We start from the raw sequence: 72,089 nt of genomic DNA, 5'->3' as shown, positions 1-72,089 counted from the left end.
TTCCTACGAGTGTCCACATAACTTGCCCCGACGTACTTTCCTTTAAAGGCTGTCTTAAACAGCTCCCAAGTAACCCTATCAGCTGGGGTTCCATCCCTCACGGTGAGCCACCACTGATAAGCCTCATCTTGCAGCAACGATACGGCCCCCTTCAGCTTTTGCTCCACAGAACAGTCCAAGTCATTCATAATTCGTTCCGTGGCCTCCAACCAATATTCTGCCACATTCGGGGCTACACTAGATACACCCCTAAAGATCTCCGCTCCATTAGCCCGGAGTCGTTCAGAAATCGATCCTCGAATTTCGTTGCCCGAACTTGCCCCGGCAACCCTTTCCAGAACTCGGAGCATAGCCTGCGACAGGGCGTCATCCCCGGTACCACGATCATGTGATTCCACTTCCGTTGCCGAAGGTACCGGTGCTTCTGCCGCTGGCATATGTCTTGAAGTCGAAATTCCCGCTCGAGCTCTTCCTCGGCCCCGTCCACGGCCTCTACCTCGAGCTGCTCGCGTACTCATATCATATTATCTGATTTCGAATTTTATGCATTAATATCATTCCAATGTTTATTGCAGATGTTTTATGATTCAGACAGTAATTCAGAGATGGTTTTCGTAGAATCGACGTCTAGCTACAGTTTCAGTCTTTTAGCAAGCTTTTCTAGGGTTTCAGTAGCATCCTATCTAGAGTATTCTAGTAAAGTTTCAGTACAGACAGATAATTCAGAATATATTCAGAAAAATTCAGAATACTTACAGGCTTGGGCCAGAGATTCGGAATGCCACCTTCAGAAGTCCAGATTTTTTTTTAAAAAACTGATTTTTTTATTTGAAAATCTTCATTTTTGTAAACCCATTCCATAGCCGAGTTGTTGCAACCTAAGCTCTGATACCACTAAATGTAACACCCCAATCCCGGCCTAGATGTTATGACCGGATCCGGTGTGCCACATCGATGCGTTCAAAACGTTCCATTTTACTTAGTTTGGAAAACTTAGTTGGGGTTGTAAAAGATACTTTTTAAAGCAGGTTAAGGTGAATAGAAGCTGTGCACTAGGTAGGAAACCAGGAAGAAGAGGAGGTGGGTCCGTCGGACTGTTTAAGTACCAAGCTCCCTTCGGATCCAATCCTAGACATGCACACCACCATTGCCACACCCTAACGACTCGTGTAATTTTGAGAAAACCGTTTGGTTATGTCTACCTTAAGAAAATGATTAAGGTTGAAAACGTTTGCTTAGCGGAAGTCTTACTTGTAATCGTGTTATTTTGAAATCACTTAATGTTTTTGAAAACGCGTCCTAAAGCTAACCCATTTTCCTTAGTTATCACAGTTTTCTTCATCATAGTAAAATAAAATAATAAAAGTAATTAAAACCATAAAAATAATTAAAAGGCCTTATTACACTTAAAACCCAAAACCATAGATGAAATTAAAAGGACGTCCAGTTCACGAGAAAGAAACCAGGCTCGTAGAAACATGTGGCCAGTCCAAATACCTCACAGCTCCAAGCCCACTATGGTTGAGGATTAGTTGCGAGGATGAGAATAAGGGGTGAGTTTTGGGAAACTCAGTGTGTAATTCAACCCAACCATAGCCTAAATCAGTTCAAACCACAGAGACGGAATAAGTTGGCCTTAGCCCAGAACAGATTTCAGAATAAGCCCATAGGCCCAGAACAGATCAGAATAGATATATCATGCTTATGCAGAAACCCAACCATATCCAACCACATACACCCCCATACCATCCTTTCGCCATGTGGGGAGACTACTCGACCCACCCAACCGCTACATGCCAAAGAAATATGCAGCATGGCTGCCAGATATAGAAAATGTGACGGAGTCACCAGATACAGATATTTTGTGGCAGTGCCACCAGAACAGATATATGTAGCAGGGCCACAAGAACAGATAATTTGTGGCATAGCCACCTGGACGCTTCCTCCATAATATAACCCATGTCCCCATGCAACAGATATACATTCATGGCATACATCATACAGATTTAATTCATCATGCTTTTTAAACAAAAATTAACCCTAGGGGTATGAAGGTTATTTTGCATACATAGGGGTATTATGGTAATTTTGCATACATAGGGATATTATGGTAATTTTGCATACATAGGGGTATAATAGTACATCTAACTATTTCTAAGGTTACCATGCATATCGTAGCCATTACGTTTAGCCAGAAACACTTACCGAGTGTTCTTACCGAATTGGGCCCGTTGGGCCATTAACCTAGTTTTGGCCCATTAAGCCTAAAATATCAAAACGCACGAAATCACGCGTACTGCAGTTTTATCACTTCCGGTTACCAATAATAATTACCCAACGTCTCACGAGCATTCGCACACTCGCAAGTGCCCAAAATACCAGTTTTTTGGTATTTCGGCTTTTCGGCTTTTGCCGATCTAGCCTATGAGAGGGTGTCAGTTACACACCTGTTTTTGGGATTTCCTCGATGATATCTACACACGAACTGCCTACAATCAAATCACTTAATATTACTCCAAATATCGAAATAAAATTGAGTATATAGTCCCTTACTACATTCGGCCAAACATGCCTAAAACCCTTATTGCTCTTACCTTACTGCCGAAATATGGTTAACTCCAAAGATCCGATCATTCCACCTGTCCAAGCCCTTGATCAACCACCTCTAAATCACGCTATTACCAAAACAAAATAGTTATTACGACCCCTCAGGATTACAAGTCCAAATCGACAACCTCCCTAACTTTTAGGGATTTCGACTTTTCCTAAAATATGTAAGAAGACTAAGTTTTGGAGAAGACTTACCACCGATTCCTTAGTGAATGATTCCAATGAGTTTCCCACTCGATCCCGATGTAGATCTAAGCCCTCAGATGATAACAAAAGTCGGGCTTTTAGTGACTTCAGTATTCGGCCAAGTCCCTTTTAATGTGGGGTTTTTCGGCTTTTTGCAACTTGTGTTTAGAAAGGTAAAACGAGAGGGTTTTGCTATGGTCTTGTCGTCAAAACTTTAGGTTTTAGAGGGCTGGTGAATCGGCCACAAATGATGAAGAGAAGAGATGTGGTTTTGGTTATAAGAAATCGGCACAAAAGAATCAAGCTTTCGGGATTTCGACTTTTGTATATAAGGCTTAAGAACAATGATAAGAACGTGGAGATGAATAGAATAATGGAAGGATTCGGCTATGGGGAAAGAAGAAGGAAGATAGATGGAGAGAAAAAAGAAAAGAAAAGAAAGGAAGAGAAGGAAGAATGGTCAGAAAAGAAAAAAAAACGGCACAACACATCCAAATGCCGAATTTATACCTAGCTTTTGACCTAGCCGAAATTTTCCCCCTAAAGAAACCCTTGGCCGGCCAACTCTTGCTCCCCAAGAGTCCACTATTCGGCCAACACCATCCTCCTTGATCAGCTCCTAAATCCTTTCCCTTATCCCCTCCTTACTCAATCTCCTGAGCAATTCAAACTCCTCCTGACAGACTTTTACGTCAGTTCCATTACTTACCTTTTCTGTTCATAAAAATTAATCCCTTGTTTTTACTATCAATGTGACTTGAACCTGGGTCCTCCCCAAGCTTCAACACGCCACTTATAGCCTTCCCTGTGGAGTCACATGCCACTCCACCACTTGCTTCCTTGTGATCCATTTTTCACAAATAATTCCTAAAAGCCCAATTTATCAGAACCCCTTTCTCTTATAGAATTAAATTTAATTAAAACTACCGGGTTTTATCCTAAGCTTGGGCCTTCTAGAGGCCCACCAACATGATTAATCCTATGAATGCTCAGTTGACCGTGACTAATGATGGTTCAGTTCTAGCAGAGTTGAGAGCTAGACCGATGTTCCTACAAGATATTTTTGAGGCTCAAAATAATGACAGTGAATTGCAAGCTAAGAGAGCTGAGTGTGATTTGGATGTTGAATTAGATTTTTAGATTAATACCGACGGATGCTTGATGTTCTGAGATAAAATTTGTGAACCCAAGGATAATGAGCTTATTTAGAAGATTTTATGAGAGGCACATAATGGTTGCCTGTCTATCCATCCGGGTATCGTGAAAATGTATAATGACTTGAAGAGAATATACAGGTGGTCAGGGATGAAAAGAGATATTTCTAAATTTGTTTCTAAGTGTCTAGTTTGTCAAAAGGTGAAAGCCAAACACTAAGTACCCTCGGGTTTACTTCTGTAACACCCCAAACCCGGACTAAAAGTTAGACCCGAATCTGGCGTGTCACATTTAAGTGTTTTTCGAAAACCATGTTTTCATTAGAAACCCTTCTTATTTAAAACGTAGTACATTGAAAACTTCTTAATTTCATTTCCAAAAAAGAATTCCTTTTTACTTTGCGGAAGCTAATTCTAAAAGTAACTGATTTACGAAAACGTGATGTTTAAAAGTTAAGTTATGAAAACATAGTGTTTTGAAAATAGGTATTGTTTTGGAAAACCGCGATCTACTTCTAACAAATATCAAACATAGTAGATAAATTCTCCCAAAAAAAGTTAAGAAAATAAAGAGGCCTTATTACAACCCAAATCAAAAACCAAAGTGCTTATCTAAATAAATGAAATAGAAAACATGTATAGTTGTGTGGTCGTCTCCGAGTCCCTCTACGACACCGATCCATCTAACGCTGGGGATTACTTGCACGGTTAATAAACGAGGTGAGTCTACAAAATCTCAGTGTGTAATCCCCTTACTAGGTAATAGTCAGTATATAGAAGCAGAAACAGTCTGGGCTAGAGCCTTTTAACAGTAACAGTACAGTCCAGTTCAGAGCACACGTGGGCCAAAGCCCATTACAATATCATTTGGGTCACAGCCCATAACAGAATCAATTGGGCCTAGCCCATCTTAGCCTTAGTTGGGCCGAAGCCCACATTGCTAAAATATCACAATAATATAATACATGCAATGTTGTGCAACCCACGGCAATAATCCTACCGCTACACACCAACTCCGTCCCCCGGTACACATCATGTGGGGATATAAATATCGACCCACCCATCCGATACACATCAATGGTAGCCCGGTTGCGGTACTACCTGAAATCGCAGCAAAGCTGCTAGCAAATATACGGCTTTGAGCCTTCAGTAGCGGAATTATAATTGGCACAAAGCCATCGGCAACTGTAATAAGTTCGGCACATAGCCATCAGCGATGGTAATATAACCGGCACACAGCCTTCGGTAAATATGATCTACACAGAGTCATCAACAAGTATGTTAGGCACATAGCCACAGGTAAATACGTTTGGCACGAAGCCATAGTCAAGATGGCACAGAGCCATATTTAGGTTGGCACAGAGCTATGATCAGAATAATTGGCTTTAAGCCATCGGTAGCTGTATCATGTTAGGCACATAGCCATCAGCGATGATAATATAGTCGGCACACAGCCTTGGGTAAATATGATCGACATAGAGTCATCAATAATCATATATTGGGCTTAAAAACCACCGGTGGATCTACAGTCGTTAAGGAACCATGCAATCCTTAATCGGTGGATCCACGGTCGTTAAGCAACCATGCGATCCTCAATCGGTGGATCCACGGTTGTCAAGAAACCATGCGATCCTCAATTAGTGGATCCACGGTCGTCCAGCAACCATGCGATCCTCATATACTTCCTCCGTTCTATAATTCCAAACCCAAGCAATATGTCGTGTATGTCATGCACAATCATCACACGTGTATGCAGAATGACCATACTCAGTATCAGTCTTTTAAACATATATTAGAAGCATATCAATCATACAACCACAGTCAAATCAATTAAAACGCAGTCATACATTCATATTCAAATTAGTCAAATTCGAAGTCTAAGTTAGTCATTTAATCACAAGGGCAAAATAGTCATTTACCCTACAGGGGTATGCCAATCATTTTACACTACAAGAGTATTTCGGTAATTTTACACAATAAGGGTATTTTGATAATTTTACAAATTAGGGGTATTTCGATAATTTTAAAAATTGAGGGTATTTCGATAATTCTACACCACAAGGGTATTTCTATAATTTTACAAATCGAGGGTATTTCGATAATTTTATAAATCAGGGGTATTTCGATAATTTTTTAAATCGAGGGTATTTCGATAATTATACACTACAAGGGTATTTCGATAATTTTACAAATCGGGGATATTTCTATAATTTTACAAATTGGGGGTATTTCGGTAATTCTACACTACAAGGGTATTTCAGTAATTTTATAAATAGGGGGTATTTTAGTAATTTTGCAAATTAGGGGTATTTTGGTAATTTTGCTAATCGAGGGTATTTTGGTAATTTTGTAAACCAAGGGTATTTCAGTAATTCTACCCTACAAGGGCATTTTAGTAATACTAGCCTACATATATGAGATTCACATTCTCCAATCCAATATTTACTATACAATCATACAATTTATCCACTTGGGCCCATGGGCCCAGATGGCCCATCTCGGCCCATCGTGGCCCAAAGTAACCTAAGCCCACGAGAGCACTTATGATGGCCTCAACCATCACGTCAAAGCTCCCACACATGCGCTCGCACAGTCGTGTGGCAACCATTACCGTGTGACCGGCATTTCGGTATTCCGGCATTTGCCGTTTTGCAGCTAGAGTAGTGTGAAATACACACCTGTTTATGAGAACATGCCGAAATCCTCGACCACCAACCTTGGCACATCCTGCATTGAGTCTTGCTCCCCAACTCATCTGGTTCGCTCCATTTAAAGCTAGCTTCTCACCAATTCGCATGTTAGCTTCCCGGTGTGGGATTACTTTTAACCACTAAGAAAATTCCTTTTTTTCTTATGACCACTTCAACCACAGAGTACTAGTCCAACTCCGCCTCCTAGACATCCTAGACAGCTCAAAAAACAAAATAAATACTCCCTTGCGCATCCCAAAACTTGAACCTTAGACCTCACAGTTATACAACATGCCACCTTGCCACTCCACCACAAACTTTTTCTGTGTCATATTTTATCCTCAATTAATTATAAGGTTTATAGGCCAAAGTCTAGGATCTTTTAAAAGAAAAACCAAAAAAAATTGCAAGAGCCAACACTTGAACCCAGGCTCCATTGCAACCTTAATCTTGCCACAACCACTAGACCACAAGCTTCCTTGTGTCATTTATTTACCACAATAATTTAAAAGGCCTTCATCCAAGCACCCAGGGTTTTATTCACTTAAAACCAAAATTTTTGCTAAAGCCCAGGCTTGAACCCAAGATTTCTCTAACACTTCTTAGGGCTATTAACCACCAAAGTAGACATTTAATTGTGTCACTTGCTTGTACAATTAAATGCTTATATATAACCTCCTTACAGACCCATACTCAAGGCCTAATACTCCTAGGCCCAAATTCGGGGCGTTACAACTTTACCCCCTTAAAGAAATTTCGTCCTCAAAATTTTGAACTATCTACAAAAGCGATTAGCTCAATCTGCACCACTACGCTCCCGCTGCGCACACTAGTTCCAAACTACACTAATACACATTTAACTTAATCTCAAAACCTCTCACACCCAATCAAACATCTAACCACAGAAGCAAACAGATATTTACCACTCATGCATACAATTTCTATATTTAAACATCACATCCAAACAAAACACACCTGACTTAAAAGGAACTGTGATCCTTCTTCCTGCTGCACTCCAAGCGCCTAGGCTGAAGTGTTTCACCATATGCCTTAACTCTTGCCTTGAACACTTCTTCCAGCACTTCCCTTACCAATCGGATCAGTGCCTCCGTACCAAGCTCCTGGTTATTGTTACCCAAAGTTGTTGGACTTACCTTGACTACAGTTTCTTGAACCATCTCATGTTCTGAGGAGACGGGCAACTCCTTGCAACCTTGCTTCCCTTCGAAATCCATCACTACACTGTTGCTAACGTAAAAAAAAAACTGATTTCCAGAACATACACTGAATAAATATAAAATCCAACTTTAAGTACAGTTTAACAAAAAATATACGGATTTGGTGCCGGAGACTCGATAACCACACTTTCAGGAAAATATTCAGAAAAACATTTCAAATACTTCAAATCTTTTCAAACCTTTTTGAAACAATTCTTTCAAAAATACAATTTTCAAAACCCATTCCACAGCTGAGTTTTGCAACTTGACTATGATACCACTAAATGTAACACCCCAAACCCGGCCCAGAAGTTAGATCCGAATCAGGCATGTCACATTGAAGTGTTTTTCGAAAACGATGTTTTCATTAGAAACCCTTCTTATTTAAAACGTAGTACATTGAAAACTTCTTAATTTCATTTCCAAAAAAGAATCCCTTTTTATTTTCCGAAAGATAATTCTAAAAGTAATCAATTTATGGAAACTTGATGTTTAAAAGTTAAGTTGCAAAAACATAGTGTTTTGAAAACAGGTATTCTTTTGGAAAACTATGATCTACTTCTAACAAATATCAAACATAGTAACTAAATTTTCCCAAAAAAAGTTAAGAAAATAAAGAGGCCTTATTACAACCCAAATCAAAAACCAAAGTGCTTATCTAAATAAATGAAATAGAAAAACATGTGCAGTTGTGTGGTCATCTCCGAGTCCCTCTGCGACACCGATCCACCTAATGCTGGGGGTTACCTGCACAATTAATAAACGGGGCGAGTTTACAAAATCTCAGTGTGTAAACCCCTTACTAGGTAACAATCAGCATACTGAAACAAATACAGAAACATTCTGGGCAAGAGCCCCTTGACAGTAACAGTACAGTCCAGTTCAGAGCACACGTGGGCCAAAGCCCATTACAATATCATTTGGGTCACAGCCCATAACAGAATCAATTAGGCCTAGCCCATCTTAGCCTTTGTTGGGCTGAAGCCCACATTGCTAAAATATCACAATAATATCATACATGCAATGCTGTGCAACCCACCCCAATAATCCAACCGCTACACACCGATTCCGTCCCCGGTACACATTATGTGGGGATACAAATATCGATCTACTCATCCGATACACATCAATGACAGCCCGACTGCGGTACTACCCAAAATCGCAACAAAGCTACTAGCATATATACGGCTTTGAGCCTTCAGTAGCGGTATTATAATTGGCACAAAGCCATTGGTAACTGTAATAAGTTTGGCACATATCCATAAGTGACGGTAATATAACCGGCACACAGCCTTCGGTAAATATGATCGACACAGAGTCATCAACAAGTATGTTAGGCACATAGCCACAGGTAAATACGTTTGGCACGAAGCCATAGTCAAGATGGCACAAAGCCATATTTAGGTTGGCACAGAGCCATGATCAGAATAATTGCCTTTAAGCCATCAGTAGCTATATCATGTTAGGCATATAGCCATCAGCGATGATAATATAGTCGGTACACAGCCTAGGGTAAATATGATCGACACTGAGTCGTCAATAATCATATATTGGGCTTAAAAGCCACTGGTTGATCCACGGTCGTCAAGTAAGCATGCGATCCTTAATCGGTGGATCTACGATCGTCAAGCAACCATGCGATCCTCAATTGGTGGATCCATGGTCGTCAAGCAACCATGCGATCCTCATAAACTTCCTCCGTTCCATAATTCCCAACCCAATATGTCGTGTATGTCATGCTCAATCATCACACGTGTATGCAGAATGGCCATACTTAGTAACAGTCTTTTAAACATATATTAAGAGCATATCAGTCATACAACCATAGTCTAATCAATTAAAACGTGGTCATACATTCATAGTCAAATCAGTCAAATTCGAAGTCTAAGTCAATCATTTACCCACAAGAGCAAAACAGTCATTTTACCCTACAGGGGTATGCTTGTCATTTTACACTACAAGGGTATTTCGGTAATTTTACACTACAAGGGTATTTCGATAATTTTACAAATTGGAGGTCTTTCGGTAATTCTGCACTACAAGGGTATTTTGATAATTTTACCAATCGAGGGTATTTCGGTAATGTTATAAATTAGGGGTATTTTAGTAATTTTACAAATCGAGGGTATTTCGGTAATTCCAAACTACAATGGTATTTCGATAATTTTATAAATCAGGGATATTTTGATAATTTTACAAATTGGGGGTATTTCGATAATTTTGCAAATCGGGGATATTCAGTAATTTAGTAAACTAGGGGTATTTTGGTACTTTTTCTAATCGAGGGTATTTTGGTAATTTTGAAAACCCAGGGTATTTCAGTAATTCTACCCTACAGGGGCATTTCAGTAATACTAGTCTACAAATATGAGATTCACATTGTACAATCTAATATTTACTACACAATCATACGGTTTATCCACTTCGGCCCATGGGCCCACATAACCCATCCCGACCCATCGTGGCCCAAAGTAACCTAAGCCCACGAGAGCACTTTGATGGCCTCAACCATTACGTCAAAGGTCCCACATGTGCGCTCGTGTGGCTGCCATCGCCGTGTGATGGGCATTTCGGCATTCTGGCATTTGTCGTTCTGCAGCTAGAGCAGCGCGAAATACTCTGTTTATGAGAACACGCCGAAATCCACGATCACCAACCTTGGCATATCCTGCATTGAGTCTTGCTCTCCAACTCATCTGGTTCGATCTATTTAAAGCCAGCTTCTCAGCAATTCTCATGTTAGCTTCCCGATGTGGGATTACTTTCAACCACTAAGAAAATTCCTTAGTTTCTTATGACCACTTCAACCACAGAGTTCCAGTCCAGCTCCACCTCCTACACAGCTCAAACAGCAAAATAAATACTCCCTTACGCATCCCAAGACTTGAACCTTAGACCTCACAGTTACACAACACTCCACCTTGCCTCTCTATCACAAGCTATTTCTATGTCATATTTTATCCTCAATTAATTATAAGGCCTATAGGCCAAAGTCTAGGGTCCTTTAAAAGAAAATCCAAAATAAATTACAAGAGCCAAGACTTGAACGTAAGCTCCCTTACAACCTTAATGATGCCACAACCACTAGACCACAAGCTTCCTTGTGTCATTTATTTACCACAAGAATTTAAAATGCCTTCATCTAAGCAACCAGGGTTTTATTCACTTTAAACCAAAATTTTTGCTAAAGCCTAGGTTTGAACCCAAGATTTCTCCAACACTTCTCAGGGCCATTAACAACCAAAGCAGACATTTAATTGTGTCACTTCCTTGTACAATTAAATGCTTATATATAACCTCCTTATGGACCCATACTCAAGGCCCAATACTTATAGGCCCAAATTCAGGGCATTACAACTCTACCCCCTTAAAGAAATTTCGTCCTCGAAATTTTGAACTATCTACACAAGAGCTTAGCTCAATCTACACCACTACGCTCCCGCTGCGAACACTAGTTCCAAACTACACTAATACACTTTTAACTTAATCCCAAAACCTCTCACACTCAATCAAACATCTAACCACAGAAGCAAACATATATTTACCACACATGCATAAAATTTCTATATTTAAACATCACATCCAAACAAAAACACACTTGACTTAAAAGGAACTGTGGTCCCTCTTCCTGTTGCACTCCAAGCGCCTAGCCTGAAGTGTTTCACCATACACCTTAACTTTTGCCTCGAACACTTTTTCCAGTACTTTCCTTACCAACCGGATCAGTGCCTCCGTACCAAGCTCTGGGTTATTGTTACCTAAAGTTGTTGGACTTACCTTGACTACAGTTTCCTGAACCATCTCATGTTCCGGGGAGACGGGCAACTCCTTGCAACCTTGCTTGCCTTCGAAATCCATAACTGTACCGTTGCTAACTTAAAAAAAACTGATTTCCAGAACATACACTGAATAACTACAAAATCTAACTTTAAGTACAGTTTAACAAAAAACTTACGGATTTGGTGCCGGAGACTCGGTAACCACACTTTCAGGAAAATATTTAGAAAAACATTTCAAATACTTCAAATCTTTTCAAACCTTTTTGAAACAATTCTTTCGAAAATCCAATTTTCAAAACCCATTCCACAGCCGAGTTTTGCAACTTGACACTGATACTACTAAATGTAACACCCCAAACCCGGCCCAGAAGTTAGATCCGAATCTGGCATGTCACATTGAAGTGTTTTTCGAAAACCATGTTTTCATTAGAAACCCTTCTTATTTAAATCGTAGTACATTGAAAACTTCTTAATTTCATTTCAAAAAAAGAATTCTTTTTTACTTTGCGGAAGCTAATTCTAAAAGTAACCGATTTACGGAAGCTTGATGTTTAAAAGTTAAGTTGCGAAAACATAGTGTTTTGAAAACAGGTATTCTTTTGGAAAACTGTGATCTACTTCTAACAAATATCAAACATAGTAGATAAATTTCCCCAAAAAAAAGTTAAGAAAATAAAGAGGCCTTATTACAACCCAAATCAAAAACCAAAGTGCTTATCTAAATAAATGAAATAGAAAAACATGTGCAGTTGTGTGGTTGTCTCCGAGTCCCTCTGCGACACCGATCCACCTAACGCTGGGGATTACCTGCACAGTTCATAAACGGGGTGAGTTTACAAAATCTCAGTGTGTAAACCCCTTACTAGGTAACAATCAGTATATAGAAACAAAAACAGAAACAGTGTGGGCTAGAGCCCCTTAACGGTAACAGTACAGTCCAGTTCAGAGCACACGTGGGCCAAAGCCCATTACAATATCATTTGGGTCACAACCAATAACAGAATCAATTGGTCCTAGCCCATCTTACCCTTTGTTGGGCCAAAGCCCACATTGCTAAAATATCACAATAATATCATACATGCAATGCTGTGCAACCCACCCCAATAATCCAACCGCTACACACAAATTCTGTCCTCGGTACACATCATGTGGGGATATAAATATTGACCTACCCATCCGATACACATCAATGATAGCTCGGTTGCGGTACTACCCAAAATCGCAGCAAAGCTGCTAGCATATATACGGCTTTGAGCCTTCAGTAGTGGTATTATAATTGGCACAAAGCCATCGGTAACTGTAATAAGTTCGGCACATAGCCATAAGCGACGGTAATATAACTGGCACACAGCCTTCAGTAAATATGATCGACACAGAGTCATCAACAAGTATGCTAGGCACATAGCCACAGGTAAATACGTTTGGCACGAAGCCATAGTTAAGATGGTACAAAGCCATATTTAGGTTGGCACAGAGCCATGATTAGAATAATTGGCTTTAAGCCATCGGTAGCTGTATCATGTTAGGCTGATAGCCATCAGCGACGATAATATAGTCGACACACAGCCTCGAGTAAATATGATCGACACAGAGTCATCAATAATCATACATTGGGCTTAAAAGCCACCGGTGGATCCACGATCGTCAAGCAAGAATGTGATCCTTAATCGGTGGATCCACGGTCGTCAAGCAACCATGCTATCCTCAATCGGTGGATCCACGATCGTCAAGCAACCATGCGATCCTCAATCGGTGGATCCATGGTTGTTAAGCAACCATGCGATCCTCATATACTTCCTCCGTTCCATAATTCCCAACCCAAGCAATATGTTGTGTATGTCATGCTCAATCATCACACGTGTATGCAGAATGGCCATACTTACTAATAGTATTTTAAACATATATTAAGAGCATATTAGTCATACAACCACAGTCTAATCAATTAAAACGCAGTCATACATTCATAGTCAAATCAGTCAAATTCGAAGTCTATGTCAGTCATTTACCTACAAGCGCAAAACAGTCATTTTACCCTATAGGGGTATGCTGATCATTTTATACTACAAGGGTATTTTAGTAATTTTACACTATAAGGGTATTTTGATAATTTTATAAATTGGGGGGTATTTCGATAATTTTACAAATCGAGGGTATTTCAGTAATTTTACAAATTAGGGGTATTTTGATAATTCTACAATACAAGGGTATTTTAAAATTTTAACAAATCGGGGATATTTCAATAATTTTACAAATTGGGGGTATTTCGGTAATTCTACACTACAAGGGTATTTTGATAATTTTACAAATTAGTGGTATTTCGATAATTTTACAAACTAGGGGTATTTTAGTAATTTTACTAATCGAGGGTATTTTCGTAATTTTTTAAACTAAGGGTATTTCAGTAATTCTACCCTACAAGGGTATTTCAATAATACTAGCCTACAAATATGAGATTCACATAGTCCAATCAAATATTTACTACATAATCATACAATTTATCCACTTGTGCCCATAGGCCCACATGGCCCATTCCGGCCCATTGTGGCCTAAAGTAACCTAAGCCCACGAGAGCACTCATGATTGCTTCAACCATCACGTCAAAGGTCCCAGACGTGTGCTCGCACGCTCGTGTGGCTGCCATCGCAGTGTGACCGGTATTTCGGCATTCTGGCATTTGTCGTTCTGTAGCTAGAGTAGTGCGAAATACACATCTGTTTACGAGAATGCGCCGAAGTCCATGATCACCAACCTTGGCACATCCTGCATTGAGTCTTGCTCCCCAACTCATCTAGTTCGCTCTATTTAAGGCCAGCTTCTCTGCAATTATCATGTTAGCTTCCCGATGTGGGATTATTTTCAACCACTAAGAAAATTCCTTATTTTCTTATGACCACTTCAACCACAGAGTTCCGGTCCAAATCCACCTCTTACACAGCTCAAACAGAAAAATAAATACTCCTTTGCGCATACCAAGACTTGAACCTTAAACCTCACAGTTACACAACACGCCACCTTGCCTTTCCACCACAAGCTCTTTCTGTGTCATATTTTATCCTCAATTAATTATAAGGTCTATAGGCCAAAGTCCAGGGCCCTTTAAAAGAAAAACCAAAATAAATTACAAGAGCCAAGATTTGAACACAGGCTCCCTTGCAACCTTAATGATGTCACAACCACTAGACCACAAGCTTTCTTGTGTCATTTATTTACCACAATAATTTAAAAGGCCTTCATCCAAGCACCCAGGGTTTTATTTGCTTAAAACCAAAATTTTTGCTAAAGCCCAGGTTTGAACTCAAGATTTCTCGAACACTTTTCAGGGCCATTAACCACTAAAGTAGACATTTAATTGTGTCACTTCCTTGTAGAATTAAATCCTTATACATAACCTCCTTACGGACCCATACTTAAGGCCCAATACTCCTAGGCCCAAATTCGGGGCGTTACAACTTCAACCTATGATGGTTCCCGAGTTGAAGTGGGACTTAGTAACCATGGATTTTATGTCAGGGTTGCCTTTGACACCGAGGAAAAAGGATTCAGTTTGGATCATTGTTGATAGACTTACTAAGTCGGCACATTTTATATCAGTGCGTACCGGCTATTCCCTTGAGAAATTGGTTGATTTGTATGTTTCGAAGATTGTAAGACTTCACGGAGTACCCTTTTCGATTATCTCGAATAAGGATTTGAGGTTTACCTCGAGGTTTTGGAAGAAGTTGCAAGGAGCTTTAGGAACAAGATGAATTTTAGTACAGCTTTCCACCCACAAACCGATGGTCAGTCGGAGAGAGTAATCCGAGTCCTTTAAGACATGTTACGGTGTTGTGTTCTCAAGTTTCAAGGCAGTTGGGAAAAGTATTTACCACTGGTCGAATTCATCTACAACAATAATTATCAGTCAAGTCTAAAAATGGCACCTGATGATGCTTTGTATGGGCGTAAGTGTCGAACACCCTTATATTGGGCGGAACTTAAAAAGAATCAGATTCACGAGGTCGATTTGGTCAGAGAGACTGAAGAGAAGGTTAAAGTGATTCGTGACTGCTTAAGAGCCTCTTCAGATAGACAGAAATCCTATGCAGATTTAAAACAAAAGGAAATCAAGTTTCAAGTCAATGATAAGGTGTTTTTGAAAGTATCCCCATGGAAGAAAGTCCTTAGATTCGGTAGAAGAGGCAAGCTGAGTCCGCGGTTTATTAGAACTTATGAGGTGACAGAGAAAATTGGACCGATAGCATACCGATTAGCCTTGCCTCGTGAGCTAGAGAAAATTCATTATGTGTTCCATGTATCGATGTTGCGCTGCTACCGATCTGACCCCTCACACGTGATTTCATCGGCGGATATGACCTATGGTGAAGAACCGATTAAGATTTTGGATCGGGAAGTCAAGAAATTAAAGAATAAAACTGTAGCATTCGTAAAGGTTTTGTGGCATAGACACGGAGTCGATGAAGCCACATGGGAACCCGAAGAGACTATGAGAGACCAATATCCGAACTTGTTCACCGGTAAGATTTTCGAGGACGAAAATCCCTAAGGGGGAGAATTGTAATAGCGTAATTTTAGGCCTAGTCAGAATAGTGGATTTGAGACCACTAATCCAAGGTCAGAGATAGTATTTTATTATTATTTTAGAGTTATAACATGTTTATAGTAGTGCATGAAAAATTTGGTGAAGTAATTTTAGCGTTTGTGAGCTTAATTGCAAAAAATGACTAAATCACATAAAGTTCAAAAGTCTTAATTTGATAGCTAAGGATGTTAAATTGCCATGAAACTTAAATTGGGGGTCTTTAAAGGGCAAGTAGACCCTTATACTATAGCTTGGCCGGCCATGAGACAAAGAAAATTTAATGGTCAAATGTTAGGTATTTGATGACATAATATATGATAAAATAATACCCTAAAAGCCTAGCCATCATCTTTTTTCTTCATCCTTTCTTCTTGACCGAAAATATCAGCCATTAGAGGGGTTTTTGAAGCTTGAAATTTCAGCCATTTAGTCTCTGTACAAGTAAGTGATTTTGATGATTTTTCTTGATGATTTTTTCACTTTTAGAGCGCTAGTAGCATGAGCTTTCAAATGAGGGCTCTATTTTGAAAAATAGTTGAAAGTTTAGGGTTTTACCCCGAGAGTTTTCATGTTGTTTTCTAAAATTTTATAGAAGAAAATGAATCATGGTTGTGAAATAAACAACTTTTGTGAAAAGATTTCTCATGAAAACCCTAAAAAGGACTATTTTGCATAAGTTGTAAAATAGGTGATAAATGTGTGAAATAATGAGAAATGTGGGATGCTTTTAGTATAAAAGGTGATCGGCTAGGCTTGGTTAGTGAGAAAATGTGATAAAAATCAATTTTTGGACCTAGGGGTAAAATGGTCATTTTGTGAAAGTCTAGGTGCAAAACGGTGATTTTGCCCAATTATGAATTTTCGAGTGTCTCGCATAATTTGCTGATGAGATGAATGAATTTCTATCATTTTACATCAAGAATTACAAAATCTAGGCCTAGACTGGGGAAAAGCGAAGCAAGTGGACTAAGCCGAACTAGTCGCCACATTTTGAGTACCGAGGTAAGTTGTATGTAAATAATACAACTACATTGTTATTATATGTGTTTGAATTGAGATAACATAAATTGCTTCCTTGTGGTAATGAAAATACATGATAATATTGAGATAATAGAACTCCCGAGTGAACCTTAGGAACAATTCAGATATTCGTGCCATGACCTTTAGGTCATTTGTGCGCTAGTGTAAAACATGTTTGGGACATGCATCGGCCACATTATGAGAGCCAGTGTAAGACCATGTCTAGGACATGGCTTCGACATTGAGACCAGAGCTAGTGCAAGACATGTCTGGGACATGCATCGGCCTCGAGATGTAAGCCAGTGTAAGACATGTTTGGGACATGTATCGGCTATGGGACGTGTCAGTGTAAGACCATGTCTAGGACATGGCATTGGCACGGAGATGTGAGAGCTAGTGTAAGACCACGTCTGGGACATGGTGTCGGCCTCAATTTCGGTAGTCAGTGTAAAACCATGTGTAGAACATGGCATCGACTTGATGGATGAGCCAGTGTAAGACCATGTCTGGGACATGGCATCGGCATTACACCCTATGTTTGAGGCTTAATGAATAACCGATAGCATTCCAGATGGTTCAACGGAGAGAGTCACCGTTTAATTTAAACAAAGAAAGTATAACCATGTAGTGAGTGGTACAGGTACCTATTTGAAATGTATGAGATGTGAGCTCAATATATGCTATGTGAAATGTATTGGCTAGTGATGAGTAAGTTGTGCTTATGCCTACTTAAGTACTATGAGCATGATGATAAATGGTAAAGTTGTTGTTATATTTATTGCATGCAACTTACTAAGCTTTATGCTTACCCTATTTCTTTCCATTTTCTTATAGTGCCGCCTAATTTGCTTGTGGATCAACGGACGTCAGAGGCATCAATCACACTATCAATCGAAGCACTTGGTATAGTTAGATATATTTACATTGATTATGACATGTATAGGACCCTAACTTAAGGATTTTGTGTCACTGTTAATTGGCCAAATGTGTTGGCTTGCTTTAGAATTTTGATTCATTTTGTATAAGGCCATAGAAATGACTAAAGTTGAAAGTTTTTATATGAATACAAGAAGTTATTTCATGAATGGGTAAATGGTTGGTTGTTTTAGTAAATATGAAATGTGTAAAGGCCTTAGATGTTGTTGTCAGATTAAGGAATCATATTATGATGATCTTTAGCATGATGGATATTGTTATTTTGTGTTTCAGGGCGGCAAAAGGCTTAGTAAATAGCCCTATGTTGTCCATACGGGTAGACACACGGGCGTGTGTTTAGGCCATGTGTCCCACATCCAGTGCAATGGGTGTGTTGTCCAACCATGTGTCATCTGCACGTAAAAATTTCAAGTCAGTATCTGTGGTAGTAAACAGGGGAAGAGACACGGCCGTGTGTCTTAGCTGTATGAAGGACACGGCCTAGCACACGAGCATGTGCCTTGGCCGTGTGACCCTTAAGGATTGCTAATGTTAGAAATAGAATGTCATGATTTTTAGACACAGGCTAGGACACGGGCGTGTCATGGCCATGTGAGAGATACGGGTCATAGACACGGGCGTGTGTCAGGCCGTTTGAAAATCCCTGTAGGTTCGAACTTAGAATTTAATTCACACGAGTATGGGACACAGGCGTGTCCCTAGATGCTTAGGCCGTGTGTGTCACACGAGCCATCAACACGACCATGTTATAATGACCACACGGGCGAGTTGCCCTTCCACACGGGCATGTGCCCTATTCCCAGAATCATTTTTATTTAGTATGTTTAAGGACTCAAGTTGGTTCCGAATGGTTTCCAAGGAAAGTTTGGGGCCTCATAAGCCCACTTTAAGGAGTTTAAACAGAATTTGAAAGAGTTTTAAATTTGATTAAGTCTTGGTGACTTGGAAACGATTGTATGAATGTGGTTAAGTATGGTAATGCCTCGTGCCTAGTCCCAGCCTTGGACTCGGGTAAGGGGTGTTATAGATTAAATTCCATTTGAATATTGAATTCCGATGGGTGGGAGGTGATTCCCCCATTGAAACTGTATGTGTTGCAGAATGGATTTTGCCCAGACGGGTATCCGAAATGAGACTTTTGTGCATATGTTTCAATTAGGATTTAGCCTGGACTGGTAATCCTAGCTGACTGGATTTAGCCTGGACTGGTAATCCAGAATAAATTCTATGGAGAATTCTTTGTCACAAAAGGATATAGCCTAGATTGGTAATTTGACAAAGCTCCTAGAGTATATGTTACAGATAGATTCTAGCCTAGACTGGTGTTTCTGCTGTTTGATATGTGGCTCGAGAGTGTACCTCAATAGGTACTACAGGATACGAATTGACGAAAAATGAAATTGTACACTTTGAGTGTACTACATGGAATGTCCATCGAAAATTAAATGATTCAGCGGATAACATGCTAAATGACATGAGAAATAAAAGATGAAACATGTACATGGCATGATGAGCTCATCTATGCATATTGATATACAAGTGACTAACTTGTTGATTGAGTGTAGGTATTCAGTAAAATTACCTTGATCGATGGAATGTATGGTTAAGTATGCCCATGAGAAATAATGACTTTTATATTGAGCTCTATTGTCTAAATGAGTATGGGATCCATGAAATGGTGAGTTCATGATTAGTTGGAAACAATTTTATGATAATTATCATTGTATTGCACTAAAATAGTTTTGGATAGCAGCAGTAGTTCGACTTTTAAAATCCATCAAAAATTGTGAAAGTCGAATTAGAGGCTGAATAAAATATGTAATTAAAGCTTATTGAGTCTAGTCTTACATAGAAGAAACTATATAAGCAAAATAATTCCATATTATGAGATATTTTAACTTTTGTGAGATAGGGTCAGAATGATTTCAGATTCCCCTATTCTGACTTTGGAAATTATTAAAAATTGTATCAAAATATTTATGGATTACAATTCATATGACTAAATCCTTAATGAGTATAATTTCAATATAAATAGACGGTAACATTATCCAAATTCTGTACTATGAGATAATTAATTTTTAGTAAAGAAAGGTCAAAGATGTCAAATAGTAGAATATGGGTAACTTTAAAGAATAAAATGTACTCATTGGCTAAACCAAAAATTCTGAAAATTCTATTGTCATAATATATGTGAGTCTAGTTTTTGTAAAAATTAGCGAATCTTAATTTGGAGTTCCATAGCTCAAGATATAAATAATTTAGTAGCTATGACGCGAAAAAATAGCTTGACCAAAACATAACTAAAAGTGTAATTATGTTTGCATTACCTTGAGAAGCATGTTGATATATTGCTTATTATTTTCATATGGGCTTACTAAGTTATAAAGCTTACGTCTTCCTTTCCATTTCTTCAGTATTGTCTGGTTAGCTTGGGGTTGGAGATCGTCAAAGGCAGCATCACATTACCAAATTATCAATTTGGGGTATTAATAAACCTTAAGTGTTTTCAAGTAAGTGGCATGTATAGAGACTTAGTCTGTTGATATATGTGTTTGATGATTTGGCCAAATGTATTGGCTTATAATAATTCAATTGTATATAGCCATGAGATGTGGCTTATATTGATTATTGGGTTCTGTTAAGTGATTTTTAGTGAAAATGGAAATTAGGGATTAAATTGTGAAATGTGGAAGCTTTATGGTTAAAATGTGAAATAAATGAAAAAAATGGGCTGCTAGGGACCTAATTGAAATTTAGTTAGCATGGGTTTTGGTTGAATTGCAAGAATTTGTGATTTTATGAAATAAGGACTAAATTGTAAAAGTTGTGAAATCTAGGGCAAATGTGTAAATGTGCTTTAATGAGTGTTTTTGGATTAAATTGAATAGAATGATAATTAAATAAGCTAAATTTGATTACATATAGATTAAGTTTCTTAATTTGGATCTAGACCTGGGGAAAAAAACAAAGTACTCGACTAATCAACCTATTTCCTCATTTTTGTGAATCGAGGTAAGTTTGTATGATTAATAAGCTTAATGTTATATGTGTTTATATGCTTAAACGTTATAATTATGATATTATGACACTACAAAATCTATCGGCACCACATTGACACAGTGAGAATCTCGTTTGAACCTTAGGAATAGATAGGATACTAGTGGCATGTCATTAGGGGTTATTGTGATTATGTGATCTAGGTGCTGGTCCTGTAGCTGAGTATACTGGCAAGTGTTGCGGTTACTTGACAGCTTGTGTGGGTAACACCGTGTAGCTATGTCTTGACTAATAGTTTGTGTGAGCAGGCCCGTTGATAGCTCGAGAGGGAGCATATATGTGATATGAGATAGAGATAGCATTGGCTATGTATGTGGAACTTTGGTGCGAGATTCCCAAATATGTGACATTGTTCTAAATGGTTCAACGGGAAAAGATAATGGTACATGGATGTAAGCAATGATACGGATCAGTTCAGGTACTTGTGAAAATTTGGCAAGTAGGTGCTAATTGATAAGTTCATATGATAAGTAAGTGAAAGTTGATAAATTTATACATGATACATAAAATTATGGCAATATGCAACTTGTTGAATTGAATGTATTACTTATGTTCTTTAAATTGTGATTGAATTGGTAATTATACTTATTAATTATATAAACTTACTAGGCTATAAAGCTTACTCTATTTATTTTTCCATGTTTTTAGTGATTTCAAAGCTAGCTCGGATTCAGGGATCGTCGGAGACTTCATCATACTATCAAGCTATCATTTTGGTACTTTTGAATCTATGTTTTCTAAATAAATGGCATGTATAGGAACTTTGGTCAATTTGGTATATGAGTTGATAATGATTTTGGTCATTTGAAATGGCTTGTAAATGTTAAATGCTTCTACTTTTGTATATAGCTATGTGAGTTGGCCTAATTCGATTAATTTGGTTATGAATATATATGTATGTAAATGGCCTATGTTATGTGATTGAGTTGGGTTTTGTGATGCTTGTTGACAGTAGGAATTGTGGATGTCAAATGGTTGATAATAGAGAAGATGTATGCTTGTGAATTTGAGCATAATAATGCATGTTAGGAAATGTTCAATTAGTTGAATTGTATATGTGAATTTGGTATAAGGTAATAGCCCATTTTTGTGACTTGTGTATATCGTGGATAATGGAATTCAGTTGGCATGATTTAGGCTTGATTTAGTTGGTTTGAATGCTTATAAATGCTATGTTTTGGTGCCATTTGGTTTGGTGTAGGTGCATACAAATTTGGGTGGCAAAATGGCTTGGTAAATAGCCTATTTTTGTCCACAGGGGTAGAGACACGAGCGTGTCTCAGTCGTGTGTGATACACGGTCAGGTTAAACAACCGTATGTCCCCTGGTGTTGAATTAAAAACCAAGTTAGTATGCTCCACATGGCCTAGAACATGGGCGTGTGATTGACCGTGTGGCTTAAGTTAGTATACCCTCCAAGATTGGCATGGCCTAGCACACAACTTCGTACAAGGGCGTGTGTGGCTATTTTTAGGGCACACGGGTTAGCCACATGTGTGTGTGTGTTGGCAATGTAACCCAAGTCAGAGAGTTAGACGGGGTAGGACACGGGTTGGGTCACAGTCATGCGCTCCCATTTCGAATGTCCACATGGTCTGTGACACGGGCATGTCATTGGCCGTGTGGGACACATGGCCAGACCACACGGGCATGTGTCCCCTGTTTTTGGTAAAATTTTCAAAGTGTTTCAAAAGTTTCTAAAGTTATTGGTTTAGTCTCGAACCAGCCCTAATGCATGTTTTGGGCTTCGTAGGGTCGTATTAGGGAAGATATGAATTATTTTGATTGATGATTAATTGAATTTGAGAAATGTATATGAAATATATGATTATTGTGCTGTAAGTCCGGAAATGCTTCGTAACCCTACTCTGACATTGAATACGGGTGAGGGGTGTTACATTTATTGTATCAGAGCTACAGTTTAGTCGATTCTAGGACTAACATAGCGTATGTGAGAGTCTAGCTATACATGCCATAAATAACCTGTGATAGTGTGATGACTCCTGATAGTTTAAAATGTGTTTTCGTATAGTAAATGGATTCCAATCGAGCTATAGCTGACGATGTTGAAAGTAATGCGCCTGCCTCCATTATGGAGTAGCTCAGTTAGAGTCTAGACACGTACCGGGTAGCCAAGAAGGAGAGGCTAAAGAAGCCTTTTTTCAGATGATGAATGAGTTGTTTGCGGAGTATGTTTGAACAGATTCGACTGCTCAACAACCTCCACCCCCACCTAATCCCCAATCGATTCCCGTAGCTCCTCAAGGTATAGAGTTTTTACGACTGAATATGCCGCCAGTTGATAAGATTAGAAAACACGAAGCTGAAGAGTTTAGAGCTAATGTTGAAGACGATCCTGAGCGAGCCGAGTTTTGGCTTGAAAACACAATCAGAGTCTTTGATAAACTTTCTTGCACACTGGCAGAGTGTTTAGAATGTGCCGTATCACTTCTGAGGGACACAACTTATCAGTGGTGGAATACTCTAGTATTAGTGGTGCCGAGGGAAAGATTTACCTGGGAATTCTTTCAAGATGAGTTCAAAAAGAAATACATCAGTCAATGGTTCATTGATCAGAAATGCAAAGAGTTTTTAGAGCTAAAACAGGGTCATATGTCTGTAATGGAGTATGAGCGAGAGTTCGTGAGACTCAGTTAATATGCCCTGGAATGTGTTTCAACTGAGGCCATTATGTGTAAGAGTTTCAAAGATGGGTTAAATAAGGATATCAGAATGCTAGTTGGGATTCTAGAGTTGAAAGAATTTTTGGTGCTTGTTGACAGAGCCTGTAAAGCCGGAGAACTTGGCAAAAAAAGAGAAAGGCTGATTTCGAAGCTAGAGATTTGAGAAATATATTGATGAATAAACCATATCAATCCTCGTCAAAGAAATCACGAGATTTGTATAACTGTTCAATTACTTCAGTGGGATATTCCAATAGAGATCATGGGAAGCAATACTCGAGTTCTAAATCCCAAGCTACGTCAATAACGAGCATTGGTAATGCTAGGTTCAATAGACCTAAATGTCAATGATGTGGAAGACGACATCCTGGTGAATGTAGAATGAATGACCAGGCTTGTTTCAGATGTGGCTCACAAGATCACGTTATCCGAGATTCTCTTAAGTTAAATGAGAAAGGTACATCTCAGAATGCAAGATCAAGCAATACAACTGCTAGAGGGAGACCAACCCAAAACACTGGAATTATGAGTGGTAATCATGGTTTTACGAAAGGTTCTACATTAAGATCAAAGGCTAGAGCACCTGCTAGAGCTTACGTGATTCGCGCTTGTGAAGATGCGTCATCACCTGATGTTATCACCGGTGTATTTTCTCTTTATGACACTAATGTAGTTGCATTGATTGATCCTGGACCAACTCATTCGTATATTTGTATGAATTTGGTGTCTAGTAAGAGTTTGCCTGTTGAGTCTACTGAGTTTGTGATTAAAGTATCGAACCCCTTAAGCAAGTATGTTCTAATTGATCAAGTTTGCAAGAACTGTCCTTTAATGACTCGGGGTTACTATTTTTTGGCTAATTTGATGTTATTACCATTTGATGAGTTTGATGTAATTCTGGGTATGGATTGGTTGACGTTGCATGATGCTGTTGTGAATTGTAGATGAAAGGCTATTGAATTGAAATGTTAGAATAGTGAAATTCTTAGAATTGGATCAGATGAGTTGAGTGGGTTGCCTGTTGTGATTTTGTCTATGTCAACTCAGAGATATGTAAGAAAAGGTTGTGAAGCTTATCTTGCTTATGTACTGGATACAAAAGTGTCAGAATCGAAGATTGAATTAGTGCCAGTAGTTTGCGAGTATCTAGAAGTGTTTCTAGAAGAGTTACCAGGGTTTCCACCGATTAGAGAGGTTGAGTTTGCTATTGAGTTAGTTTTGGGAACATCACTAATATCTATAGCTCCGTATTGAATGGCACCGACAGAGTTGAAAGAGTTGAAAGCTCAGTTACAAGAGTTAACAGATAGAGGCTTTGCACGACCTAGTTTTTTGCCCTCAAGTGCGCCAGTGTTGTTTGTAAAGCAGAAAGATGTATCAATAAGAATGTGTATTGACTATCGTCAGCTCAATAAGGTTACGATAAAGAAAAAATATCTATTTCCAAGAATAGATGATTTATTTGAGCAGTTAAAAGGAGCAACAGTGTTTTGGAAGATTGATCTGTGGTCTGGTTACTATCAGTTGCGAGTGAAAGACTTGGACTTATGAATTTCTTGTTATGCCTTTCGGATTGACTAATGCTCCTGCAATTTTATGGACTTGATGAATCAAATTTTTAGACTGTATTTAGACAGATTAGTTGTTGTATTCATTGACGACATTCTGATCTATTCACAAGATGAGTCTGAGCATGCCGAGCATCTAAGAATTGTGCTACAAAACTTGAGAGATAAGGAACTGTTCACTAAATTCAGAAAATGTGAGTTTTGGCTTCGAGAAGTCAGATTTTTGGGACATATTATTTTAGCTGAAGGTATACGAGTTGATCTGAACAAGATTTCTGCAGTTGTTAACTGGAAACCACCTAAAAATGTATCTGAAGTCAGAAACTTTCTAGGGTTCGCTGGTTATTATTGATGTTTTGTCAAAGGATTTTCGATGATTGCTGCACTGATGACTAGATTGCTACAAAAAGATGTGAAGTTCGAGTGGTCTAAAAATATCAGCAGAGTTTCGAATAGTTAAAAGCATTGTTAACTGAGGCACCAGTTTTGGTTCAACCTAAGTTCGGTAAAGAGTTTGTGATTTTCAACGACGCGTCATTGGACGGTTTGGGTTGCCTTTTGATGTAAGAAGGAAAAGTGATAGCTTATGCCTCCAGACAGTTAATGTCGCATGAAAAGAATTATCTAACACACGATTTAGAGTTGGCTGCTATTGTCTTCGCATTGAAAATTTGGTGACATCATTTATACGGTGAAAAATGTCATATCTTTACTGATTTTCAGAGCTTGAAGCACATAATGACTCAGAAAGATTTGAATTTGCGGTAACGAAGATGGCTCGAGTTGTTGAAAGACTACCTGTTAGTGATTGATTATCATCCAGGGAAAGCGAATGTAGTTGCAGATACTTTGAGTATTTTTTTTTGCGATGAATGCTTAGCTAAGCTTGTCTGATGATGGTTCGATTCTAGTAGAGTTGAAAGCTAAATCGGTATTTCTTCAGAAAACTTGCGAATCTCAAAAATATGATAATGAATTGCAAACCAAAAGTGTACAATCTGAGTCGACTAGTGATTTAGACTATCATATCAGATCTGATGATTGTTTAATGTTTCGAGATAGAATTTGTGTACCAAAGAATTCTGAGCTCATTCAGAAAATTTTACACGAAGCAAACTAAGGTTGTCTATCTGTTCACCCGGAGAGTACTAAAATGTACAAAAATTTGAAACAATTGTATTAGTGGTCGGGCATGAAACGAGATGTTTCAAAATTTGTATCGAGATGTTTAGTTTGTCAATAAGTAAAACCCGAACATCAAGTGCCTTCAGGATTACTACAGCCTGTGATGACACCAGAGTGGAAATGGGATAGAGTTATGATGGATTTCGTATCGGGATTACCCCTGTCTCCAAAGAAGAAAGATGCTATTTGGGTTGTCGTTGATCGATTGATGAAATCTACACATTTCATTCTGGTACGTATAGATTATTCACTTGATAAATTGGCTGAGTTGTGCATTGCTGTAACGCCAAAAAAATCCTATGTATTTATTTTTGTATGTTTGTGATGATACACAAATGCATGTCTGTTTCAGTGGTTAAGTGTCCTGGGAAGAGTTTGAGAAGTCTTGGGTTCAAGCCCTGGCTTGTGCAAAAGTTTTGTTTTTAATATGGATAAACCCTATCTCTATTCAGTAGGCTTATAAATAAATGTGGGTATTTTATGTCAAAATGGGCCTACTGGTTTGGTGGTTAAGTAGTGTAGCAAAGTGCTGAGGGACTTGAGTTCGAGTCCTGGTGGGTGCAGCGGAGTGTTTTATTTTGTTGTTGTTGCCGTGGGAGTATTGCAGTTTGACCAAAACACTTAGGTGTTTGAGTAGAATTTGAATTAGGTGGTTGAGGGAGGAGTGGTTGGTTTTCAGGGAATTGGGGAGGAAAATATGGGATTTTGAAAGGAGTGGAAGAGTAGTGCCGAATTTGAACTCTTGCTTTGAGAATTTCGGCTGTGATTCGTATTTGTTGCTGATTCTTCAGCTTTTGTTTTCATTTTTCTCTACTAGGAGGCCGATTTGCTAGGGACTTCGGGGATCATTCGGTTTTATTTTATTTTTCGACTTTGATTTTCCCTACAATCCTCTTGTCTACCAATTCTTTTCTCCTCTATCTTTCCAAACTTTGGCCGAATATTGATTGGGTTCATACGAGTATAATCTTTTTCTATTTTTTGACTTTGTTCTTCCTTTCGGCTATTTCCCTTGTTAGCCGATTCTCTTTTATTCTCCTCCTCCTTTAGCAATCGTTTTCTTCCTCCTTTCTTGTGGCTGAACCTTTGTCCGCTGTCCATTAATCTTCTTCATCCTTTGGCCGATTCTTCCCTTCTCTTTTACTCAACTCCAAATTTCTATTGGTTCGGTAAGTTTCATTTAGTGCTAACTCTGTCTCTCCTTTTGGAATACCTTTTAAGAGGAGTTTTGTTGTTGGTAGGAGTTACTCAGTAGGCTGGTGATCTTTGACTGGCGTGTGGAGTGTTCGAAATCCTGTTGGTGTGTGTGTGAAGGTAACGTTTATGAGTTTAATCTTTGGTGTTGGTTTGTGTGCTTGACCTAGCATAGCTGTGAGTGACTAAGTGTCATTTTGTTGGCCTTTTTTTAGTTGTAGGCCGATAATCCCTTTTCCCCCTACGCTTGGGTTGCATTTTCGATAAGTGAATATTTGGCTAGTTAAATCTATTCATATAAATAATGGTTAATACAGTTCGGTTGGAATGTAGGTAGTCCCTAAGGCCTAGTAATCAGTCTCTTGCAACGGGTTAAGTGTGCAAACCTCAATCGATTGATCAAGGCAAGTGATGATTAATCTTTTGGATAAGTGTTATTAGAAGGGTTGTTTAATCCTCTTGTTAAGTAACTAATGGTGTATCGTGTTGAATATAGGTTTGGAGTGCTTGTGGACTATTTATGCACGTTCGCAACAAGGTGTGTACAATCGCAACTCCAATTATAGAAACCGGAAAAAGCCAAAACGAGTGAATGTCGACGCCACACGAGCCTGCTATATGTAACACCCCTAACCCGTATCCGTCGTCGGATTAGGATTACAAGACAATAACAAACAAAAACACATTTTCAAACAACCACACATTTATACAAGTCAAATTCATATATATATATAAAACATAAGTTCAATTAAAATAATAAGCATGATTTTATTAATCATAATATAATATATAAATCATATTAAAATATAAGTCAATAATGAACCTCAACCAAAATACCTTGAACAACCATATTTATTCACTAAAATTAAATTCATATATTCAACATCATATTTATACACTTACATATATCAAACCGAAACATTATATACTTAATTACATAAGTGAAAAAGCCAAATCATCAATCAACATTTTCATTACCTAAATTCACACTCCATTGAATATATTTACCAACCAAATTATACTACTCAAATAAACTAACTAGAATTTTAAAATAATATACCATTAGAGATCGATACAAGAACCATATTTATCTTTTGTTTATTCAGATAAGAAAGTTTACCTATATAAATATATACCTTAAGATGAGTTATATATATATAAAATCCATCATCATTTGCATAATATTTGTATAAACAAATACCGAATTACAAGTTGTCATATATTCAAAACATAAACCTTACAAGTAACCAACGAATTTATATAACTAAACCCGTAAATATATCATCCATATTATAAGTACACAAACATATAATATATGTTATCTTGAAACATGGTTGAGTCAATTAAATATACCTATGAATATGCATATATGTATATCATAACCGATTTTTCATCCACAAATATATATATATCTGTAATCATCAACCAACTCCAAAGCATATATCAGATGAAAATAATAATCGAAGACCAAAATTAACATGAAAATTAAGCCATTTTCGCATGGCTCAAAGTATACAAAACCAAAATCTAACATTTCAAAAACATTTCCAGCCTATACAGGCCATAATTCGAGTTTGATTATTTAAATACCGAAGTTGTAGATAGTGTGATAGACTTTGCTGATGATCCCCGAGCTCGTAACTTGAATCCAAAATCTATAAAATAGAAACACACATAAAAACACAAAGTAAGCTTTTGAAGCTTAGTAAGTCATAAGCAATTAAACATTCCAAAATTATTATCAACTTATTTAAACTAAACTAAATTATAGTATCATAATATATCAGATCCACATAAATGTAATTCATTATAAATATATATTTTCATACTCAATTATCACCCTGGCAGAATACTCATGAAGCCAAATTATCATTATTACCATTTATATTCCACAACCAACTAGTCACTGTAACTTACTTCAAGTATCTATTAACATATAAACTCATATGTAATCGCATAGTTTCATATGCATATATTAACCATGAAGCCGAATACATATAATCATGCATGCCTAATACTAAGTTTCATTTCAATAATAATTTCAAGGCCAATTACACTTGGTTATGTAAGCCCCTGTATCAAAATAATTCATCATATTCATATATTAAATATATAATCAAAATTACCTAATCATATATGCACATGTTTAAAGATTATTCATGATAAACAAGTTACTAACTCACAAAGTCAAATACACATATCACATTCGCATATGTTCTTCATTTGCACCCTTTCAAGATTTGTAACAATTAACCAAAGTACTTACTTACTTTACCTCAAATACGTAACGAGTTAAATCATACCTAGCTATAGCTCATTTTACACATTCAAACTCAATTTACCTTTGCTCGATGAACCATTCGGAATTGGATAGGACACTTGGATAATCACACAAATCATACAATGCTAATGTCATAGACGTGGTCTTACTCTTAGTCACATATCGATGCCACTGTCCCAGATAGGGTCTTACTTGTAAACACATATCAAAATCACATATCGATGCCATGGTCTTACTCATACACTTATATTGGGATCCTATGTCATGACATATGTATCCTAATTATTCCTAAGGTTCATACGGGGCTTTCGGACGTCGTAACTCGGTTGAAACGAATGCTTGAACATGGTTACCAAGCTTATACACATTTGGAAATAACATGAATAAATTCATACATTACATACCAGCATATATATTTATCATTTAACAACAATTAGACACGTTTATTCGCTTATAAACTTACCTCGGACGATTTAAAACGGAACGGAGCGGCTAGTCGATAACTTTCATTTTTCCCTGATCCAAATCCGATTTCTTTGGTTCTTAATCTAAACATATTCAAATTAAGCTCATTCAGACATATTTTCATTCAATTTAGCCCAAAAACACATAAATGAGAAAATTACCATTTTACCCCTAATATTTACACTTTTTACAATTTAGTTGTTTTTGCACAAAATACAAAATACACAAAATTTTAGCATACCCATGTTGAGCCGAATTTTTCCCACTCTAAAAAAATCCATATATTTAATTTATTTCACATTTTAGTCCCTCAAATTATTATTTTTGCAATTTAGTCCTAATAACTCAAAATCAACAAAAACTCTAATACAAAATATGTTAATCTAAAACATATCTTTCATATTTCATCATCAAACAACAAAAATCACAAGCTCTCAACAATAGCATAACTCAAATATTCACCAAAATAAAAAATTCAAGCATGGGTTTTGTAGTACTCGAAGCAACAATCTCATAAACGTAAAAATAATAAAAAATCGAGCTGAACTCTTATCTTGATTGAGCTTGCAAAGAAACCGGACCTAGGATTTATTTTCTTTTTCTTTCTTATTTTAGTTTTGGAAATGATAAAAATAATATGAACATGGCTTTCTTTTTTCTTTTTATGTTTTATGTTATAATATATTTTATTAACTTATGTTTTTAATTTACTTATTTAACCATACTAAAATTATAACAAAACCATATAATATATGTCCACTACCGTTCATTTAATAAGTCAATGGGCTATTTACCACTTAAGGGCTTCCTTTTATAAAGCCAATAACAATTCAACCCTTTATACATTAGACTACCAATTTTTAATTTATGCGATTAAGTCCTTTTATTAAATCAGATACCTAAATGACAAAATTAAATCACGAAAATTTCACAGATATAAATTCACACAAAATAAACAGAAAAAATAATTTTAAAATATTTTTCTAACTCAGATTCGTGGTCGCAAAAGCACCGTTCCGATTAGGGTCTAAATCGGACTGTTACAGTTTTTGGGCTTAGTCAGAACAGTGATTTTGAGACCACAAATCTGAAGTCAATAAAATTTTATTATTATTATTTTTCTGTCATAGTTTGATTATATGAGTGTACGAAAATTTTGGTGAATTAATTTTAGTGTTGTGAGCCTAATTGTGAAAAAGGACTAAATCGCATAAAGGGAAAAAGTTGTGAATTGCTAGGAAAAGGTGTTAAATAGCTAGAGATCCATAATTAGAGGTCTTTAAAGTGCAATTAGACCCTTAAAAGAAGTTTTCTTGGCCATAGGGACAAGATTTGACCAAATTGTCAATGTTAGGTGGGTGTTGGTGACTTAATTGATAAATAAATAAAATAAAGAGAAAATTTTGGTCATCTTTTTACTCTTCTTTCTTCCACCGATTTTTCCTCCAAGAAGTAGCCGTGGGATCTTGAAACTTTTAGCCATTTATTCCCCTCTCAAGTAAGTGATTTAGATGGTTATTTTCGATGATTTTGGTACTTTTGGAACCCTTATAGCATGAGCTAACTAATGAGGGGACTATTTTGCAAAATGGTTGAGAGTCTAAGGTTTTGCCATGAAAGCATGTATGTTGTTAAATGAAATTTTATGGAAGAATATGAGTTATAGTTGTGAAATAAACAACTTTTGTGAAAGGTCTTCTCATGAAAACCCCAATAGGACCATTTTGTAAAGATTGCAAAATAGATAGTAATATGGTGAAATAATGGAAATTTTGGGTTGCTATAATAGTAAAAAGGGTTCGTATAGGCTCAAGGCATGAAGAAATTCGATGAAATCGATTTTTGAGCCTAGGGGTAAAATGGTCATTTTGCCAAAAATGTGAATTTTGATTGTCTAAATTTATTTAGTGATTAAATGAGTGAATTTTTATTATTTTAGATCAAGAAATACAAAATCTGAACCTAGACCAAGGGAAGGCCAAGCAAGTAGCTTAAAACTGACTAGTTGCCAACATTTTGTAATGCGAGGTAAGTTGTATGTTAATAATGCAACTATATTGTTATGATTTGTGATTGAATTGATATTGCATAAATTGTTATGATTGTGAATATGAGTGATTTGTGATTGAATTGATATTGCATAAATTGTTATGATTGTGAATATGAGTATGCATGTTGAGAAATTAACGTAGTAAAGACTCCCAATTGAACTTTAGGAATACATTTGGATATTCATGCCATGACATTGGGTGATATGTGTGCTAGCGTAAGACATGTCTGGGACATGCATCGGCCATATTATGAGAGCCAGTGTAAGACATGTCTGGGACATGCATCGGCTTTGAGACGAGAGCTAGTGTAAGACATGTCTGGTACATGCATCAGGCTCGAGATATACAAGCTAGTGTAAGAGCTATCTGGGACATGGCATCGACTTTGATGTGCTAGCCAGTGTAAGATCATATCTGGGACAGGCATCGGCATCTTATCCCATGTTTGGGCAATTAAATATCCTGTAGTATTCCAAATGGTTCAACGGGAGATTTATGGTTTATATCGAAATGAGAGAACTTATGACCATGTGGTGAGTGGTACAGGTACCTAAATGAGAATTATGACATATGAGCTTCATTTACGTTGTATGTTTAGTAAAGGAGGAAAGTGAGTAAGTTATGCATACGACTACTTGTGTGTTTTACACGAATTATGAAATGTGAATTCAAACCAATGTTGTATGATTGGTGAGAAACAATATGAGCAAGTAGTGTTTATGAATCCTTACTTTTATGTTCAAATCGAGATATGTTGGGAGTATGATCCCTTATGGTAGCCTATAGTTACTCATTATTCGCATACGACTTACTAAGCTTTATACTTACCTCATTTCCTTTCCATTTTCTTATAGTGCCGCTAAAGTAGCTCGTGGATCATCACCTTACGTCAGAGAAGCCAGTCACACTATCCCTAAAGCTTTTGGTATAGCTAGTTTTATTATTTTGATTATGGCATGTATAGGAACTAGTCTTTTGTAATGGTCACATTGTTTTAGGCCAAATGAGTGGCTTGTCATAGCTCTTCGGTCATTTTGTATAATGCCATGGATGGTGGCTGATATTGGTTATTGATAAGTGCAAATGATGATGATTTCATAGATGAGTAAATCGCATGACTAATCAAGTTCTTGTTAGATTGTTAAAGTGTAATGTGACTGTATTAGATATCTTGTTATGGTTGAATTGGCTTTGTGTTGCCATGTGAATTGGCGGTATGTATTGCTTTGTAGGTAGGTGTAAGTAAGGGTGGCAAAAAGGCTTAGTAGATAGCCTATTTTTGTCCACATGGCTAGACACACGGGCGTCTGCCTAGGCCGTGTGTGACACATGGACAGCCGCATGGGTGTGTTGTTCGACCATGTGTCCCCTGCACCTCAAATTTGCAAGTCAGTATGCATGGTAGTAAACACACGGGCAGAGACACAGCTTGTGTCTCAGTCGTGTGGAGGATACAGCCTTTGGCCACGGGCGTGTGCCTTGACCGTGTGCCTCAAATTGGTTGTTGACGTTAGAAACAGAATGTCAAGGTTTTTATATACGGGCTGCAACACGGGCGTGTTATGGCTGTGTGAGGGATACGAGTTGTAGACATGGGCGTGTGCTCGGCCATGTGAAAACCCCTGTAGGCTCGAATTTGGAATTTAATTTACACGGGCTCAGGGCATGGGCGTGTCACCTTATGCTTAGGCCGTGTGGACCACACGGGCCTTCAGCACGGCCAGGTCAAAATGGATACACGAGTGTCGCCTTTCATATGAGCGTGTGGCCCTGTTTCAAGTGACATTTTTTTTAAGTTTTCAAAGGTGTTCGGATAAATACCGAAAATGCGTGTTTGGGCCTCGTAGGCCCATATTAAGAATTTCTAGACTAAGATTGAAAATTTTTAAATTTGATCGAGTTTTTATTATTTGAAATGATTGTATGCTTGTGTTTAAGTCAGGTAATGCCTCAAACCTAGTCCCGGCTCAGACTCGGGTAAGGGGTGTTACACGTGCCTGCAGTCGTGTAGGTAGGCCATGTGATTAAATATGGGCGTGCTGTTTACATGGCCGGTTATGAGAGATTTCATGGGCTGAGGCCACATTGAGCCATTTTGGGCCGAAGTGGGCCGTGTGGACACTACGGGCATGTGGGCCCCACACGAGTAAACCACACAGACTGGTGGAAGTTGTAGAGCCATGCTGTGTAATACACACGACCAAGGCCTATATGGGCTGTGTAGGCCACACGGGCGTGTGGGCCCATATGGTCTCGCGATATGGGCCTTGGGCCCATTTTCACTGTTGGACTGTTAAGGCTGCGCGGGTCGCCCGAGATGACTATGGACCTACTGTTGGATCGATAAGTTTACCTAGACCCCTTAATTGATAAAATGACTATTATGCCCCTTTGTGATAAAATGACTGTTATGCCCCTATGTGATGTATGATTGTGTTAAGCATGCCATTTTTAGACCTATTGAGTACATGTATGATAATACAACATGACATGACATGATGCATGATGTGGTGCATGGGGTTGGGATTCATTATGATTGGAGGAAGTGTACTGTATGGCAGCTTTGCTGCAAATACTGTTTAGTGCCGAAACCAGTACTTTTTGGAGTGTAGGGATGGGTGGGTCGATTACATCCCCACATGGAGTGTAGGGCTAGACGGATATTGAGTGTCGCAGCTGGCTGGGTAGGATCTCTTGATTGCATATCTGTACTATTACTGTCACTGAGATGGGCTTAGGCCCAAACTGATACTGATACTGTAATGAGCTAAGGCCCTAATTGTGACTGAACCATTACTGAATTAGGCTTAGGCCCAGACTGTATATGCTCACTTTTTGGTTATTTGATATGGGATTACACACTGAGTTTTCATAACTCACCCATCTTTTTATCTGTACAGGTAATCCCTAGTCTTAGGTGGATCGGTGCTGCGAGGAACTCAAAGGTGGCCACACAACTGCATATACTTTCTTATTTGATTTTTAAATTATAAGGAATTTTATTTTGGGTATTTTCACTATAATAAGGCCTTTATGGATTTTTACTTTAAGTTGGGCTTTTATTTGTTTTGATTTATAACTGCTAGCAGTATAGAAAGACGCGAGGTTTCAAAAAGATAAAGGTTTTTCAAAAATTCCACGATCACGCAACCTATTTTAAGAGCTTTTGCAAGAAATAACGTTTTAAAAATTAATGATGTTTTAATATGATTAACTTCTTGACAAACGACTTATATTTTGAAAATGAACGAGACATCCTAAAATCATCTTTAAGATCACAAAGAGGTTAAATATACAACGGGTTTTTCAACGATATTGTATTTTCCAAAAAAACACTAATGTGACATCGTCAGATCCGACCATAATGTCCAGGCCGAGTCTGGGGTGTTACATTTAGTGGTATCAGAGTCAGGTTGCAAAACTCGGCTGTGGATTTGGGTTTCTTTAAAAGCTTGGAATTTCTAAAAAGAACTGTTTCAAATGATATAAAGTATTTTGAAATGTTTTACTGAATGTGTGGTACACCGAGTGTCCGACGCCGATTCTGTAAGTCTTCTAAAACTGTTGTTTGTTTAATATTGAGACTATTGCAGGTAGTATACTGTACTGAAATACTCTGCTAGGGTAAACTAAAAATTGTAGCAAGACTGCGATCTGCAAAACTGAACTCTGAAATACTAATACTATTTCCATAAAATATCCAATAATAAACACTAAAATTGTAAGCTAATGCATAAAATTGTTAATACAGATAAAACGTAAATCAATAATGAGCACCAGAGGTACTCGTGGAAAGGGTACAAGAGGCCGCGGTAGAGGCCGTAGAGACGCTCGAGCTGGGTCTTCGTCATCTGGCCACATGCCTAATGTTGAAGCTACAGAGGCACCGGCTTCACCTGTGACTAAGACTGGGTCTCATGATTGTGTGTCTGGGGAGGACGCACTGTCCCAAGCTATGGTGCGGATTTTGGAGAGGGTCATTGGACCCAATACTGGTGCTGTGGGCTGTGGGTCGATTATAGAATGACTCCGGTCTAATGGGGCTGAGATTTTTAGGGGTATTGTTGGAGTTGCCCCTAATGTGGCTGAGTATTGGATTGAGGCCACAGAAAGGATCATGGATGATCTTGACTGCACCCTCGAGTAGAAACTAAAGGATGCAGTGTTACTGCTGGGAGATGAGGCTTACCAGTGGTGGCTTACGGTTAAAGAGGGCACTCAGCCCGATCGACTGACCTGGGAATTTTTCAAGACTACTTTTTAGGGAAAGTATATGGGTGCTAGTTTGTGGATGCCCAGAGGAGAGAGTTTCTAAATCTGACACAGGGGGATAAATCTGTGGTGGAAAATGAGGCTGAATTTTTACGATTAAGGCACTATGCGCGAGGGATGGTGGCAACTGAGTACGAACGGTGTGTTCGCTTCGAGGACGGTCTCAGGGATAGTTTACGGGTTCTGATAGCTCTACAGAGGAAGCGAGATTTTGCTGCTCTGATAGATAAGGCGAAGATTGCCGAGGAAGTAAAGCGCGCTGAGTGCCAGAATCGTGAGAAAGAGAGAGGTAGGAACAAGAGGGATTCAGAGCCCTCAAGTTATTTTTTGAGGACTAAGAAAAAGGCCAGAGTTAATGGGTCAGTCAGAGTTGGGGCCCCTGCTGCTGCTATTGGACCGCAGCCCTATGCTAATTGTGCGAGACGTCATCAGGGCGAGTGCTGGAAAAAGATTGAAGCATGTTTGAGATATAGATTATTGGAGCACCATATCAGAGAGTGTCCACGGAGGCCCGATCAGGTTCAAGCTATAGTTTTGAGTATTGTATAGCTGCTGAGGGGTGTTCAGCAGCCACCAAGAGGCCGTGGTCAGGCCAAAGGTGGTAATGGTTTGGGCCATGGTCAGAGGGCACCGGGTAGAGGTGCTGGTCATACTGAAGCGAGGTAAGTAGCTCTGGATTATTATGCACGTCATCGAGAAAATGGAGATTCTTTGGATGTTATCACGGGTACATTCTTTATCTATAATGTACCTTATACTGCACTGACAGATATAGGATCTACTCATTCCTATATAGTTTGTACTGTGTCTAAGACTTTGGGTATCTTGGTGGGGAGCACTACGAGTGAGGGTACTATGTTGAGTCCGTTGAGGTAGTCTGTGAGGGTAAATAAACTATTCAGAGATGTACCTTTGGAGTTTCAAGGTGTTATCTTTTTGGCAGATTTGATGGAACTTCCTTTTAGAGAATTTGACTTAATACTGGGAATGAATTGGCTGGTAAAACATCGAGTGAGCTTGGATTGTGCTACTAAACGGATGGTATTGAGAATTGTGGAGGATGACGAGGTAGTTGTAATTGAGGAGCGTCGAAACTACTTGTTGAATGTGATTTCTGCATTAAGGGCTGAGAAGTTGGTTCGTAAGGGTTGTGAGGCTTACCCGGCCTACATTAATGTTTCAGATTCTAGGGTTCTTTCTGTAAAAGATATCAGAATGGTTAAAGACTTTTCGGACGTCTTTATTGATGAGCTACCTGGGTTACCTCCAAACCGTGAAGTTGAGTTTGGGATTGAGCTCCTGCCTGGTATAGCTCCAGTGTCCATCGCCCCTTATAGAATGGCACTGAAGGAGCATGTGGAGCTTAAAGCTCAGATTCAAGAATTATTGGATCGTGGGTTCATCCGACCTAGTGTGTCTCCATAGGTAGTACCAGTTTTGTTTGTGAAGAAGAAGGATGAATCCATGCGTATGTGTATTGATTACTGAAAATTGAATAAATTGACCATTAAGAATAAGTACCCCCTACTGAGGATAGATGATCTGTTCGACCAGTTTCGAGGAGCTTTGATTTTCTCTAAGATTGATCTCTGGTTGGGGTACCATCAAATGAGGGTTAAAGAGACTGATATATACAAGACAGCGTTTAGGACTCGTTATGGTCATTACGAGTTCCTAGTGATGTAGTTTGGACTAATGAATGCACCAGTGACTTATGGATCTGATGAACCGAGTGTTCCAGCCCTATCTAGATCTGTTTGTAGTGGTTTTTATTGATGAGATTTTGGTGTATTCGAGAACTGAAGATGAACATGATGCACATCTCTGAGTAGTTTTGCAAGTTCTGAGGGAGAAAAAACTGTACACCAAGTTCAATAAATATGAGTTCTGGTTACGAGATGCTACATTTCTGGGCCGTGTGGTATCTACTAAAGGAATTAGGGCTGATCCTCGAAAGATTGAGGCTGTTTTGGCTTGGAAGCCGCCGAAGACGGTATCTGAGATCTGAAGTTTTCTAGGACTGGCAGGGTATTATCGGCGGTTTGTTCAGAGGTTTTCATTGATTGCAACACCTTTGACTAAGTTTTTTCGTAAGGGTGTGCCGTTTAGCTGGACTGATGCACAACAAGCGAGTTTCGAGAAGCTCAAGAAAGTTCTGACTGAGGCCCCTATCTTGATTCAGCTAGAGTCTGGGAAGGAGTTCACTGTCTACAGCGATACATCACATATTTGTTTGAGATGTGTGTTGATGCAAGATGGTAAGCTCGTAGGATATGCATCTCTTCAGCTTGAGACTCATGAGGTGAATTATCCGACACTTGACTTGGAGTTGGCCGCAGTGGATTTTGTACTAAAAATTTGGGTGCATTATTTGTACGGTGAGAAGTATGTCATTTACATGGATCACAAGAGCCTTAGATATCTCCACACCCAGAAGGAGCTAAATCTTAGTTAGCATAGATGGGTTGAGCTACTTAAAGACTATGACTGTACGATCGAATACCATCCTAGGAAGGCTAATGTGGTGGCGGACGCACTGAGTGGTAGAGTTATGACTGATCTGAGGGCGATGCTTGCTCGCCTCAGTTTATTTGATGATGGTATTTTGTTGGCTGAGCTTCAAGTTATTCCGACGTGGATTGAGCAGATTAAAGGTTAACAGTTGGACGAAGAGTCACTGGGTCTTTGTTTTCAACAGGTTGAGAGGGGTGATAGTGTGGATTTTGGACTGAATAGCGAAGAGGTGCTCTGTTTCCGTGGGACAATTTGTATATCGAACGATACTGATTTGAGGCAGTCTATACTGCGAGAAGTGCTTAGTAGTCCTTATGCTATGCATCTTGGTGGAAATAAGACGTACCGAGACCTTCGCGAGTTATATTGGTGGCCGGGTCTTAAGCGTGAAGCTACCGACTTTATGGGTAAATGTCTAACTTGCCAGCAGGTTAAGGCTAAACATTAGTTACCTTTAGGGTTGCTTCAGCCAGTTAAAATTCCACTTTGGGAGTAGGAGAGAGAGACTATGGACTTCGTTAGTGGGCTGCCCCTAATGCCTTTGGGTCATCAAGGATCGATTGACCAAATTTTCCCATTTTATACCGGTTTGTACTGATTACTCTTCGCAGAAGTTGGTTAAATTGTATGTGTCTGAGATAGTGAGACTACATGGGTACCAGTTTCCAAAATATCTAATAGGGATCCTCGCTTCACGTATTGGTTCTGGAAGAAGTTACATGAAGCTCTGGGTATAAGGTTGGACTTCAGTACTACGTTCCACCCTCAAACATATGGTTAGTCAGAGAGGGTGATTCAGGTATTGGAGGACATGTTAAGGAGTTGTGTGATTGATTTCTGAGGCAGTTGGTAGGTGATGCGTCGTTGAAAGCACCAAAAATATCCTATTCCCTGAAAAATAGTAAAAATAACAGTAAAGGGGAAGTAGGGTCGAATCCTCAGGGACCGGATTGTACGAATGCTCGTTTCTTGAAATCCTGGGCAATTTCTTGGCCAAGAAAACTTACATTCTTGAAAAATAAAAAAATAAAAACAGAATTAAGAATTTCGATCTGGAAAAATAAAATAAAAATAGAATTTAAAGTTGAGTTGAAATTGCAAAATTAAATAAATTCTAAAAATTAAAAAGGAAGAATATAAAAATAAACAGAGTTGGGAAGAGAGAGTTTCTTATGTGGCGAGATTCCAGCCTCCGGTTGTCTTGGTCCACATTGGGTCAATCCTTGGCTTTTAAGTAAACCTTTTCGAGCAGGATAAGCCAGTTATAGTAGAAAAGGACGCCTACGACCACCAGCTCCAAGGATTAGATTTAAAATTTGGCGGAGCCTGACTCTAGCCAATAATCGCTTTTGTGGGACTATCTTCTGCTAGATTATCACTTCCCAACGGCGAATATCACGCCGTTTTGTCTCTTGGATTCACCAACCTCTGACGCAAAAAGCCAAAGAATCGACTGTGTGACCTTCCCAAAACGTACAAAGCAGCCGTTCCTTGCACAAGTTGAAAAGATTACCTATTAAGGGACATGGACAGAAGCGTCAGTCCTATAATGCAGAGAAGCGATGAATACCCTGTTGAGAAGGCTAAGCGCAGATTCTAAGCCTCATGAACCTTTTTTGGGGAATTTTGACAACCTTCAGCTAGATTGGTTTAGTGGCTCATGATTTTTGGGGAAGAAATAAATAAAATAGATATGAGATTTTTATTGAAGACAATATGGAGAGAATGAAAAGACAGAGTTTTTGGGAGAGGAAGCGTTTACAGGAAAAAGAAATGTCAAATATGTGCCACTCCATCCCTTATTTATAGTACTAGAAAACCTAGTCTATTCCTAATGAAATTCTAAAAGATAAATACAAATAAATAAAGATAATTAAAGATAAATAAAGATAAATGAAAATAAATCCTAAAATTTAAATCTAAATAAAAATCCTTAATAATTATCCTAATATAATTGAAATTAAAATAGAGTATTGTGCTATAAAATCTCTTCTTTTGCATTGTAGCCCTTGGGTTTTCCATGTTTGCATTTTTGGTACCACTTCTCTCTTTCTTTGCATGTTGGCCCATTATATCTTCAAATATGCACTTATTGCCCTTAAATTTCCTCTTGTCTCCAATTTAGTCCATAAAAGATCAAAGACCACAAAATAATCCAAATTAGTAGGATCATACTCAAAATAATCATGCATTTAGCACATAAAATATGTCATTCTAGAGTATTATCAAATTCCCCCCTACTTAGCCCATGCTTGCCCTCAAGTATGGTTTGTGTCCACTGTGAAAATTAAATCCTGCCATGAAAGAAATACTACTCCAAAATTTTATAAAAATTAGTCAAAATCCATATGAAAAATAAAGAGAACCCTTAGCTTGCTTTAAGTGAAATTTGAAAAAGTATTCCAATTAAAACACACAAAAATTAAGATTGACTTAGATTATTTCATGAAAATTAGGTAATTAACCAAACCTATCAAGACACCCTATTCGTTTATACTTTTAGTCCTCAATATGACTTTTTTTTCTTAATAAAATTTTAATTTAATTTATTTATTTTTACTTAGGAATATATTGAACCTTTTGACGCAAAGAGAGATGATAGCCAAGCACCCCACCCCGGTTACTCAGCCCAACATACTCCTAATTTTTATTTTTCTTAAGAACATATCGAACCTTTTGACGTGAAGAGAGGTGACAGTCAAGCACCCCACCCCGGTTACTCAGCCCAACACATTCTTAAAAATTAATTCCGGTTAGTGGAGTTTAACCTAACACGCCACACAACCTTTTGATGCGAAATAGGATGACAACCTAAGCACCCTACCCCAGTTACATAGCTAGTCACGTCTTAAGCTGTACTCATAACCATGAAAAATTTATTTCAATGAAATTTTAATTTTGGAAGACTTAGGAAAAACAATCAAGTGTCAAAAATAAGTTTTAGTAATTACTTTAATAGTCATGAACATATTTTAAGCATGCAATTGTATTAAGTGTCCTTTTGTATTTAGACTTAATCAAATTTACCAAAATCAAGATAGGGTCAACTCCATTAATCATAACCATTTAAACTAAAAGAAATAAAACAGTGGAGATGAAATCTATCAAGCTAAATCATAATTAACTCAGTAGATAAGAATCATGCATGTGGGTCAAACAGTGGGCAAGTCGTGGTCAAATTCTTGGGCATGAGAAGAGGCAAAGTATTCTTAAAAAAAAATTATATGGGCAGCAACAACCAAATCAGTAGCAACAACAAAAATCCAGCATCTAAAATGACAGAATAATGAGGACTCCCCCTACTTAAAACACATAGTCCTTGATGTGGAATACAATAAAATAGGAGAAAAAGGTGTAAAGGAACTCCCCGTGTAATTACTATCATTCGCGTATGATGGCAATGAGATCCGCTAGTTGCTGGCCAAAAGTGTTGAGCCACGCCTCGATACGCTCAAGGCATTATTCAACAGTCATCGAAGGTTGGGCTTGAATGGGTGCGTTGTCATGATTTCGCCTTCGAAAGACTCGTTCAGTTGGTGCAGCACAAATGCTTGGAGGGACAAAACGAAAGGAGGATGGAGTGCCAAGAAGCAGCCCCATCGAGTCGAGACATTGAGCATCCAAAGGATCAGCCTGACAAGCAGCATGGAATTCTAAAACAGGAGCATTAGTACCATGCAGAGAAAATAACAGCTGCGTAATAAAAGAGCCCAAAATTAAGCTTTGTATTTATAACATGCTCGGATTGAAGCGCATACCAATAGCCCAAGTTTACCAGATGACCGATATACATACACCATAATGAAAATAATTCCGTCTTTGAGACGGTAACGGAGCATCTCGTCAGCCTAAAAAATTATAAGCCAAATAACAATGTATGTAGCATAAGGCGGGGTTATGAAACCACAAATCCTTTAAGGTTTTTGGGCTATATGTGGATTTGGCATTATCATTTAATAATGCAAAGGCCTTGTCAGCTTTAAAATCTGTAAGAAAAGTGCATAGGTTGTCTTCATAAGCAGTGGACATAGGATAATCCTCAGTCACAAAATTTAGTGCATTAAAATCAGTAATGGACAAGAGATGCAGGGTACCCGGTAATTGAAATTTAACAACACCTGGTGTATCCAAGGAAATAGGGTCGCATCGCTGTGGATGAAATGTGGAATAGAATTCCAAAACTAATTCATAATCAGCACAGTGAGCAACATCAAAATTCCCAACCCAACCAATATTACTAAAATAATCTGTAACAGCAGTTTCAATATTCAAAGCAGCCAAAACAGGTATTGATAAACATTTGCAAGGCAGTATCTGTTTGCGTCAGAGTCGATCATACCTGTCTTTCTCGGTGATGGAGGAAAATGTTAAGTTACCGTGTAAATGGCACTCGGGTGGTAAAACACTTGCTCTGGAACGGTAGGTGCATCTACGAGTGGGCAGGGGATGCTGGGTGTGGCGACTCTCGACGCTATTGGAGCATGCGGCCTGGTCAGAGGAGTCAGTGGTGTTGGTGGTAGAGCCCGTAGGTGCCTCTGCTTGTCGAGCGGCTCGTCGTAGTTGACGCTGACCGTTTTGGTGTCATGGGATCTCGAACTCGAGCTTGGTGATGGTGTCGGTGCGCAGGGCGATGAAGGCGGTGGGAGACAAAGGATGGGCGATGGGAAGGTTACTGTGGTGGTTTCGTTGGGCATCAATGGAGGGGAGTATGGTGCATCAGTCCAGCGCAAAGGAGAAAGCGGTGCGCTTGGTGGAGAGGAGATTGTCGTGGCATCATTACGAGTAAGGGGAGAAGGGCGCAGCATCGTGGCGTGCGACGATGGTGCGTGAAGCGAAAAAAGAAAATGAAAGGGGGAGCTGTGCGACGAAGGGAAATAGGAGACCGAGGGCTTATCGGCCGGTGGCGATGAGGAAGGGACACGCAGCGGGGAAGATGAAGAAGACGACGCCTCATCGGTAAAATCAAAGGTTTGAGGGGCAAAGAAGTTCAGCGGCAGCGCGGCTCCTTGTGTGCACCATGGATGACGGTAAATCGGTAGTGAAGGGTGGGGGAGAGTGTTGCGGCGGCTATGGGAAAAATGGGTGAAAAATGTTAGGGTTTGGGGTTTTTTAGTTGTTGAAAAGTGGTGTTTGGCTGCAGGTGTAAGGCTGTTTGGCCTCAGGTTAGTGGTAGTCTACGGCAGGAATAAGGCATTTTGGGCTAGAATAGAAGTGGAATAAGGTTGGTATATGAGCTGTTTGGCTGCAAGTGTGTTTTTTCTCCCTTCTCCCTATCGTGTCTTTGATTTACCTAGAAGAGAATTTTATTAAAATAATAAAATAATTAAAAATAAAACAAAATGAAATAAAATAAAATAAAATAAGAAATAAAATAATAATTATAATAAATAAAATTAAAATTAAAAATTAAAGATTAGGTTGCCTCCCAATAAGCGCTTGTTTAACGTCGTTAGCTCGACGCCGTGAATGGTTCTATAGTGGCTCTAACTGAATTTTTTCGACCGTATGGGCCTGAAAATTTTTGTAAAATAGCTTTAACCGTTGGCCATTGACTATGAGCCGTTTTCCTGATTCTTCACCTTCTATTTCAACCGCGCCATGTGTGAATACTTGAGTCACAATAAAAGGTCCTTGACACTGAGATCGAAGCTTCCCTGGGAACAACTTTAATACGGAGTTATAAAGCAAAACTTTTTGCCCTACCGAGAAATTTTTCTGAGCTATTTTCCTATCATGAAACAGATTTGTTTTGCCTTTATAAATGCAAGCATTCTCATAGGCATTATTACGAATTTCCTCCAACTCTTGAATGTCCAATTTTCTTTCCTTCCCTGCGGGCTTTAACTCCATGTTAAATTGTCGAATAGCCCAATAAGCTTTGTGCTCCAGTTCTACTGGTAGATGTCATGCATTGTGAAAAACAAGTCAATACGGGGCCATGCCAATCGGGCCCTTATACGCGGTTTGATAGGCCCAAAGTGCGTCATTGAGCCGAAGACTCTAATCCTTTCAGTTGGGTCGAACTATTTTTTCCAAAATGGACTTGATCTCCCTATTTGAAATCTCTACTAGACCGTTTGTTTGGGGATGGTTAGCTGTTGCTATACGATGATGAACTCCATATTTTGATAATAGTGCCTCCATGACCTTGTTGCAAAAGTGGGTACCATGATCACTGATCAAAGCTCGAGGTGTACCAAACCTAGAAAAAATAGTTCGTTTTAGAAACTCCACAACAGTTTTAGCATTATCATTACGAGTAGGCTTTGCTTCTATCCACTTAGAAACATAGTCTACTGCAAGAAGTATATATATGTTTCCAAACGAAGAAATAAAGGGGCCCATGAAATCGATGCCTCATACATAAAAAATCTCACATACATGAATTGGGGATAGGGGCATTTGATTTCGTTTAGTGATGTTACGTGTATGTTGGCATTTATCACAAGACTTACAGAAGTTATATGCGTCAGGAAAAATTGTCGGCCAATATAGCCCACACTCCAATACCTTGTGAGCTGTACGTTTAGGGCCGAAGTGACCTCCACAAGCTTCTGTATGACAAAAAGAAAGGATAAAGGTTACCTCGGTTTCTGGAACACATCTTCTTATTATCTGATCTGAACAATGTTTCCATAAGTATGGGTCATCCCAAATGTAATACCGAGCTTCCCGTCTAAGCTTGTCCTTCATGGAACGTGCTAACTCAGTGGGTAACGATCTTGTGGTTAAGAGATTAACTATATCCGCATGCCATGGATAGTGAGCCTCGGTCGAAAATAAGCTTTCATCAAGGAACTCATCCTTTATAGGAACATCATCAAATAGAGTTTTTATCCTACTCAAGTGGTTAGCCACCAAGTTTTCACATCCCTTTTTGTCACGAATTTCGATGTTAAATTCTTAGAGCAGTAGAATCCATCTAATGAGCCTTGGTTTCGTCTCCTTCTTTGTGATTAAGTACCTAAGAGCTGCATGGTCAGAAAAAACAATCACTTTAGATCCCAATAAATAAGATCGAAAATTATCTAAAGCGAATACAACTGCTAAGAGTTCTTTTTCTGTAGTGGTGTAGTTACTTTGTGTAGCATCTAGGGTTTTTGAGGCATAGCAAATGACATGAGGTTCTTTTTCTATCTTTTGCCCTAACACGGCCCCCACACTGCGATCGCTTACGTTGCACATAATTTCAAAGGGGTAGTTCCAATCTGGAGCTTGCACTATAAGAGCGGTGACCAACTTCTTCTTGAGTGTATCAAAACCTTCTTACATTTTGGGCCGAACTCAAATTTCCTATCTTTCTGCAATAACTCATATAATGGTTCAGCCACTTTTGAGAAGTTTTTTATGAAACACCTGTAAAATCCTGTATGGCCAAGAAAAGAACGAATTTCCTTTACAGTGGAGGGATATGGCAAAGAATTAATAATGTCAATTTTGGCCTTATCGACCTCAATTCCCTTGGCAGAAACTATATGACCTAGAATCAGACCCTTGTCTACCATAAAATGACACTTTTCATAGTTCAAGACAAGATTAAATTCTATGCACCTATTCAAAATTATTGTGAGGTTTTTAAGGAATTCATCAAAACAATTTCCATACACAGTAAAATCATCCATAAAAACTTCAATAATTTTCTCCATATATTCAGAAAATATACTCATCATGTATCTCTAGAATGTAGCTGGTGCGTTACAAAGTCCAAATGGCATCTTTCTGTATGCAAAAGTATCGAATGGGCATGTAAAAGTGGTTTTTTCTTGATCCTTTGGTGCGACTGGAATTTGGAAGAAACCTGAGTATCCATCACGACAACAAAAGTGAGTTTTTCCTAATAAATGTTCAAGCATTTGATTTATAAAGGAAGAGGGAAATGATCTTTTCTAGTGTAGGAGTTCAACTTCCTATAATCAATACAGACACGCCACCCATTTTGTACTCGAGTTGGTACCAAGTCACCTTCGGCATTTTTCTTTACTGTCACACCTGTTTTCATGGGCACCACTTGAACTGGACTTACCCATCTGCTGTCAGAAATGGGGTAGATTATGTCAGTATCCAGCAGCTTGATTATCTCTTTTTTTACCACCTCCATCATATTCGGGTTTCATCGCCTTTGGGCCTCTCACCTCAGTTTTGCATTTTCCTCTAAGTAAATTCTGTGTGTGCATGTCAAGGGGTGTATTCCTTTTAAATCAACAATGGTCCAGCCAATCGCGTCCTTATGACTTTTCAGTACCTGGATCAAACTTTCTTCCTCGAGCTTAGAGAGTTTGTTGGAAACTATGATTGGTAGGGTATTACCTTTCCCCAAAAATGCATACTTAAGATGTTCGGGAAGCGGTTTCAATTCCAATTCTAGAGCCTGCACAACAAAAGGAAAAAGTTTAGTATTTGATGGAGACAATAACTCATTAATAGATTCATAGTCATCAGATATAAATTCAGATTTATCTTCATAAATCAACTCAAAAGTCTCATCTACTAATGAGTCGATTATGTCGACTCGATTTCGCTCAAAATTTTGCTTGGATGACTAATGGCATCATAAACAGTAAACTTCACGATCTCCCTATCAAATTCCATCGTAAGAGTTCCGCTTCGAACGTCGATCTTAGTGTTAGCGGTACTAAGGAAAGGTCGGCCCAACAGGAGGTCTGAAGATCCAGTAGTGTTATCCTCCTCCATCTTTATCACACAAAAATCTGCAGGGAAAATAAGTTCGTTAACTTTTACCAGTACGTCCTCAAGGACTCCTTCAGGGTGTACAACAGACCTATCTGCCAACTGAATTATAACACCTATTTTTGATAGAAAACCCGCGTTAAATGATTCATAAATAGAATAAGGCAAAATATTTATGGAGGCCCCTAAATCACACATGGCCTTCTTGATCCCCAAATAACCTATTTTTCACGGTATAGCGAACATACCCCTATCTTTGCATTTTGCCGGCATTTTTCACTGTAACACTGCGGATACATTCTCACCAACACTTACCTTTTCATTACCTGTTAGTTTTTGTTTGTTGGTGCAGAGCTCTTTGAGGAACTTGGCATACTGCGGAATCTATCTGATGGCATCCAACAGTGGTAGATTAATCTCGACATTCCTGAATGTTTCGAGGATCTCCTTGTCTTCCTTACTTTTTTCACACTGATTTAATCGTCTTGGGAATGGAGGTTGGATTTTTGGCAGTAGGGGTTTCACTGGGACCTGTTCATCGTTTTCGGGTTTTTCCTAAGAAATTTCTTGGCCAAGACTTTTGCCAGGAATTGGTTCCAGTACTTTTCCACTTTGTAGCGTCACTGCATTAGCATTTTGCCTCGGGTTTGGTTATATTTGTGATGGTAGCTTCCCTTGAGAACTCATCTTCTCAATTGATGTGGTCAATTTTCTTATAGATGCTTCGATTTTCTGTTGAAAATCAAGCATGCTAGCCGCTAATTTATTGACCAAAGTTTCTAGAGAATTACCTGAATCTCGTGGCTGTTGTGGAACTCGGTTCTGGTATGGCTCGTGGGTTGGCTCCATAACTTAAGTTAGGGTGATCCTTCCATCCTAGGTTGTAGGTATTAGCGTAAGGGTGGTATCGCCTTTGTGGTGGCCCAGGAAAATTTCCCACAGCATCTAAATGAGCCATAGTATCATCATTCAAACTGGGACATACATTAGTTGTATGTTTAGGGGTAGCACATATTCCACATAACCAGACTGTCTTTGCTTTTTCTGCAACAAGAGAATTCAAAATATTAGCAATTCTATCAACTGTATCTTCTAAGGTTGAATTACTTAGCTGATGAACCCTTTTAGGGGGTTCAGGATTGGCTCGAAATTGGTGGGAGTTTGCAGCCATAGTGGAGATCAAGTCTCTTGCTTGTTGTGGAGTCATGTTGACCAATGCTCCTCTGCTCGCGGCATCTACCATATTCATCTTCATGGGTTTCAGGCCTACATAAAAGTACTGGAGCAAAGATTGTTCTGTTATACCGTGTTGTGGGCAACTTGCACACAGCTTCTTAAATCGCTCCCAATAGTCGTACAGAGACTTTGCATCTTTTTTCCTTATTCCCACGATTTCTCTTATTAACTCGACTACACGTGATGCTGGAAAAAACCTGTTGAGAAATAAATAAGACAGATCAGCCCAAGTCGTTACAGATCTAGGAGGTAAATAAAATAACCGTTCTCTAGTAGAATCTACTAAGGAAAAAGGGAAAGCACGCAGTTTAATTTGGTCCTTAGTTACCCCCTGAGTTTTCATACTAAGGTAAACCATATGGAATTCTTTCAAATGCTTGTGGGGATTTTCGTTCTGTAACCCTCGAAAAGTTGGCAGTAGCTAGATCAAGCCTGACTTTAATTCAAAATCAGTATCCATAGTAGGATACGTGATGCATAGTGGCAGTTGTTCTGTCGGCGCTTCGGCCAGTTGTCGAATTGTTTGAGCCATGGGTTGAGGTGCTAAATTAGGGTTTTCGTTAACCCTAGTGTTAAACACTTCTTCTGAGGAATCAACTTCTACTTTTTCGCCTTCAAAAGTTTGAGTAGGGTTTTCGTTAACCCTAGACTCTACTTCGTCGTCGATTTTTATTTCTGGCAGTGGATTACTTTAAGTCCCAACCACCGCTCACTGCTTTTTCCTTAGCTTTGTTTCCTTACGATTGGCCTTCGCAGTCTTTTAAATCTTTGAATCAAACGCAAGAGTTCCTAGAGCAGATCTGGTCATAAGAAAAAAAAACAATATTAGTACGTTACCAATCCCCGGCAACAGTGCCAAAATTTGATGCATCGTTGAAAGCACCAAAAATATCCTATTCCCTGTAAAATAGTAAAAATAACAGTAAAGGGGAAGAGGGGTCGAATCCTCAGGGACTGGATTATACGAATGCTTGTTTCTTAAAATCCTAAACAATTTCTTGGCCAAGAAAACTTGCGTTCCTGAAAAATAAAAAAAAAACAAAATTAAGAATTTCGATCTGAAAAAATAAAATAAAAATAGAATTTAAAGTTGAGTTGAAATTACGAAATTAAATAAATTGTGAAATTTAAAAAGGAAGAATATAAAAATAAAAGAGTTGGGAAGAGTGAGAGTTTCTTATGTGGCGAGATTCCAGCCTCCGGTTGTCTTGATTGCATATTTGTACTATTACTGTCACTAAGATGGGCTCAGGCCCAAACTGATACTGATACTGTAATGGACTAAGGCTCTAACTGAGACTGAACCATTACAGAATTGGGCTTAGGCCCAGACTGTATATGCTTACTGTTTGGTTATTTGATATGGGATTACACACTGATTTTTCATAACTCACCCATCTGTTTATCTGTACAGGTAATCCCCAGTCTTAGGCAGAACGGTGCTCTGAGGGGCTCAAAGGTGGCCACGCAACTACACATACTTTCTTATTTAATTTTTAAATTATGAGTAATTTTATTTTAGGTATTTTCACTATAATAAGGCATTTATGGGTTTTTACTTTAAGTTGGGTTTTTATTTGTTTTGATTTATATTGCTAGTATTAGAGAAAGACGCTGGTTTCCAAAAAGATAAATGTTTTTCAAAAATTCCACGATCACGCAACCTATTTTAAAAGCTTCCGCAAGAAATAACGTTTTAAAAATTAATGACGTTTTAATATGATTAACTTCTTGACAAATGACTTATATTTTGAAAATGAATGAGACATCCTAAAATCATCTTTAAGATCACAAAGAGGTTAAATATAGAATGGGTTTTTCAACGATATTGTATTTTACAAAAAAACACCTAATGTGATATGTCTGATCCAGCCATAACGTCCAGGCCGAGTCTTGGGTGTTACAATTGCTGAGATAGTTAGATTGGATGGGGTGCCAACTTCAATTATATCAGATAGAGATCCGAGGTTTACATCGCGATTTTGGAAGAAATCACAAAAAGCTTTAGGTACGCGGTTACACTACAGTACTACTTTTCATCCGCAAACCGACGGTCAGTTTGAGAGAGTAATTCAGATTCTAGAAGATATGCTTCATTGTTGTGTTTTAAAATTTGAAGGCACTTGGGAGAAATATTTTCCATTCGTTGAATTCACGTATAACAACAGTTTCCAATCGAGCATAATGATGGCACCGTATGAAGCTTTATATGGTCGCAAATGTTGAACTCTATTGTATTGGACCGAACCGAATGAGAAAAAGATTCACGGGGTTGATTTAATCTAAGAGACTGAAGAGAAAGTAAAAGTAATTCAAGACAGTCTGAAAGTAGATCCAGATCAACAGAAATCGTATGCAGATTTGAAATGAAAAGATATCAAATTTCAGATTGGTGACAAAGTATTCTTGATAGTATCTCTATGGAAGAAAATTCTTCGATTTGGTTGCAAAGGCAAGCTGAGTGTGCGATTCATCGGGTCGTATGAAATCATAGAAGGAATAGGGCTAGTAGCATATTGGCTAGATTTACCATTAGAATTAGAGAAGATTCATAATGGGTTTCATGTGTCAATGTTACACCGATATAGATCCGATCCATCACATGTAATTTCTCTGTTAGAGATTGAAATTCAACCAGACATGTCATACAAAAAAGAACCGATTAGAATTTTAGCTCGAGAGGTTAAACGGTTGAGAAATGAAAGTACAGCATTAGTGAAAGTACTTTGGCAACGACAAGGTGTCGAAGAAGCCACGTGGGAACCCAAGGAAGTTATGAGAAAATAGTACCCTAATCTATTCACTGGTAAGATTTCCGGGGACAAAAATCCCTAATTAGGGAGACTTGTAACAACCCGTTTTTAGTCAAATCAGAAAAGTGGTTTTGAGACCACAAATCTGAAGTCAAAATAATTATTTTATTATTATTTTAATGTTTACAAAATGATAGTATGATTGTGTGAATTTTTTGTTAAGAAATTTTATCGTTTGAATGCCTAATTCAGTAAAAATGACTAAATCACGTAAAGAGAAAAAGTGATGTTCTAATGTCTAAAGGTATTAAATAGCTATAGAACCTTAAAGTAAAGGTCCTTAAGTAGTAATTAAACCATTATAATGGTGAGTGGACATTTATGGACATATTATTAGGTGTTTTAAATGTTTAAATTAAAGGTTAATTTTGTAATATAAAAGAAACAAAAACATCATCTTTAATGTTGTCTTCTACCACCGAAAATTGAAGAGAGGATTAGCCAAAGTTAGGGTTCTTCATTTGGCCATCTCTTTTTCTTCAATTAGGTATGTATTTTTTTCCCCTTTTTAATGATTTCTATGTTTTTGAGATCGTTGCAACCTACTCTAGCCAGCCCAGGGACTATTTTGTAAATCTGTTAAAGATTTAGGATGTTTCCATTGATGAATAAGCAAGTATTTTAATGGTTTATGATAGATTATGTAATAGCTCGTTTTTAGTCAAATCAGAACAGTGGTTTCGGAACCACAAATTTGAAGTCAAAATATTTATTTTATTATTACTTTAATGTTTACAGCATGATAGCATGTATGTGTGAAAATTTCGTGAATAAATTTTAGCATTTGAATGCTCAATTAGGTAAAAAGGACTAATTCGTGTAAAGTGTAAAGCTAGAGTTCTATTAGCTAAAAGTATCTAATAGCTATAAAACCTTAAAGTAAAGGTCCTTATGTTGTAATTAAACCATTAATGGCATGAGTGGAAAATTATGGACAACCATTAAGTGATTTTAAAGTTTATTTACTAAGGTTAATTTAGTAAAATGTAAATAAACATAAGTTAAATAAAAACAGAATAATAAAATGGTGTTCATTTTTCATCTTCAACCGAAATTGAAAGAAGAAAAAGAAGCCATTGTTGAGCTAGGTTTGTCCAACCTTATTTTGTCAATTGTAAGTTCGTTTTTGCTCAGTTTTTAATGATTTCTCTATTTTTGTGATCGTTGCAGCTAGTACTAGCTACCCTAGGGACTAATCTGCAAAACCGTTAAAGGTTTTGGAAGTTTCCATTGGTGAATATGTATGATTTTTGATGTTTAATGATAGATTATAAATATTTGATGTTAGTTAAACAAGTTTTGTTAAGTGATTTTTGAGAAAAATGCCAAAATAAGGATTAAATTGAGAAATGTGTAAATTATTCGGTAGAATTGTGATATAAATGAAAATATGGATTGTTAGGGGAAGAATGGTAATTTGGCTAGCATGGGCTTGTCTTGAATTTCATGAATTTGTGATTCTGTGAAATAAGGACTAAATTGTAAAAATGTGAAAGTTTAGGGGAAAATGTGTAAAATAACCCTAGTGTGTGTTTTGGATTGAATTGAATAAATAGAAGAATAAATAAGTTGATTTTGATTACTTATAAATCAAGAAAAGAGGAATTCAGACTTAGATTAGGAAAAAAACGAAGTAATTGAATAGTCGGTCCGTTTCGTCATTTCTGTACACGAGGTAAGTTCGTATATTTGAACTTAAATGTGTATTTATTCAATGGATGGATGGTATTGAGATTGTATTTTATCCTATGGTTAAATATGTAGAACTTAATTTAAATGTACGGTTTAAGTGGACGAGTTGCTGAATAAGACCATATCTGGGCTATGGCAAATCGGATAATAAAACCATAACCGGGTTATGGCATGTGAATGTAAGACCACGACAGATCCTTGGCAACGTATATGTAAGACCGTAGTTGGACAATGGCATTGAAAAAATTGAATTATTTATATCGTAAACATTTATAACCTCGACGTGATTTGGTAAGAGAGTTGGTGATAAATAGATATGTATCGGTACACGTATGTACTGAAAACTATTCAGGTAACGAGTTAGAAGAAGTTGAGGACTTATGAGTTTGATATGGTTAAACTTTATGTTAGCTCATTGATTGATTTTTTAAATGTTAATTATGTTATCCATTTTGAAGTGCTAATGATTGTTGAGATTATTTCATATTTACATACGAACTTACAAAGCTTTATAGCTTACATTGTTTAATTTTCGATGTTTTATAGTTCTACGAAGCTAGCTCGAGTCTGAGGATCATCAAGGACTTTGTCGCACTATCGAACATCTATTTTGGTACTTTTGAAGTGTGTATATATGGTATATGGCATGTATAGGATTGAGTCATTTTGGTATTTAATGAAAATATATTTTGGTCACTTGAGTTGGCTTGTGATAATGCATTTAATGATGTTTATAAATGTGCAAATGGTTTTGTTTTGAGTTTGGTAATTGAATTATATTGTGTGTTTGAAGTTGGGTTTATGATGCTTAATGATATTAGGTAATTTGAATGGTAAAGGATTGGTAATTGGGAAGCTTTATACTTGTGAATTGGTACATGATAATGCATGATTGGAAGGGTATAATTAGTTGAATTGTATATGTGAATTTAGGTATGAAGTTAGATGGCAAATTGTAGCATATTGGTGATTTGTATTGATGGTAAAGAAATGGTATGATTTGAACATTGGTTGATGGCATTTTGATGTATATTAGTGTCTTGAAATGGTACCATTTGATCTTGAATAGGTATGTGCAAAATTGGTGGCAAAATGGCTTGGTAAATAGCCTATTTTTGTCCACACAAGTGTGTGTCTTAGCCGTGTGTGACACACGGTCATGTTACATGACTGTGTGTCCCCTGGTGTTGTATTTGAAAACAAGTTAGTATGCTCCACACGGTCTCACATACGGGCATATGACTTGGCCATGTGGTATAAGTCAGTATACCCTACAAGTTTGACATAGCCTGGTACATGGCCTGGCACACAGTCATGTATGGCCATTTTTAGGGCACGCGTGTGTGCTGGCCGTGTGACCAAATTCAGTGAGTTACACGGGGTCAGACACGGACTGGGACACGGCCATGTGTTCCCATTTCAAATGTCTACACGGCCTGTGACATGGGAGTGTCTGGTGGTCGTGTGAGACACACGGCTTGGCCACACGGGCATGTGTCCCCTGTTTTGAGAAAAATTTTCAAATTTTTGTGAAAGTTTTTGGAGTTACCAGTTTAATCCCAAATCACTCTCAAAGCATGCTTAGGGTTTCGTAGGCTCGTATAATGAACAAATTGATTGAGATTGAATGATGAATGCCTGAATTGAGAAAACGTATGCTAAATGGATGTTTTGTTGTTTTGTAAGTGCGGTAATGCTCTGTAACCCTATTCCAACGTTGAATACGGGTGAGGGGTGTTACAGATTATGAATGTTTGATGATAGTTATACAAGTTTTGTTAAGTGATTTTTAGTGAAAATGCAAATTAGGAATTAAATTGTGAAATGTGGAAACTTTATGGTTAAAATGTGAAATAAATGAAAAATATGGTCTGCTAGGGACCTCATTGAAATTCAATTAGCATGGGTTTTGGTTGAGTTGCATGAATTTGTGATTTTATGAAATAAGGACTAAACTGTAAAAGTTGTGAAATACTAGGGGCAAATGTGTAAATGTGCTTGCACGAGTGTTTTTGGATTTAATTGAATAGAATGATAATTAAATAAGCTAAATTTGATTACATATAGATCAAAAAAGAGAAATTCGGATCTAGACCAGGGAAAAAACAAAGTACTCGACTAATCAACCTATTTCCTCATTTTTGTGAACCGTGGTAAGTTTGTATGATTAATAAACTTAATGTTATATGTGGTTATATGCTTAAACATTATAATTGTGATCTTACGACACTGCGGAATCTATCGACAAAGCAGTGACACAGTGAGAATTTCGGTTGAACCTGAGGAATAGATAGGATACTAGTGACATGTCATTAGGGGTTATTATGATTATGTGATCTGGGTGCTAGTCCTGTACGTCCTATCGGTGGCTGAGTATACCAGCATGTGTTGCGGTTACTTGACTGCTTGTGTGAGCAGCACCGTGTAGCTACGTCTTGACGAACAGCTTGTGTGAGCAGGCTCGTTGATAGCTCAAGACAGAGCATTTATGTGATATGAGATAGAGATAGCATTGGCTATGTATGCGGCACTTTGGTCCTAGATTCCCAAGTATCCGATATTATTTCGAATGGTTCAACAGGAAAAGATAATGGCCTGTGGATGTAAGCAACTATATTGATCAGTTCAGGTACTTGTGAAAGTTTGGTAAGTAAGTGCTAATTGATAAGTTCATATGATAAGTTAGTGAAAGTTGATAAATTTATACATGATGCGTAGAATTATGGCAATGTGCAACTTGTTGAATTGAATGTATTACTTATGTTCTTTAAATTGTGCTTGAATTGGTAATTATAATTATTAATCATATAAACTTACTAAGCTATAAAGCTTACTTTGTTTATTTTTCTGTGTTTTTAGTGATTTCAAAGCTAGCTCAGATTCAGGGATCGTTGGAGACTTCATCATACTATCAAGCTATCTTTTTGGTACTTTTGAATCTATGTTTTTGGAATATATGGCATGTATAGGAACTTTGATCATTTTGGCGTATGAGTTGATAATGATTTTGGTCATTTCAAATGGCTTGTAAATGTTAAATGCTTCTAGTTTTGTATATAGCCATGTGAGTTGGCCTAATTTGGTTTGTTTCGTTATGAATATATATGTGTGTAAATGGCCTATGTTATATGATTGAGCTGGGCTTTGTGATGCTTATTAATAGTAGGAATTGTGGATGTCAAATGGTTGATAATAGAGAAGATTTATGCTTGTGAATTTGAGCATAATGATGCATGTTAGGAAATTTTTAATTAGTTGAATTGTATATGTGAATTTGGTATAAGGTAATAGCCCATTCTATGACTTGTGTATATTATGGATAATGGAATTGAGTTGGCATGATTTAGGCATGATTTAGTTGGTTTGAATGCTTATAAATGCTATGTTTTGGTGCCATTTGGTTTGTTGTAGGTACATACAAATTTGGGTGGCAAAATGGCTTGGTAAATAGCCTATTTTTGTCCACACAAGCGTGTGTCTCTGTCCTGTGTGATACACAGTCAAGTTACACGGTCGTGTGTCTCCTAGTGTGGAATTAAAAACCAAGTTAGTGTGCTCCACACGGCCTAGCACATGGGCGTGTGACTGGCCATGTTGCTTAAGTCAGTATACCCTATAGGATTGGGACGGCCTAGCACATGGCTTGGTACATGGGCATGTGTGGCCATTTTTAGGGCACACGGGTTAGCCACATGGGTGTGTGTGTTGGCCGTGTAACCTAAGTCAGAGAGTTACATGGGGTTGGACACGGGTTGAGACACAACCATGGGCTCCCATTTCAAATGTCCACACGGTCTGCAACACGGGCGTGTCATTGGCAGTGTAAGACACTCGGCCGGACCACACGGGCATGTGTCCCCTATTTTTGGGAAAATTTTCTCAGTGTTTCAAAAGTTTTTAAAGTTATCGGTTTAGTCTCGAACCACCCTCAATGCATGTTTTGGGCTTCGTAGGCTTGTATTAGGGAAGATATGAATGATTTTGACTGATGATTAATTGAATTTGAGAAATGTATGTGAAATATATGATTATTATGTTGTAAGTCTGGTAATGCTCCGTAACCCTATTCTGACATTGAATATGAGTGAGCTGGTGTAACACTTACGCTTCCCATTTCGTCAAATATGAGTTGTTGAACAATTGATATCAAATTTTCCTAAATCATACATGATTAAAGACTGACTAGGAAGTGATTTAATACATCTAAACCTTGGTGAAAATAATTGGTAAAAATTATAAAAATCGGCAACCCCCAATGTTAGATCTAGGAGCAGCACACCACCAAAATTGACTACGAAAGGGGCTATTTTGAAAAAACACCAAAGAAATTATTTTAGAACTAATTAAGGAATATTTTTAGACTTGAAAAACAATAAAAATCAAGGCTAGAAAAGCAGTGTAATTTACTAAATAAATCTTATACCGTCAGTCCATAAAAATGAAAACTCTAGAAATACGAACCATCGCTGTTGGTGACGGTTTCTGGGATAGTTTCGGGCGGTTCAAAAGGGACATTTGAAGGCTGGAAATGATTCATTTTGAACCAGTATAAAAACCAAAATTTTGAAATGTGATTTTGAAAACAATAAGCTAAGAAAACAAAGTATAATACTGAGAGAATTAGGCACTTACTCTAGCAAGGTAATAGGGGAGACAATGGAGATTTTTAAGGAAACAATGGAGGCCAATTTTTGAGTGATAAAAATGTTAGATTTAAGGCTGGAAAAATAAGGGAAAATGTTAGTGATGGATATGAGGAGAATGGTGCAAAAAACCATCGTTAAAGAAGAAAATTTGGTAGGTAGAGAAGGGGGTTTTAGGCGGCGATACTCCAAAGGAGAATAGAAGAAATTTGAAGAGGAAGAGAAGAGAGGAAGAGGAAGGGGTAGCTAGGGATGAAAAAGAATGACTAAAGCAGAAAAGGTAATAAAAAGTGATATTTATATCTAGGTTAATATTTATAGGTGGCACAAAAATAGGGGGAATGAGAAAATTTAGCAAAATTAAACTATTTTGTAAGGGAAGAGAATCGAACTTGAGATCTTGATCTATTTGCATTGTCTCTACATTTTTCTTTCAACCACTGGGCTATTTACTCATATTCGATATAATTCTACATGCTTTTAGAAAAAAAAATTGGGATGTTACAAGGTGCTCAATGGAAATCTAAAACACGCCCCCATTTTCCTCCAACACTTGCCTGGATGACGCTTATCATAGAAAGCACAAATCCGAGCTCGATCACTACCCGCAACTGCCTCAAACTGCTGAGGTTTTCCCGGTCTGGCCTACTTCCAAGGTTGAAGATTTGAGCTAGTAGGACTAGAACCCCTCTTATTCTATAGTTTATTTGGTACTTTATTTTTTTTCCTTTCTCTCGCTCTTCGGGCTATTACTCATTTTCACTATATTGATCTCATCCTAGTCACTTAGTCATTGACCCTCAACCCACAATGCCAAATTGGGCCCCAACAGCCCTTTGAAAATATCTAAGCATATCTTGGGACACAATATCGTCTTCGTCTTCCTGACTATTGCCTTAAAAAAAGGGTGTCTCCACAGTCTCACTGGTTTCCAAATTGGGCATGTTTCCTAGGAAAGAGGATTCAACCTGAGCCACTCGATGACATCCACCTCGCTCTTTCATACTATGACCAAGTATATCGTATGTACTCATTTTACTTATCTCTAGTCTAGATGTCTAAAGATTTTCTTAGGTTATTATTAGATCCTAAGTCTAAAGTTTAGCAAAATTAGTTTTCTTAAAGCAGTATATATTTTATTCTATAGTCTCTAAAGCTTAATAGTTTTACTTAAGTAACTAAAAAGTAAAAGTAACTAAAGGAAAAACTTTTCTACTTGGATCGGCTATGGAGTCTCGAATTCCTTTTGTATAAGTTCAAGTATCAAATAAAATCAAATTTCAGCAATTATATGTATAAAATTTTCAAAAATAATTTTCATAAAACTTGAACCAAAAGCCATAGCTCGAATTTTGAACTTAGGCTATGATACCATCAAATGTAACACCCCACACCCGGCCTAGAAGTTATGACTGAATCTTGATGGTTACACGAACTACTTAAAACTAAATTGTTAGCTTTTTGAAGACTTCAACTTGTTTTTTTGTAAAAGCAATTTTTGAAAACTCATTCTCATCTCTTTTAAAAACAATCCATTATATAAAAGTGGTTTCTTCCAAACATTTTCTCCTTACTACTGAGCTTGAAATAATAGAGGTACCTTTAATTCGCTTATTTTCTGGAAAACTAAATTGCTCATTTTGTTTTGTAGTAGGAAAACCTTTAACTTGTTTAATTTTGAAAATCGAACATTTATTCCAATTAACAAAAAATATGCAAAATATTTAATGTAATTAACTAAAAACTCGACAAATTGAAAAAACCAAAATAAAAATATGCAAATTAGATCAGCAATTTAAAACTCCATAAATTTAATAATTATTCAAGTAGTTCTTATGTGAGAATATCAATTCGAGCTCCCACACGTCGTCCGGTCCTAAGTTTGCTGATTATTTGAGAAGTCAGAACATTTGGGTGAGCTTACAAAGCTCAGTGTGTAACTCAAACCAACAAACATAACAGATAACAAAATCACACAGCAGTCAGAAATTGAACAAAATACACAACACGACAAACTATGTGATGCAACATAGTAATCGTATTAGATACGAATGACATGGTATGATGCAACACTTATTACAGAACAGATACAGATCCTACCCCCATTTTCTACACCCCCCATTTGCTACACACCATCTCCGTCCATCCCCGTGTATAAATTAGGAAAATAAATACCCATCCAACCCCACACACTAATAAGTGAGCGTATATCACTATAAAGAAAAGTGTAGTCAAAGCTTTAAGAAATAATGCGGTAATTCGCCAGAGTCAGATATGTGTGATCAAGACACTAGAATTGCAATCAAGCTACTAGAACAGATATGTGGTTAAACCACCAAATAAGGTAGATCATTAAACTGCAAACACTTCCTCCGTCACATAATTATCCCACCCCAATGCACATGCAATCACTAACCAGATATCCAGATGCACAAAAATCATACATGCTTTACACATCATAACATGCTAACATGATTTCAAAAGTTACATATATAGAAACAAAATGTCAGTTTTCATATATGTATAAGTTATACATATCACATAACAGACTCTATGAGGTGGCTAATCTTGAATGACACATCATACATGACCCTAACGAAGATTTATAGAAAATAGGCTCACACACCCGTGTGGCCGACACTACCTGGCACACGACTATGTGACTCACATGACCTAGCACACGACCGTGTGGCTCACACGAAATGGCACATGGTCATGTGACGTCAATAATATTTTTTCGGCTTTATGTCATTCGCTATTTTTCGAGATAAAATATACACACCAGACTATTTTCGATGCTGATTCAATAGGAATGATTCTAGAACCTAAAAATGACAACAACTCAGTGGATTAAACCAACAATCGCACTAGAATGAAACACACATTCGACCTTTATTTCATTCGGATATGTGACCAAATAATGGTTAGGCACTCAACCACTAACAATTCTACACATAGTAGCCTCTATCAAAGGTGTCCGACCACTTACCCGCCAAAAAGGAATGATACCAACAATAATCAGCTTGTCAACAAAGCAACTGTTGCGGGATCTACCGCTGAAAGAACCCAAAAAATGACGAACGTCGAATGTTTACGAACATTTAAAATATCCTAACATTCCTACTAAACAAAATTAATTAATCTTACCTTCGAAGAATGGACTTACGAGACTTACACTAGAACAGAAACACGAATTCTTCATTCACAACCCATAACCACAACGATAATACAATAGAAAGCAGTAGTAGAGAAATGGCACTAGAGGAAAAAAAGATTATATTTGCAATATTTAAAACCAACAAGAGAGGAAGGGAAAGAACATCGGAGAAATCAACATAGAAAGTTTATAGAAACCAGAATGACCAAAATCAAAAATCGAAAAGAGAGAAAGTGGGAGAATGAGAGACGTGAAAGTGGAAAGAAGGACAACAGTAGTGGGGAAATTTTGGGGAGAGATTTTTGGGATAATTACAAAAAAAAAAAAGAAAAAGAAAACTACCCACATCCTAGTAAATACCCTAACTAACCACTCAAATTTCCCAAAATTCAAATTTAACCCAACTACATCCACATGGGTGGCACATCAAGAGGAATATAAATATTTCCACTTTGCACACACAAAAGATTCGAACACAAGACCTCTAGGTAAGTTGAAGCCTTACCACTGAACCAACAAACTCACTCTTGTCAATAAATCCTTGGAATTTAAAGTTAAATCAGATGTTCAAATCAGGGGTTGGGATAAAAAATGACAAAAATTCAAGGGAAGAGATTTGAACATAGGACTTGAGGCACACATAAACAACATTTAGCCACTGCAACAAATTAACTACTTAACACATTAATGTAAAAAAAAAATAGAATGTGACTGATCTTAGTTCACTAACCCAATTTCTACAAACCAATTTTTTTTGGATGTAACAGTTGTGCCATATGAATTATATCAACTTGATCTCAAAGTTATTTGCAGCAACATTCATTCAAATGATACTTGACTTAGCCCAGAAAGAGTTGGCTTAACATAGTCATACATGGTCAATGGAGGATCTGCCATTTCTTCAATAATATGGTCTTCCTCTTGATTGTCTATGATAGTTTGATGTTGATCTTGCCTTGCTTCTCCAGCCTCTCTTCAATTTTTGTGAGTAGTTCTTTCAATTCACTATCAAAGATGATTTGTGACAATTGGTTGCCTCTAGTCATAAACCAAAAGAATCTGTCAAAAACAAAATGAAAGCCAATCAGTATTTCAAAATTAAACTAAAAACAAAATAACATAAAAACTAAAAAAGAGTTATTTTATCAGAAATAAGATTTTCTTAATATCCTAGTCCTCGACAATGACGCCAAAAACTTGATGTCCACTAAACTACTTCATAAATGGACTAAGGCAAGTTCACTCATCAATTAATAGTATAGTTATGGTGAACACATATATCATCCCCTTGAGGACTAGAATTACAAGTAATTAATTTAACCTAATAATTCAAAAGATTTATTAAAATTAAATCAAACCAGCTACATTAACTATGACTGCACCAAAAAATGAAAACAATTCCTACATAAGAATCCACCTAGATTTCATTTATAATTATGAATATAATTGATACAGACTATTTTTTAGCTTTTTGATTCATAGAAATCTCTAATTTATGTTAATATCTCTTTCAAGCATAAGAGCAACTAACTCTAGGTTGATTGATAGAAATTTATTTCTGATTAAAACCCTTATTATTGCATTAATTCACTCTATGGATTCCCCTATTAGATTTGACTCTAATCCGGTAGATTTATGTTGTCTTATTTCTAAGATTGCATGCTACTTAATTCAACTATGCTAGATCTAATCATAAGAAGAATCTATTGAATGAAGTGGCATAATTGAATTGTTAACATGAAATAACACTTCGAAATAATTGAATGAAGTAGGACAAATAAATATTAGACAATTCATGTTTAATCTTAGAAATAATTGGGTTAACATACCATTCCTTAGAACTAAGCAATATGCCATAGGGCACCATCACAAACAGCAAACTAAACTAATATTTAATGTCATATTCTAACTAATTCAAGCTTGCCTAACCATGTTATACAAAATGACAAATACCACCATTCCATTACCAATTAACATTAAATTTTCAAGCATATTCACTAACCTAGTTACAATTAAAAGATACTAAGTTCATATCATTCCATCATATGAAAAGTTCGATACTACATTTGATTTTTCATACCAAGCTATAATTAACTACATTATCAGCAATAAGCATACAACCTTAGTACAAACACAAAACATACCACTTATATTGAATACTTATAAACATATACAAGATGCACCTATTACATGCCACATATCCCAAAATAAATGTTTTCAAAAATCTACCAAAAGCAGCAGGATAGTGTGGTCTTCAAGTTGATTAGATCGCCTGGTTCCACAAAACGAAATCTACAAAGAAACAAAATAACAACACGATTAACTTCATTAAAGCTCAGTAAGTTCATAGGTCGAAATGATAAAACTTACCATATAAATATAACTTGACATTTAACAAAATAATTAGTAAACATGAACCTTATCAACCACAATCATTCAATAGGTGAGTTCTATATACACAAGTAGCACAATCAATCTAACCATACGATATCATTCAATACCAAGTCACGGTATAATATTGTAAATCATGTAAACATTTATATAAATCATCATCAAGTCATTATAACCTATTACAAAGTACATATCATAATCATCATGTCATTTAATCATTAGACTTCAGCCCGATGAACTACATAAACAAATACGAATACACGGTTATCCACCCAAAACAGGCTAGAATCACTATAATATGACGCTGTAATCTAGAACAAATGCTAGACTCTGGTATACTCAATGTATAGTAACAAGTCAAGAACCATTATCTCATCACTAGTCAATCATGTAAAGCACACAAAATAACCTATTGGCATGCGAATTGTATCCTATCCTATGTTCATCCAAACTCGATACACAATATCGTATAACATTTTACAATTCAATCATTTTCTCACCTTGTATCAATTTATAAAAAATTAATTATATATACACATACTCAGCAATCCATAATTCACAATTTAATATAATATTTCAAATTATGCTAAATTAAACCGTATGAACTTTCTAAGGCTAAACTTCAAAGATAATAATATTAAGGACTAGACAACAATTTTCTCTTTTTTACGATTTTCTGCCAATTCTTGATATATATGATAATTTCATTTATTTATCAGTCCCAAATACTTTACAACAATCCATTAAATGCATATGACTACTTATTGGCATTTTTCACAATTTCCTAAACTTTTACATTTAATTCAATTTAGTCTCTAAAACCGAAAGAAGCTTTTTTTCACAATTAATCCATAAATCCATATTTTCAAACTCCTAATCATCCATAATTAGTCCTCTAATATTGAAATTTTACAAAGAACCATACCAAATTTAACATACTTTCAATTTAATCCTTAAACTTAAAAACTATACAAAATCATTTTACAAACTAGTCATATTTCAACATCAAGTTTTAAACTCAAACATAATCATCAATAAAACTTGAAAAACATCAATGAAAAGTTTTCAAAACTTTGGCAGAATAAAAAATTAATCCTTGAGCTAGATAAATTAAGTTGCAATGATTTCAAAACATAAAATTAATTAAAAACGGGTGGAAATTACACGTACATACAAAAATATATTCATGGCTGAAGCTTATTCTCCCCTAAACAATGGTGGCTTGGTTGCATCAAGAATAAATGAAGAAGATGATAACTTTCTTACCTTTTTCATTTATTTATTATTTTATTTAATTAAAAAAACACCATTAATCATACATGTTTTTATTATAAAATGCACATACATATCGTCCACTATTTAAAATATGGCTAAATTGCCATATGAGACCATCTAAATATACTTTTATATTCAATTTGCACTATTAAACTTATAACGATTGACTTTTGCAATTTTTACGATTTAATAATTTTTCTTTAATTAACTAACCAAATATGAAAATTTTCAAACCAAATTTTAATATGACACTAATGAACTCGTATATATTAAATAATTAATATTCACGGGCTCACCCATCGAAATTATGGTCTCGAAACCACTATTTTTGAAACCATTGGAAAAATAGGCTATTACATACTTGATCTGAATCCAAATATAGGGTGTCACAACTGAATTAGACTGATCCTAACCACAAATTTTAAACTTAACTATTTTAAAGACACTTTATTTCTGAGTAATAAATATTCTTATAACATAAACCTTAAATTAAAATAAAAGATTACTAACTCAAAATTTTGAACTCTAAGGAAACTAATTAGTTATAATATATTTGACCCCGAGGCGAAGCCTAAAAAGGTACCCCTTCTATGTGCATGATACCTAACTGAAGACGCTCCTTGGTTCAATAGGGTTTGGCTTGGTTCCTCATCGAGTTCCTTTTCTAAAGAGCCCTGTAATCATAGGCCAAAAAAATTGTAAGTTCAAATGAACTTAGTGAGTTTCTTTTCTATTTTAAATATATAAATACAACGAGGCCCATTCCCTTTGGGGTATTAACTTAAAAGAAAGAAAATTATTCTAACTCCTTGCTTATTTAGACATTTGCGCATTATCTGGAGTTTTGGGCAGCTATTTGACTTCCACAACTCTTTATTGTAGGTTAATCATTGAACAATCATTACCTGGTGAGCTTATGACCATTCAACCAATTTTAGTGGATCTTGGATGATCTATCACTTTTCCTTTCATATATTAACTTTTTTTCCTTGTTCTTCATACTTCTTCTCATGAATATCCATTCGAGTTTGGCAAGACTTGAAATCCCATTACAGCCCTGGCGAATAAACTATCCTTCTACTATAAAGCCTACAAGAAAAGACTTATGCTAATCTGGCAGTCAAACCTTATTTCATCTTTTCTACTTCTACCCTACACTTGGGTGGAAATGTTGGTCGTATTACTTTCTTGAAATCCACTATATTTGCAATACCTTGATTTTATGGCATAACAAGTCCGTCTATATTAGGTCGTTTGGACTTATAATCTTTAGTAAACTGTTATCTGAAGAACCATTCTAATTCCCAAACTCTCTTATATGACAGATCTCTATGAAACTTCTCCTTGGCAAATATACTTGCAATAGATTGTCTTTAAAGAAGAGTAGTCCTGAAAGACATGTGTAACACCTTCAATCCAACCAGATCTACTGGATCAGGATCTCAGGTGTTACGCCTTTCTTATAGATGTAACTAAAATTTTTCTCTTTCTTATTCATGTAAACGCCTCTTATTGGTGTACAATGTATGGATATATTTACACTTTGCCTATGTATAAACTACTGTCTATGGATACTACAGAGCTTCTTGTCAAAATATAATGTATGGTTATTATTTCAACTCAATAAATTTTAAGGCTTTTCTAATTTATCTCTCTTAGACTACTAAGTACATATTGCTTTGCTACTTATTGACTTATGTGTAGACTTTAGCTCACCACTTAAGTATTTTGGGATAGTACTTAATGAACTTCAGGATAGACTCGAACATGTTATTTGACCTCCTCTGTCTACATAACAGTCCAATGTGTCGCTTCCTCGGCATAGCCCTAGCATCGTCTCTCGATGTACATTCCTTTACAGACCTGAAAATAAAAACAACTTTTGTAAGTTTGTAAGAACTTAAGGAGCTAAACCTTAGGATACCTTTTTCAATCATTCTACGTTTCACATGGTATATTCCACATCCTTGGGTACTTCTTGACCTTTACTGAAGCTACCATCTTTCTTGCTTTAGACCCATTTTCCCCCTTCTTGAGCATACTATACTTAACATAGCTTTACTTTTATCTATTTTCTTAAACCTTAGCTTTACATTTATCTATTTTCTTAAACCTTAGCTTTACTTTTATCTATTTTCTTAAACCTTAGCTTTACTTTTATCTATTTTCTTAAACCTTAGCTTTACTTTTATCTATTTTCTTAAACCTTAGCTTTACTTTTATCTATTTTCTTAAACCTTACCTTTACATTATCCTTAACCTTTTCACTTAACTTATTATTAGATTTAATAACTTATTCTGTACTCACTAGTCTTATCATTATCTTCGGGTGGTGTAGACTGTGCCCAATACTTATCTTAGAATTCACTAAATCTTTCTTTCTTTAGTACACTTTTTATTCTTACTCTTAACTCATATCTTTACTTTGCCATGTACTCTTATGCACACTAGCCTTTCTATCCATCCCTTGTAACTATACGGATTTCATTATTCGTTTGGTGTCCGCCTAAAGGCGTTGTCCTTAGATGGTCATCATGAATACCGCTCTTCAAATTCGGCTATGAAGGCGTTCCTTTTTAGTAGAGTTTTCAACCAGGCATTCCTTTAACATAGATAGCCACAAAGATATCCTTTTAATAGAGATAGCCAGAAAGGCATCATTTTGTCAGAGATAGCCACAAAGGCTTTTTTATAACTAAGATAGCAAAAAGGCATCCTTTCATAGATAACCACAAAGGCCTCCTTTTAGAGATAGCAACAACGGCTCACTTATACAGTAATTGGTTTTTTTATGATAGGGATTCGCTTATACTCACCATTGTATGGTTTGCCCCTTATCACTAGTACTCACCCAACCGTCCTCTACATATTCCATATGATGCCATGTCGAGCCAGGGTCTTGCACTATATGGTCTTCATAGTGCCATGGCCATGAACTTGTCATTATCATAGATTTCTGTTTTTAGTCCCGACGGACCCATTTCGCCCGAGTTTTGTATTTTTAGTCCCGAGGAACCCCTTTAGACTACTCCAGAGAAAAAAACAAACACTCCATATAGACTCATGCTTGACAGACTTATTTCTTTCAGACTTCTTTATAACAGATGTATTCATGCTTACAAAATGAAACATATTCCCTTAGACTTAATGCATAGACCCTTCGTGCAATGACTTGCTCATGACAACCTCTTTCACAATAGACTTGTTCATGTCACCAGGATGCACATGCACACACTTTACACATTCAAACATATTAACCTCAGAGATCATATCCATATTTCCATAAGAATTGTTCATGCAAATTCATCATACTTACATTTCACATAGAGTCGCGACATCATGCATTTTAGTTTATTTTCACTGAAGTTTTAACATACATAATACATTTGTAGGAGTCAACTTAGAGACTCACATATTAACCTTAAAGGCAATTTAAACTTTAGATATAATCCTTCCTCGTGACAATAGTATCTTGAGTTCCAGATCTTTCATACAACTAGATACTATGGTCTCCTCGTCTTGCCAAACAAAAGCACTTTGTTAGAGCTTATTTGAGTAACCTTTCAAGTATACTCATAGATTTGCATTTCTGATGTAGACAGAGTCATGAAATGTACCTTGTTGTGTGGATAATCACTTGTACAATTTGCGGTTTTAGACTCTTTTCTTGGGAGGCAGCCATCATCTGCTCAAGGCTTTCATCTTTAAGAAGGGAGACAACCCCCTTAGCTTAACCTGAAATTCCTTTTTAACTTAATTTTTCATGTGGACTTAGTAAAGGTCCCGTCCAAACTGAATGGCTTATCAAAATCTGCCACGTCTAAGAAGCTTACCTGATACTCCATCAGCCATTGACTCTTCTGATTCATGCTTGGTTAGTTCCCAACTAGCTTTCCTTACCAGTCGATTGGTACGAGACCACATTGGTCATTGGAGGTATTATGCCTTTTGGTGTGGCCTCATACCTCATAACCATCCTTTTCATAACCATCACTTTCATTTCATTTATTATCCTAATCTAACTAGGAATCTTTGTCTACGTGTTTCCATATCAGAGTCTACCCATTTTATATGCCAAATATGCATTTGGGAGACTGCTACTGCTTAGTCAAATATTCCTCTCTATGGTTCCTTAATTGTTCCTATTATAGAAGGTCGTATTAACAGAACACTCTCAATTCGCCAACTGTCTATGCCAAAATGGCCCTTTTTGGGTGAACACTACTTAGCTTATCATACATCTTTATAACCAGGCACCTTATTCATATACCTATATCCTTAGCACTATTCTCGATTCATCATACTTAGTTTTCCCAAAGGTTAGCCATAGGCTTCATTCTTTTCGGAATCCGCTAGACCTTAGTGTCATTGGTGTACTAAAAAAAGAAGTTTATACTTAATCTCATCCTATCATTGGACACTTAAAACTATCCCCCTTAAGCCTAATTCTTATGGACTATATTTCAGCTTTCAAGACTTTTTCGGGCGGGGTGTTACACATATCTATTACTGGGATTAACCTTATTAGTACCTTATCTATCAATTGGTTCTAACTAACCCCTCTTTATCGATTTAAAGATGAAGTACATGTGATCAAACCTTCTCGTACAAACAATGAGTTCAACAAACCTTATTTTAAAAGTGATCTTCTTGTAACCTTCTGAAATCTTCCTTTAGCATACAAAGTTTCTTTTTGTCTTTCTTGGCAGTTTTCAATTGTGGATCCTTATCCATGATCCTTACTGGCATTTTGCCTACCGTTTTATTAGATTCTTCCCTTTTCATCATATCATTCCCGTTTCTATTATTTTTTCTTTTTCGGCGGATTCTTCAAACCAACTGACTAGCTTTCAATTTTCAATACTTGTATTATTCCTTGTTTGCATAATCTTTCCACGAATATTGCCCTAGTGGCTACCTCATTTTATTGTCCCTGTGGACTACCTCGTGTTTATTGCCCTAACAATCTAACCCATGTTTACCATCATGTAGGCTACCTCGTGTTTATTGCCTAAGTTGACTACTTATGCTGCCATACCCAAGTTATGGTCTTACACGTCTTGTAACACCCCGAACTTGGTCTGATGAATCGGTTCCAAATCTTGGGTGCTACCACTCCATTACAAATGTAACTTAACTCTACTTACACAATTTACAATCAATTTAAAATACTTAATTTAAAGACTCCATAATACAATACATAAGTATAAACATTGAAGAATTTTGGTTATAATACATAGTGAATTTGATTACAAATATTACTAAAATGATGTCTTGGTATAACATGGTTATCCCTATTCAAGGATTTCTATGTGCCAAACAGACTCGATCACAACATCAAGCTTGCTTTGTATGCATAATAATCTGATACATCACTCCTTGGGCTTAATCCTGGCAATGTTCCAGTAGGCACAACCTCACATTAAACCTGAAACAGAAAATACAATCCATGTAACTTTATGAGAACATATTGAGAAATAATCATTTATACCTTAGTGGTTGATTTCCATAAACGAGCAAATAATCCATCACTATCAACTTCTTTTCTTAAATCCTTAGTTGTTTATCACCAGGAACAGTTTACCATTAATGAAACATAATCCTTCCTTCTATATACAATATGTAACACCCCTATCCCGTGACCATCACCGGAATAGGTAAGGGGCATTACCGGACTTGTAACTCATGTTAGAACAGTAAAATTTTGAACTTCTTCTTGAAATAAAGATCATTCATTTAAATAAGTACTAAGCACAGCCAGGGATAAAATTTAAACTTCTCTAAGTAAACATTCAAAAGATGCCATTTTCGCATGGCTTATATACATTAACCAAAAATATTCTTCCGCCACTAGTCTATTCTATACATGCCATAAGATAATCCAAACCATAGCAGTACCAAACAGTGAATAGTGATAGTGTGACTAGTTGCTGACGACCCCTGAGCCTGTAGCTTCCAGATGAGATCTATAAAACAGAGGAAACAAAGTAAACGGAGTAAGCATTACAATGCTTAGTAAGTTTTAAGCAGTGTCAACACATAACAACCAATTTATAACATAGTTGTTCGTATTTTTATTTCACTCTTCCTTCGGGCATACCATCCCTTTTCCGAATATGCACATCTCATCATATATAATAGGCAGATAAACTTTCACATAAAAGTGAGCTCATGTGACATAGATATATTGTATAATTTCACATAACCCCTCACACTGATCCGATGTCACATAATCATAGGAATAGTCTCATAGATTGCTCACGTATGCATCACATAACTACCTTATGATTTAGTTCAAATCAAGCTCACATATAAACTTGAAGTACATACCTGTTTAACCTTTCGCATTGAATATATCAACAAGAAATTCTTATTTCGAAGTCTTATAGCTTTAACCTCTACTCGGATTATCGGCGAGACCTTTAGCTCAGATGAAATCTCCACACGAAGTCAGCGGGTCTTAACCCAAACATAGTCACCACATATGGTCATCTGGTCTTTAATCCCGGGTTTCCATCATAGAGTTTCATGCATTTTTATTCACATGTTACAACATTCACATCGACTATCATATTTGTAATTTATTTACCTCATCAAATATCTAATAAAACTCACCTTCCGCCGTCTTTCATTTGGCCACAACGTATATATATATACACATCTCATACATATCTCACATTAGCCATTTGGCTTTACCACATATCCGTCTCATACACGTTTCGCATTAGCCATTCGGCTTCGCCACATATATA

This window comes from Gossypium hirsutum, chromosome A12 (genome assembly GCF_007990345.1).
Source record: "Gossypium hirsutum isolate 1008001.06 chromosome A12, Gossypium_hirsutum_v2.1, whole genome shotgun sequence".
In the NCBI taxonomy this organism is placed as follows: domain Eukaryota; kingdom Viridiplantae; phylum Streptophyta; class Magnoliopsida; order Malvales; family Malvaceae; genus Gossypium; species Gossypium hirsutum.
Note: the sequence above shows the minus strand (reverse complement) of the source record.